This window comes from Cryptomeria japonica, chromosome 4 (assembly GCF_030272615.1).
Source record: "Cryptomeria japonica chromosome 4, Sugi_1.0, whole genome shotgun sequence".
NCBI classification, from domain to species: domain Eukaryota; kingdom Viridiplantae; phylum Streptophyta; class Pinopsida; order Cupressales; family Cupressaceae; genus Cryptomeria; species Cryptomeria japonica.
The window spans coordinates 155,308,586-155,380,674 of NC_081408.1; the positions used below are offsets into that span (position 1 = coordinate 155,308,586).

Consider the following 72,089-nt stretch of genomic DNA (forward strand, 5'->3'; position numbering starts at 1 on the left):
GTTGTTCCATGTCGTTCTTATTACGTCTCTACTGAGAAGGTTTCCAACGTACGCAAACCCACTGTATTGCCAACTGTGCGGCCGATGAATTTCCTAATTCATTACGGCAAACCGAAGTTGTTTTTCATTTGAAGATGTGGTTAAGAAGTTTATTCATTCAAAGTAATGGCAAGACACACAGCGCTGCATTGAGTTCTGATTATTTTTCAGATCTCGTCTCAATATTTTTGCAGAACTGTTCCAATGGAATTCAGAAAGTGGAAAAGAACCGCGGAGATATTACCCATGCGTATGTGGCGCTTGGCTTCTGTGGATGAAGTGCGAAATAATATGGAAACGATTAAGAATGACAAAATCCTTGATTCGTGGGATAATGCACGTCTCTTGGATGGATGGATGGCCGGGCCTGGCCACAGATATCCTATTAAGAACAAGTACAGATCCAACTTGGAAAACATGTTGCTAGTTAAAACACCAATATCAAGACGATCTGGTAAGTTGATTGGTCTATACAGTTAGACAACGTCATTGCTATTCCTTTTTATCTTTTGGAATTGAACATAGGTAATTGCCAAATTCACTTTTTGCAGATGGTTCATTCAGTGAGGAAATGTACGCTGGAGTGGAGTTGAACAGTGAAGGAAGAGAGGCCGCTCTTTTGCTCTCCTGTGACGATAAAATTACTGAAGTCATGTGCTTCGTTTTAAAGAATATTGTCGATAGATTTGAGGAACATGGTGGACGTCAAGTAGAGTTAGATCGCCTAATGGAAAGCATGATGAAAAATTTCAGTCACGGTAGAACGGTATTTCACTACGCAGCTGATCAGCCGAACAACGAAAAACATGCCGAGTACCTTGCAGAATTGATTCCAAGGAATTTTGAATATGGAAAAGAGATTATTAAAGCTGCTGATAAGTACGGGAGGATTGCTCTCCACTATGCAGCTCTTCATGGCCACATCAATCTCTGCACTTTTCTAATGAACAACTGCGAGTTGAAAGCCAAAGAAAAGGATCGAAATGGAGAAAATCTACTTCATTTTGTTGTAAACAGAGGTAAAGCACACATAGTATACACATTGTTGGAATCGCCTGCTGTGAGGAATCTGTTCTATTTGGAGGATGCTAACGGTAAGACGCCATTGCATAAAGCAGCTGCCATCGGTGATGTAGATACTATGTGGACTCTGCTAGAAAGGGTTTCTCTCTTGGACCAGAGGGACACTCTCCTGGAAGAGAAGAATACTCTATTGGATGAGAGAGTATGTATTGGTCGCTCTTCTGGACACTCTCGTGGACAAGAGAGTATCTCTTGTGGACTCTCTCGTGGACACTCTTCTGGACACGCTCAAGAAGAAGAGGGAGTCTTCTCTGGACGAGAGTGAAAAAGAAATTGTGGAAAAACTCTTGATGGACAAAGAAATCGTGAAACAGATCGTGAAAGAAATTGTGAAAGGTATTCCTCACCCCGATTTTTTACTTCAAACTGTTGATAAGACCATGCAATTCACTTATGAATGTTGCGTTCATTGCCATGGGCTGTTTTATTTGTAGATAACTAGTTTTTAAACATAGTTGCATTTGAATTAGTATTAGATAGCTATTCTTAGATGCATGTTTGCATGATAATGGATTGTAATAAACTTTTACTATTTTCACAGAGCACGAAGAAAGGACGAGAAAAAGTATTCGTCAGCCCGATTTCTTCGGCCAAACGGCTCTCCTCGAAGCAGTAAGGAGGGGTCACTGTGAAGCCGTACGGTACCTGTTAGATAAGGGATCTAGGCCTCTCTTTGAACGAAACTCTGAAGGGAAAACTGCACTTTACTATTCTGTGCATATTGCAGACAAACAAGCGGCGATTCAGATGGCTGAGATACTGTTGAATCATTATACATCTCGCGAAGAGAGGTTGCTTCTGCTTTGGGCGTCGGCTATAGGCATGGGTACAGCAGAACAAAGTGCAGAATCCTCACCAGAACTTCACAATTTTCTCATGCAGCAAAGAGAACTCGCCGCTGGAAGCTCAAGTGACTTGCTATTTAGCGCGATTAAACTAGGGTATGAGGCATTAGCATGGGAATTTATCGATAGAGGTGCAAACACTAGTCAGATAGACAACCTCGCCGACCGTGATTTATCGGATGTTGAGCGAGAGCGATTCAATAAGTGTATGCTTTCTTCACACCCTTATCTTCTCCATCTGCATATCCATTTCTTTGTTGTAGATTTACTGTTTCCCGTAGTTTTTATGTTTCGATTTGTTGCCAAAAAATATGTATGACAAATATTTCTGTTGCGAAACTATTAATCAGCTTATAGGCTTTTTATTTATGGATCCTGCGAAAAAAATTGTTTCATGACATTAAACTAGTTTCACTGTCTGTTTGGAATCATTTTCAATCGATAATATCTGATGTCATAGGGTTTTGGAAAATGCCTATTTTACCAAATTTAGTAAATTCTTAGGTATTTATGCATTAAAAGTAATAAAAAAAGAAATGGGGTTCTCATTTTTTTATGAGATCTTTGATTTCTTGGTTTTATTGGTTATGTAATGGTTCCAGCTTCTTTTTTCCCTGCTGGACAGTTTGATTTGAATCTTATTTGCTTCTTTCGAAGAATTTTCCTGTGTTTTAATTCCATCAATATAAAGACAAGAGAGTACGTTTGGATCATTTGCAACCTTGCCTTGTTCAAAGAAGAGGTCAATGCTGGTTTGGAGAGCCTTAGATCAGGTGTTGTTGTTATCGAGACATTGCGAAGAGCCAAGTCTCCTTGTAGACCTTCGAACCTTATAGGGAGATATTGGAGACCTTGTCCATTTTTCTAACATGACCGCAGTTTATTATTAAGGAGCTACAGACCACATAGGGTTTTGATAATATTTTTTCTGTTACAATGGCTCCATGGCCTGCTTGACAGTGGAGATTTACAGCCGCTTGCAGTTGCGCCTCTACTCTTATGCCTTCCATCTGCCTACTCATCACAAAATTAGGGCTAACTGGTTAAGCTAACCAACTAGGTCAAGTTCATCAACTCAATCAACTAGCCACTTCAACTGATATACTGTCTAGTAAAAGAGGGTAAATTCAATGAGGAATGTGAAAGAGGATTAGGACAGCCAATTAATATGGTAATGTGCCTTTGACATTCTTTTTAAGATATAATTTAAGTACTCAAAATCAAATATTATTGTTAAGAAAAATAACATATAAAATATTATTGTTTCCCTTTCAATCCTGCATATGCAGAACTGGAAAAAAACATTGTAGAAACGACTCGTTTAGACATTGTCACGAACTATTCTGTGTTTTTGTTTTATTAGTTCTTCATTCTGGGTGTAAGTTGAACTTAATCAGTTTTCAATTATCTACAATAACATCATTGAAAATTCCGAGGAAGGGAGGAACTTTGCTGTTAATCAACATGTGTACTGTTCTACATTGGTGGCGACAATAATATTATGTTTTTCCTCAACACATGGGATAATATTCTGCTTCTGAGAAGTGGATTTGGTCGCAACAATGAAAATAGAAGATTTTGTGTGGCGGTGGGCATTTCGGCTGACGTGTATATTTTTCTTTTCATTTTACTGATTTATTGTTGAGGTTTTATCCCATGTTGGGTGTATTTATGAGTGGAGGACAGGTCATATCCCATGTCGGAGGTTTTTCTATCATCATTCTGAGATAACACTCTGGAAAGTCTGACAGGGTAACTTTCAATGGGGAAAAATTGTCAGGGATCGAGGTGTTAGAGAAGCATGTGAAAATATTCTAGCATGATTAAATCCAAAAATTTTATGAAAACTGAGTATGCCAATGTAAAAGGGTAAGCATCAGGATCGGGAGCGACTCTATTGTTATGTTAGGATGAAAATTTCCAACATTTTGATAAGATGAAAAAAGATAAGTGAAAAATAATGGAAACAAAACAAATAACAGGAACACAATAAAATGAAACAGAAAGAAAAATAAAAATAGGAGCCTTTCATTTGACATGTCATAAGGTATGTTTAGTACAACATAAATAATTTGAATTTTAAGACAAAATTAAAAATGTAATTAAGAGAAATCTATTGTTCATATAATTTCAAAAGAATAGAAGGGGGAGAAAGACAAATAAATAGGAAAGAGAGGAGGAAGCAAACCAAAAAGGGTATACGAGTCTGATGAAAATTTTATCTAGATCCAAGGGAGTGAGTTGCTCCCTTGGACAGCAATGAGGATAGCCTCATGGAATGTTAGGGGAGTGGCGACCCCTAATAAGAGGCAATTGATTAAGCGTGAGATGGAAGTCCTTATGGTAGAAATCATTATGCTACAAGAGACAAAAATGCAAAAACAGTCTTCCTCTGATTTTGTAATTTTTTTGCAAAAAATGGAGGTGGGAGTTTGTTGAGGCACAAGGCTTGGTGGGTGGTTTAGTGGTTCTATGGGATTGTGAAGTGGTAGATGTCAATATAATGGAAGTACACCTAGAGTGGATGTTTGGTATAATAAAGCATAAGAAAGATAATATGGAATTTTTCATATTTAATGTCTATGGCCCAATTAAGAATGAGGAAAAGGTAGCCACGTGGAATGCTATCAGAGATAGGAAACAAGTGTTTGGGGGCAATGCTATTTTAGGCAGGAACTTCAATGCTCAATTGGATCCTGTGGAGATGAAGGGTGGCAGAATTGGAGCAAACTATAGAGCGATGTGTGATTTTAGAGAAATGGTAATGGATTTAGGGGTAGTCGATGTGTACCCAAAAATAGGGAGTTAACCTGGATAAACTGCCAAGCAGGATTCGCCAATATAGCGAAAAGATTGGATCAATTTCTGGTTGGTCCAGAGTGGATGAAGGACTCAAACATATGTGAGTCTCATATTGTTCCCTTGTTGGCTTGTGATCATTTCCCGATATCATTGGAGGTCAAAGGGGTGAATAGATCTGCGAATGGAGAATTTTTCAAATTTTCCCAAATGTGGTAGAGGGAACCAAATTTGATTAACAATTTAAAAGAATGGAGGATCGAAAGTAATCCTTTCCAAGGAACCCTATCATTCTACTTCATCAAAAGATTGGGAGTTTTGAAAGAGAAATTAAAAACGTGGAATAGGGAGGTTTTAAAAATGTTTTTGAAGAGAAAAAAAGGATCAAAGAGGAATTGTCAATTTTAAATGAGAAAGTTATTCAGAGAGGTATGTTTACAGAGGATTGTATAAAGGAAAAAGAATTGAACAACTCATTAGCACAAATTCTGAAAAGGGAAGAGATCTTCTAGAAAGAAAACTGAAGAGAGAAATGGTTGAAAGATGGAGATTTTGTTGGTGTAAATAATTATTCATCTTGGATATTATTACACTTACTTAAGTTTACTTAGGAAATGCATTTCGTAGTAGTTTGGGTATGAGACACTTGGGTGTTTGTGCCACATTGTGATAGTGTGTGTAGGAGAAATTCCACCTTTTATGGTGTTGATCTTGTTACTACTTTATCATATCCACTTATTGTGGAGTGATAATTCCACCTTCGTTGGGTGATCCACCTCATGTGGACTATTATATTATTTCTCCTACCTACCCACACCTAATTCCTACCTACCCTTGTTTCTTATTGAGCCACATGTCATGTTTGTGTGCTCACATATCCCTAGCCTTGCCTATATAATCAGGCTCATCTACATTGTATGTAATAATAATTGATCATTGATCATTTTCTATTGATGAGAATACAGTTTATTCTTGTCCTATATTGTGTCTCTATTTTATACATTTCATTGAGCTCTGGATCTTGGCAAAATCTCACATGGTATCAGAGTTATTGGGGCTTCATTGATTCATTTTGAAGAGGCATTATTGCGACGTCAAGAGGCAGATTTGAGGAGCCACATTTTTTGGAGGCATCCTAGACCATATCCGACCCTGCCATTGCGTCCAGAAGGTCATTTCCATGAATTTTGGTTATAAAGTCGACCTATTTTGGTGAGGAAATTTTTTTCCCCATTTTGGCTATTATCGTACGGATTTCGAAATTTTTTAATTATTTTCAAAAAAAAAAAAAAATTTATATTGTCTGAAAAATTTCAAAAAAATTAAAATAAAAATCATTAAAAAAAATTTCGGAAAAATTGAAAAATCAAAAAAATAAAAATAAAATTAAAAAAAAAGGTTCTTTTTTGGGGGGTCCGCAGACCCCCCCCCCGTGACCCCCGTACTGCAAAGTATTTGATTGCAGGTCCAGACCTGCCGCAGCCGCCAGGACCCGTACTCGTCGTCACCGAAGTCTACAACACCTGACCGCTCTGGACATCGCACCTGTACCTGTCGCTGTCAGCCCGCACCAGACTCTCCCGCCGACCACTCACCTCTCCCTCCGGCCTCCTTACCTGCACGTTGCCGAGTCCCGTCCGCTCAGCTCCTGTTGGCAGCACTTCCCTCCACCTCTGGTGACTTCCAGCCCCACGGCCGTCGGTATATTCTCCTCCAGCGTTACAAAACTGACAATTCACATCCCCCACGTGGCAGGAGGCCACTGGCCCGTGGCCACCTCTGACTGACATGTCATCTCCGTATGGCAGCCAAGTCAGACTGCCACATCATCCATACGGCCTGCACAGTCATCTGCCACATCAGCCTGTCCGTACAGTACGGACGCCCAGTCAAAAAAGAGGCGAAGTTTTTGCGACAGTCATACGACCGTCAAATTTAACACAATGACTTGCTAATGTCAGCGCCATGTCATCATTTTTCAAAAAATTTGCAAGCCCCTCTCATTGAGATTTTTGATTTTGCAGTTCAACTTCAAATGGCCATAACTTGCTCATTTTTGCTCCTTTTTGGGTGTAATGTTTTTTTAAATGGGCTAGAAATTCGTGCTTTCCGCAATGGTGAAGAAATTTTTTGATTTTGATGCATGGATTTTTCAGAAAATGCAGTTTTTGGTGACTATACCTGAGTAATCCCAGTTTTTGCAACTTCAGAGGCTTCGTTTAGGGTCATACGACCTCCTTTTCAAGTGCCATTTTTTTTTTAAAGTGCGTATTTTTTCGTCTACTTTCACATGATGCTATCAGATTGATGCCATTGTAAGTAGAAATTGTACTTTCAGATTTTGGCCATTTTTGGCTCTCTTGGTACTTGTATATTTGTTTGAATCTCAGTTAGATTCATTGCACTATTGATTGAAGTCTCTTTTATCTTATTTGAGAAGTTGTTAAATTTGCGTCATAAGTCCACTTTGCCTTGTTTTGCAAGTGGCTCATTGTAATCGCACTAAGTATAAAGTGCCAAAATCATCACTTTGAGGGGGGTTACTTTGATTGATTGAATTTGGGGGGGGTGTCTCTTGTGCTTTTGTGCTCGTGTTCCTTCCTTTTTGCTGCTATGGGTTCTTCTAAGTTTCCTCTCTTAACTCCTCATAATTATGCTACTTGAAAAATTGATGCATGGAGTAAACTTATGGAAAAAGGACTCACTCATTACATTGATCGAATTATTGTTGCTCCTGCTGATCCTAAGGTTGATCCAGTTGGTCACTTGGATTGGCTCACTAAAAATATCATGGCAATTGGTGCCTTAAGAAAGTATGTATCAAAAGATCTCATTTTTCATATTGAGAAATGTACTCTAATCAAGGATGCTTGGCAAAAGTTTCAAGACTTGTATGGTCAAGTTGATGAGATTAGGGGATATCAAATTGATAGTGATCTCGCCATGTTAGATCCCAAGAACTTTGATACTATACAAGATTATGTCACTAAAACAAATGAGTTGAGGGCACAACTCAAAGATTGTGGCATTGATAAGAAGGATACTCAATTGATATTCAACTTGATAGGCAAGCTTCCACAAGAATATGCAGCCTTTGTTTCTAGTTTCCAAACCCATAGGATGACAATGGGTTCAAGCTACAAAATGCCTACATTTGATGCTTTCAATGAAATGTTGATGATGGAACAAACTAAGTTGATAAGCATGGGCATTCTTAAGGCTTCTAAGTCTCAAGCATTAGTGGCAAATCAAGGGAACAAAGGAAATCAAAGAAAGGACAACTCAAACAAGAAAAAATGGCAATCAAAGCCTAAGGAAAAAGCACCATCTTCTCCACAACAAGGAGATTCATCCTCTTCCAAGAGAGATAATTCACCAAAGAGGGAGAGACCTACTTGTGCTTATTGTAAAAAGATTGGTCATGAGGAGCATCGTTGCCATTCTAAGAAGATTGATGAGCTCACACATATCATCAAAAAGCATAACATTGATTTGTCTAAAGTCTACAAGAAGGATGATTCATCAACTTCCACTTCCTCACATTCAAAAGGAAAAGGGCAAGCATTCATGGCTTCTACAAGTGGGAAGACTAACTCTTTTGGAACAAGAAAAAGAAAAGCTCTATGTGCTACTATCAGACATGATTCAGAGAGATGGCTTCTAGATTCAGGGGCTTCTCATCATATGGCATCTTCGCAATCTATGTTCTCTACATTGAAGCCTTGCACCATGCCACAAATTTTGATGGGCAATCATACATACATGGATGTGATTGGAAAAGGATCTATTGACATTGGGGATAACTCCTTCAATGATGTGTTGTGTCACTACTACATAAAGGGGTGTTTTAAGACAATATTTAAGACAATTTTTGAGCAAATTGTCTCAACTTGAGACAAAAAAAAAGTTTAGTATTGTCTTAAATAATGTCTTTAACCGAGTGTCTTAAATTATCGTAATTAAAAATTGTCTCTATAAAGACAATTTAAAACATAAGTTTTTTTGTCTTTGTAGAGACAATTTCACTTTTGTCTCTAGTTGGGATTTAAAGACATATAGTCTTTCTAGAGACAATAGTTGGGATTAAAATCTGTCTTTAGATCTCAACTATTGTCTCTCTAGAGACAATATAAAAAAATGTATTAAAAAAATAAACAATTTATTTTTAAAAAAAATGTGTAGTTTTCAATCAAAATGTATTAAAAAAATAAACAATTTCTTTTAAATATTTTTTTGTGTAAGTTTCAACCTTCAATGTTTCCAAATAGCAATACAAGATTCAATGTAATTATTTTCAATATTTAATTTCTTACGAAACACTGAACAAAATACCATAACAAATTTATTAACAAGGAATACCATAATAATTATATTTATTTTCAATGTTTTGTATTTACATAATGATGTGGTATTTCTCTAGAGAATATTGGATGCGGTAAACAAGAAACGGTAGCAGAGTCTTCACAGCAGAAGGTTACCACAAGGTTCTTTACAAGAGAAGGTAGCAGGGTCTTCACAGAAACACATAGTTGCCTTATGGCCTCAAGCCAAATCCTTCAGTACTACTAACTCCATGAACATTGGACATGGGCATCCACATTTTTGACAAGTATAGATGAGCACAATAGAGTCAAACTTCACATGACTGAATAGAGCCATTTTTAGCAGCATAGTTGATTGTGGAATTTTTAGCAGCTTACAATCATGGAGGAGGCTTTGGCTCAGTATATACATAATAGCCTTTGAGCAGACATCAATATGAAGAAGAAGAAGAAGAAGAAGAAGAAAAGAGTATCACAATTGCAATAAGAACCAGAAGGTTATGCAGCTGAAACCATGGAGTTAAGAAAGGCAAACTATTAGAAGAAAAAGTATAGTTGATCCTAATGCAAAACCACCCACTTTCATGTTTGGGATAGGAATCTCCTGCTTCATCCTCAGTTAAATCAACATCTCTCACATACTTCTTCCACAACCAATGTTGTTTTCTCCAATTGGCACATTCTTTGTCTCATGAAGGAGAAATAGTACAAATACTGTCATGACTGAAACCCAAGCAGCCACATTTTTTTGATAAATATGGACAAGGGCATCCACAGTTTTGACAATAACATTTCCACCCCGTCTTGCTACAGGAACTACCTGAGATAGTATAAAAATTACACGAGTAAAAAAATATTCTAAAAAGATTCATTTAAAGGATAAAGCAACATAAAAGAAAGTAACCCCTGAAATGATAGACCAAGAAAGTTACACTAAACACAATTTCTCAAAAATAAAAAAGACTTACCTGAGTGGGAGACATGTCCAAAGAAGCAGCAAAGTTTCTTGTAAAGTTTCTTTCCATTCTTACGGTGTAATTGGATAATTAAACATTTAATAAGGTGATAACGACAAGTAGAGGTCTAACAGAGCTAGAATGACCATCATCAGGTATCAATGGGTCCAACACTTGGCCAGCAACACATGATGGGCAATCTACATGCAGCAATGAATAAATGAAATAAGTAATAGAATTTTCATTTCCTAGACCTGAAAACACACTCACTTTTATGTTGAATATATCATTCTCAACTTCCCTGCTAATTTGAAACCATAAACAAAACATAGTGCATCAAAGAGAAAGCAACCTGCAAAACATTAATCTCTCACATCTCACACTAGATTTTAAACATAATTTATTGGGTATAAAATTTATATTTTTAAAACTAAATTTGACATAGCCATTTACCACTAAGTCCAATCATAAGAAACTAAATGTTTGAAATAGCCAGATTTTTGGGCTTCAAGCACATGGAAAATAAAGCGAACATGCTATTCATCATAAAAGAAATGAACATAGACATGAATTCTTTTGCAATAACAAAAGTGAAGACAAGGTTAACACACACACTGACACTTTGTCCAGCAGATCTGAAATATTTAAGACAATTTTCTATCGGGGGAATATAGAGGTAATCATGCCAAAGAATAGTGAAGTCAAAAGGAGTAACAACAGTGAGCAATGAATAAGATACAAAATGACTGTCACAAGTCCCAAGAAAGGTAGCACTAACCAAAACAGAGTGAAGGATGAGTAGTATGAAAAGAGCAAGTCCTCATCATCTGAAGATTATTTGCAGTCACTGATAGAGAGAAGCAAGATAGCCCCTTGCACTGGGACAGGACCCTAGCAACAATCAAGGTAATGAAAGTTCCTGCATCATAAAGCAAAATGATAAGGCACAATGACATAGCACAATAAGAGGTTGTAATCCCAAAACCATGAAAGTGTTTCAAATCACAAACCTCAATAGTTAGGGGCCAATGATCTCTTGAGGATGCCATGAAATGTTAGGTTAGAGAACAAATATTCCTATCAAATGATCACGAAAATAGCAATCAATACAAGAAATTTATTAAATCTTGTGAGCAGTATCAAGGGCAGTATATTGGTAATAGGCCATAATGGCAATAAACATACTTGAACAAGCAAATGTGGGGTAGTCCAAAGACAAAAAGAGTTCGCTGTATTTTTTTTTTTTTGAAGTGACTCCCTCATTGTTTTGAGAAAGGCCTGCTACACTATGAAGATTAGCCTTTGTTAAGAATAAAAACCTCATGGACAATAGGGTGGTCTAACTAGATGCAGAGCATGGATATAGGTCTCCTGGCTGGCTATTAATGGTATATGCATCTGAGCCTTGTAGCTGCCCTGTTTGAATACCCTGGTTTAATACATCTACAATATTTGCATTCCACCATTCGCCTACGCATCACAGCAAACAAAAACCATGAATCTCTTGAACACAAAATTTAGCAAAGTGATTTTCAATAAGCAAGAATATAATATACATAAATACCCTGGTTTAATACATCTACAATATTCGCATTCCACCATTCGCCTATGCATCACAACAAACAAAAACCATGAATCTCTTGGTCACAAAATTTAGCAAAGTGATTTTCAATAAGCAAGAATATAATATACATAAATTAGTGCAGGTAACATCAATTGACTTGAGATGGAAAAACAATTGTAGACAAACAATTTTACAATAACAAATGACTTCATTGGTTGCTACCATTCTATATTAGTTTAGAATTAAAACATGTTTAACCTATAATTGTTCAAAAATTACACAATATATTTATAGAGCTTAACAAAATTGGTAAGGCATAGATAATAGACCTAAGATAATAGGACCTCATCAACCGTTGGGACAAAAGGATAAGGGATTCTGAATGGTGGTTTAATTATCAAAGCTGAATGGAGTAATGGGACACTGTGTGGCTGTGCTTGAAACTTCATGAAATGAACTTAGTGGAACCAGTGATCTATTGCTTCTTGGACTATCTGGCAGTATGGAAAATCCACAAGGAAGGAGGGGTATGTATGAAGGATCCTCCCCACTCATTGATGTACTCAAAGATGGCACATCTACTAGTGCGTAAACTATGACTGACCCCGACGCATCTGTGCAGCTCTCTTGGAGTATTAACTCTACATTCTGGCTTGTGGAGCATGCCTACAAGAATTTGAAAGAAAAATATCCCATTAGAAGTGTATGATCATGGGAAGTCTCAACGCCACCTACTTGCAAAGAAAGTACAAATGAACCATCTTAGAACTGCGAGTGATGTGGTGAACTCAGTAATTGCAATGACATTTAAAATTAGTATGGAAATTGGAAGTAAGGGCATCTACAATATTTGAAATTTTTTGTTGAATTTGTGAGCCATCTGATACAAGGTCAAGAGAATTATCCATGAAATAAGTAGGTTGAAGATAATACAAGATGAGTATATCATCATATTCACACCTTGTACACTGAGGATTATCAGTACAATAAGTTAGCCAACTCGACATGTAAGAAACTTGTTCATGAAGAGGAAGAAAAGGAAAAAATGACTAAAAAAAAGAATCAGATTGATTTGGATGCAAAATTGGAACAACACAACTGAGACACTAAAATTGGAGCATCACTAGAAAGATGCCAATGCTATAGTATTAGTAAAAATTGGGTTATTAAAACAAGTTGTGTACTCCCATATGAAATATGTGAAGTTAATGGAGGATTTTTTGATTAGCGTGAAGAAACAAAAATTTTTCTATCAAATAGTGACAAATTAAAGTTGAAAGTTGAACTGGAAGTTAAGAATCAACTTAAAATAAAATTTCAATTGAATGTGACTTCAATTACTTAAAACATCCAAATGCGTAACAACCCATCCTATTTTTTATTATGTTTTTTGTAATACTGAAAATGCATATGTAATGTCTCCAACATTTTTTTATCACCCAGATCCTGAAGTGGGCAAGGAGAGAGCGTACAGGCTTCCAACCACATAGCTATTCTAAATGAATATAAGTGCAATGATATGGTGACAAGCCTACCAGAATATGTAGATAGTATAGCCAGTAGGCGACAAAGCCAACCTTATCAACACCTCTTTGGTGGATTGTGTGCATGCAATGCAAGCCACTGGCAGAAAATGTAAGCTTGACTTAGACCAAATTGGTCGATAATGCCAACTTGTTCAATGCCAAAATGGGCTGAATTAAATGCTATGGTGATAGGCGGTAAACCATCTAATCTTAGAATATGAGATAAATTCAAAGAAATCCTCAGGAAGTACTACCATCTGGAGTTTACAAGATTAATTTTAAATGCATTGCAAATTAACAATTCATGAAGTAAACTGTTGTTAATCACCTTAGGTCCTTATATAAAGTTCTCATTATAAAATCGGTTGTAGCAATATAAAAACACCCCCTAAATTTTTTGTGTTAAACCAATGAAACTACAATAAACTTAGAACAACTGAACATATAAGAGTGTTTTCTGTTATTACAATCTTTATTCTGTTTGGATAATATATTATCTCTACTGTGACAAGGTTCATCAAGATGTTTTTTGCTTGCATTAACTCAAAATTGTTTTCAGATTTTATGCATACATATAAATGTATGATAAAATAGATAATACCAACTGAACATTCACTTGGAAACTTTGTCTAAATACGTTGAGAAAGAGGCATTGTATGCTGGTTATAGATTAGCTATTGCAGATTGCATATGTGGGTAGTAAATAAGAACCTTCAAACTATCGTTTCCTCAATATGGGAAGGCCACCCAACTAAAGCGAAAATGTCTTCATACTTTTGTTTAGACTCATCATTGTTATAATCAGAAACCCAACAACCTACAGGTCTGAAAAACATGCTTCAGATTTCATTCCAGCCCATTCAAGGTGCTACCACAAGGTGGTTAGCAAATAGAAATGTCAAATCACCTATAGACTTCACAAATATACCAGCTAACAATCTTGAAAATCAGAGAATTTTAGATTACAAGACTGTTGTTGCAACATGACAGACATGACAGACTAACAACAACTTCAATGTTAATAAATTCATCAACAATCAAGCATTCCGGTTGTGGCAGACAGACTGAATTATACCATATCTGGATGGAAGTCAGGTTCTTTCTTTTTAACTCAGATTAGAATTACACATCTAAAATAAATAGAATTCTCCTGTAAATGTTCCCAATGTTAAATTTTAAATTATATATTTATATATAAATTTTTTTAAAAACTAATATAAACTCATTATGAAAGATTAAATTCAATCCAAATGTATTTCAAAGTCAAAACCATAAAAATAAATCTGCACAAGGAATACTCACATTTAAGAGGAGTTTTAGATGATAAGAGAAATCAAATTATGAGATGAGATACAAGTCCAAATTCTTTTTTTTTTAAATCTGAATGTGCTGCCTAGTTGCTAGCCCGATAGGGTCAAAGTACATATTGTGTATTAAATCCCAAACATAAATCATATTTGTTTCCAAGCTTCTTGCTTACCTACCTAATGATGATGAGTCAAACATTGATAGGTGTTGCAACCAAAATGATATGTATATGCCAAGTATGTATTACAGTGGGAATATGTATGGCGGTGGATATTCAACCAAATTGTGGTCTTTGGCGTGAACCTTCAAGTTATACCAAGTGTATAATCTTGCAGTGGGAATGATATTTTAAAAAATCTATATATTTAGATTTCTCAATCCCAAATTAGAGAGACATATCACACAGAGGGCAATTAAATTTGATTAAACGTGTTTTAGCCTTTTATTAGATATAGTTTTGATATCAATGACAAATATATGTTCTTGTCTAACAATGATAAGTAATGACAGTTTAGAGCAATCATATGTTGTTGCAATCAATACAAGGGCAAAGACAATATGGCCACAACCAACACAAAGCAGCATCCCATTCCAAATAAAAGTCATGGAGTCAGTGGAAGATATAGTCCCACACAAGGACAGGGTAGTTAATTGAAGGAGCTACTCTGTGTACATACATCTAAGAATACTTTTTCTAGCTTTAATAAAATAAGTAAAACAGAAGTAAAGAAATTTAATGGACAATCTCAAACAATGAGCAGAGATAACAGAAAAGAGAAAATATTGATATTCCATAATTTTAAAAGGACAAGTGATAGTATAATAATGATAGAGAATGACAATCACTACCTCATGAAGCCAGGGATATAAGTGTCAAAATAACAGAGGGATGACAGTCAATAATATTAGTTTTAGCAGCATGTTGACATTGATATCAAAGCAATAAATTGAAATAATAGAAGGTCTCTTTCTCTGGCCAATATTGCTAAGGCTTCTTTCCCCAAGATTAATTTTGTTTCATTCTTGGTTCTATTGGGAAGTCACTCTCCTCAAACCATCTCTGAGTGCTCTTCCTATCATATGCAACTATATAAAAAAAGTCACCAGATCTTTCATCATTTCTAGGAAATTGGGACAATCATAACAAGGCTTAGACAATAGGTTTGATGGAATACAAGCTATACATCATCCCAAAGACAGCTTGAGCAACAGTTCACAATAATCGGGATAGTGAGAAGACAACTTATCTATGATAATCATCTTAGACAACAAAGCATGTCAAAGGAATTCCAAGTACATAATCACAGCATTAAAGGATAGTGCAGAGCAGGTTAGAGACAATAGAAAGAAAGGGAAAATATTTCTTATGACAGTGAGCTTGAAAATGGAGTTAGAAGATAGATCTATACAAATACCCCAAGCACTATTACCAATCATGTTAGGAGTGCAGTCTTTTATTACATAAAATGAGAAATTATTGACAATTAAATAATAAGGTATAATATTCATCAAGAGGCAATAGAAAGGTACAACCCAAGGAAGAAATATCATAGTCAATGCTTGCAAATTAAGTTCTTGACAATGCCTTATGCCATGTCTTTGGAATGGAGGCCATTGAAAGAGTAAATAGACCAGCTATACGCACAAAAGGGCGCTGCCATTATAGTGATCTAGAAAGATTTCAGTCCAGTCATATGGCTATGTCTAGCAAAGATTAAAAGAGGATTCCAAGAGCAGTCTCAAGAAGCAAAGGAATGGTGTGGCAGGACTCTACACAAGCAGTCAGTGAGAAATGATTTTAAGGACAGATAAGGAGAATCATAAAATATTGATGGACAATCTTTTGTCTCAGGTATAAAACAATCAACTAACTAGCAGTCCACAGTACAGGGGACTTTGCAATCAAAATGGATCTCCAATTATTGTTTTTGACAGTAGCTGTTGCATATGAGCAAGGAAATGACAAAGGCTAGCATACTACATGAATAATCTCCCCAAGAAACAACACATCATTGCCAACATCCACAAGACAATGATGACCTGTCTAAGGTAAGGTTTTGAATTCAAATATATTATAGTGATCAGGTTAAAGTACAAAAATGAGGTTCTGAAGACACAAAATGAGGCCATTGCATTGATCAGTGACAAACAAGATGCTAATAGTGGATCAAAATAATAGTGTGATGCTGCCACAGAAACAGAAGATCATGATGGTCTTGATTTTGGATGAGTTAACAATGAAATCAAACCTTATTTCAAGCTTCTATTAAGATAATATGAAATGACAGTCTAAAGAATGAAAGCAAGGTATTAGTCAATCAAGAGGATGCCTCTCAAGAGGGACTCTAATGCAGTCACAAATCAAAAAATGATAGTGTTTAATGAAGAAAAGAGGGCTGCCCAAAGCTTCAAAGACAATAAGGGTTTCTCAATCCTCTTACAAAGTTAAGAAAAAAAATAGTGTTCATTATAGTTTATAATAGTTTTAAAACAAATTCTGTACTACGTGAATGTTATAGTAAGCACTCAACAAGCACACTCATGCCAAAGCGAATTTTTTGAAATTAGATTTCTGCTCTCCAACAAGGATCAAAACTCTTGCATTTAACTTTGGTCGGTGCCCTCTTTTAACCAATGCATGTGATGTCTAAAATATTCCCCAAAATAATCAATCTTGGAGTCTAAGCTAGAGAACTTCTCCAAGCAATATTCTCGGGATATAAGCCAGATTCCCCAGATTTAAATCCTGCATTGGGATACAATCGAGAGACACAGTGTGGGGCTCTTGAAAAGGAGGCAAAACCTTTTGTTTGTGCTTAAACCAGGATGGGTTGATATAAATAGACAAATAGGCACCTGCTCGTTATTAAACATAGCAATTTAAAAAAAAACAATTTTAAATAATTTTTCGGTAGATATAAATAATTTTTGTGTTGATATGAATAGACAAACAGGTTGGTATTTTACATTTTTTTATGATATTCGTTTCCTCCTCCTCGGTGATCAAAGCTTTATATCAATAGGGTTGCTGATTACCTAGAATAGCATACAGAGCAAAGGTGGGAATTGAATCAATTGGTGGTAGAACCCCACTCAACCTTACTCGAAACACCCTTCCTGGCACCCGATCATGAATCATAATATGCATATAAGAATGCGGTTCAGGATTGCTGCTCCGAAAGAATCAGAATAGTAGAGTGGGGGGTTTCCGTGCCAGCAAGACAAATGGCCTATTATATGGTGGGAGTTTCCTATAGTTGCTTCCTCCATAGAGAAACCAAGAAGTCGAGTGGTTTTAAGAACCAAAACCCATTCGACAAAATCAATCAAGACGGGAGTCGACTGATTGATGGGAAAGCGAGGAGGCAGAGCTGTCGGCTAGTGGCGAAGCGCCCTGGTGTTGCCCCTTAAAATAGCACATGATTTGGGTATTTTTGGGTAGCAAGATTTTTGAAGTTTTTCTTAGAGATCAAATAAAATCTCTTGTTTGCACGTACGTGACATTAACCATTAACCATTGTTCATGTTTATTCCAGTAAAAAACAGACAAAACGATTGAGAAAAAATAGATAAATAAAATCCTGTGAGTAAGGGCTTACCTGAGAAATCAAGAGCACGCACGAGAACTCCATTGCAAACAAGCTCTTATTGCTCCAACATGTTCAAGATCCTTTAACATATTAGTTCAAGGGATTAAAAAAATTCAACACAGACGATACCCATCTAGAATGCCCACTTCTAAGGGCTGATAAGGGCTGATATTTTTTTCAATTTAATAGATCCAAATAACAGAGCAAGGGATACCCACATTAAAAAAAACCAAAAAGATCTACAAGAGAAAATTATTACCTGTTTGCAGCACAGACCTGGATTTCTCAACTTGGACAGTTTGCAGCTCACTCTTAGAATGTTGAATGGCAGTGCATGAGACGGGTTGAACAAGAGGGGCAGGACATAGAAAAATTCCCGCCATACCATGAAAACTGTTCCCGCCTACATCCCCATGATGTTGCCGCCGCTACCGCGAGTTTGTAATGGATGGAGCGGAAATTGCTACAAAATGGAGCGGCAGAGTCTGAGCTGAGCGCGGACTAATTGAATAAAAGTTTTATTGAGGAAAATTATTTTTTTATTGTTTTGAGACAATTAAAATATAAAAAATGTATTTAAGACAAAACTAATATATTGTCTTAAATATCTCTATTGTGTAGTAGTGCGTGTACTCCACTTGACAAACAATCTCCTTTCTATCTATCAAATCACACATGGCGCAACTAAGAGAGTTGTGGAGTTCACACCTGACTCAGTTTTCATTAGAGACTTGGAGACTAGAGCTATCATTGCAACTGGGGTGGTTGATCATGCATCTCGGTTATACTCCTTTTCAGATTTTGTTGATGATGATGATTTCACATTTGATGATTCTACACATGATGATCACACTTCTTGTGATGGTTCAGTTTTTGAGGAGAACTTTGGGCACTTGAACATGGGGATTCTCACATGTGACCCCATTCTTGAGCCTTGTATTTCATCTCCTCATATTGATATCACATCACCTATTGCACTTGATGATGCAGATAGTGCGACAGTTTTGCCTTCATGTGATTCAGTGCAGCAGGATATTCATTGTCTTCCAGCTTCAGATTCATGGGATGATTCCTTGACAGATATTACAGGTTTGTTTGTGGAATCCTACATTGCAGATTTGGGAGACATCATTGATGACATTCATCTTCTCTTTGATGAAGATGATCCTTCTTCGATTGTTGCGAGGGCACACTCTGACCCTCTTGTTCATTCTCTACATGATCATTCTTTCGAGGTTGACATGATTGTGGATACTTATGTACAGCAGTTGGAGGAGGTCTCTTTATGTTTTGAGGAGACATGTGAGTCTTTGGGACATGTTCTACATCCATCTCCACTAGATCTTGGAGTGCCTTTTTCAGCAGTGTGGCACAGTTTACCACCTTTGGAGGGGGTATCTTTCAGCATCGACATGGGGACACTTGAGCAGTTTTCAGAGATTCCCTTCATCATGAGTTTTCTTCATACATCTTCCCTTCATGATTGGGGAGACTTCATGGATACACCTTTGGTTTTGTTTCTTCCTAAGGGGAGGAATGTTGCTCGACGTCCGTGGAGCAGTTTCTTCATACATCGAGCTTCTATCATTGGTGCAGATTCCACATTGAGGGGGGGCTTCCTAGCTTCTCTTCTTCTCTCATATGGGGGGGACTTTTTCCTCACATGGGGTTTTGTCCTTCACATTCTTCTATGAGAGTTCTCTTGTATTGTTTTCATCTCTCTTTTGGGGGAGGGTTTTTTCCCATTGGGTTTTTCTCTCTTTCCCCACTTTGTGAGAGATTTCATTGCATTGGTTTGCATGCATTTGCATTTGTACATGGGTACCTAACATGGCCTAGTAGCCGAGACCCATCTTGCATTGCTTAGCTACATTGTAGACTTAAGTGCATTCCCCTAAGTTGCACTTAAGGGGGGGTGTTGGTGTAAATAACTATTCATCTTGGAAATTATTACACTTAAGTTTACTTATGAAATGCATTTCATAGTAGTTTGGGTATGAGACACTTGGGTGTTTGTGCCACATTGGGATAGTGTGTGTAGGAGAAATTCCACCTTTTATGGTGTTGATCTTGTTACTACTTTATCATATCCACTTATTGTGGAGTGATAATTCCACCTTCGGTGGGTGATCCACCTCATGTGGACTATTATATTATTTCTCCTACCTACCCACACCTATTTCCTACCTACCCTTGTTTCTTATTGAGCCACATGTCATGTTTGTGTGCTCACATATCCCTAGCCTTGCCTATATAAGTAGGCTCATCTACATTGTATGTAATAATAATTGATCATTGATCATTTTCTATTGATGAGAATACAGCTTATTCTTGTCCTATATTGTGTCTCTATTTTGTACATTTCATTGAGCTCTTGATTTTGGCAAAATCTCATAGATTTGAATACAAAATTTTATGCCTTAGTGAAATGTAGGAGGGATAAGAATTGAATTTTGAAGATTGAAGATGGAAATGGCAATGTCATATCAAAGGATGTAGAAATCAAGAAAGTCATAGTTGCATACTTCCAAACTCTATTAACGAGTAATGAGGGTAATATTAATCAAATGAATTTTATTGAGGAAATACTTGCATTGGTTAATCAAGATGACAATAAATTTCTTTTGGAATAATTCACAAATGAAGAATTAAGAGTGGTAGCATGTCAATTGGGACTCGATAAATCCCCAAGAACTGATGGGTTCCCTGCTAATTTCTTTCAGAAGTGATGGCATTTCCTAGGGGATGATGTTAGGAAGGTAGAAAAAGACTTAAGAAGAAGAAGAGATTTGTCAAGGATATCAACAATACGACCTTGGCATTGATTCCTAACAGAAATGTCTGCAAGAGTTTTTAGGACTTCAGGGCAATCTCTCTGTGTACCACTTTGTATAAAATTATCACCAAGGAAATGGCAAACAGAGTCAAGATTATCTTGAATAGAATAATCTCAGAAGAACAAAATGGATTTGTCCTAGGGAGAGAGATAATAGAAAGCATCATTGTCTCTAATGAGGTGACACATTCCTTACAGCAAAGAAAATATAAAGGTATAATCATCAAACTTGGTATTAGTAAAGTGTATGATAGGGTCAATTGGAATTTTTTCCTTGCCATTCTTAGAAAATTTGGATTTGTAGAGAATTGGATTAAGATGGTGGAGTGGTGTATCTCAACTCCTAGAATGTCAATAATTGTAAATGGTGGTTTAAGTGCATTTTTTGAGATTAAGAACGGTCTAAGGCAAGGTGATCCCCTATCTCCATTTCTTTTTGTTACAATGGCGGAGGCTATGGGGAGAAGAATCGGTAGACTTAGGAGAGAGGGTATCTAGAGAGGGATAGAATTATTAGATAGAATATTTGTTTCCTACTCAATTTGCAGATGATACAACCTTATTTGCAAAAGCCAATATGAGGGAGGCGAGAGTGGTCAAACCAGTTTTAGATGGATATGTTGCACAATTAGGACAACTGATCAATGAAGAAAATCCTCGATATACTGTTTTAATTGTAAGCAATCAGAACAAAGAAGGATTGTGAATGTACTGGGTTTTAGAGTGGAGTCCTTACCGTAAAAAAACTTAGGAGCCCCAATGTTGGCTAGAGCATGTAGAACATCTCATTGAGAGGAAGTTATATGTTGGATTAGAAACAAGACATCACCATGGAAGCACAAATGGTTATCATTGGCTGGGAGGATTCAATTAATTAAAGTTGTTCTTTTGGCAATTCCTATATATGTGATGTCATGTCTAAAGATTACAGGGAAGGTAGCTAGAATAATGGGAGTAATGGAAAATAATTTATGGTTCAGAGCTAGAGATGTGGAGGAAAATAAGGTACACTTGTTAGCATGGGATAATGTATGCAAAAGAAAGGAGGATGGGGGTGCTAGTATTCACAGATTGGGGAAGCAGAATATCACTCTGAGAGCTAAGTTAATATGGAAAGTATATCAAGAACCAGGGAAGATTTGGTCTAGAATCATCAAAGGGAAATACATGGTTACTAAAGAAAGGCAAAGGATTATTACTATAGCCAACCCAAAAAGGGGCTCGACTTATGGACTTTTATGTGTTAGAGAAGGCATATCATTACTAATCATGTCTTGTGGAAAGTAGGCAATGATCGGAAAGCAAGAATGTGGTCAGATTCATGGGATATAGTACCCAGCATTAAGGAGACCTTAAGAAATTAGAAATGGATTTTGGATTTGGAGAATGAGATTGGTCTTTGCATGTAGGACTATGTTATTCAAAAGGAGAATGAGATTTTTTATGAATGGAGGGACTTGGGTAACTATATTTCAGAACAGGAGTGGATCAAAATGCAAGTTCCTTTGAAGACTAGGAAAATTAAGTTGGTGGATCAAGAGGATAAGATCTTTTGGACAATGACAAAATCAGGATCCTATTCAGTTAAATTGGAATATTGTATGCAGAACCCAGCAAGCTCTAATCAAGTATGGCCCACAAAATTTATCCTAGGGTAAATTTATTCTTCCTAATGCAAGAGCTTTTCTATGGGTGGTTATGCAAGAAAATGTTTTAACAAGAGATAGATTAAAGAGGTTAGGAATAATGGGTCCCACAATATGTCCATTTTGTAAGCAATGGGAGGAGACAATGAACCATACTTTATATTTATGTGAACATGCAATGGTGATATGGGATTGGCTTATATTCTCTCTTGAATGTTATGAAGTTAGACTGGGTAATCTCCAAGAAATCATTAGAAGTTGGCAAGGTAGGTCGATGGGCATATTGAGGGCAGACATATGGAAAATAACCCCTTCCATGCTAACGTGGCATCTATGGAAAGAGAGGAATAGGAGGATCTTCAATGGTATGGACCTAGATAGTTTGCATCTGATTGACAAAATCATGTTCACTATCTATAAAGTTACGAATTCTAATCAGTGGATGAAAAAGAATAAATTTGTATCATCCTAGGGCATTGGTTCGCAAAATAAATGAAAATACTTGAAGGATCCAAGAGTTGTGAAACCTAATAGAGGTAATGGGAGGAAGGAAATAAAATGGTATCCTATGGATAATCTAGGATGGTAAAGCTCTACTTTGATGGAGTGGCAAAGGGAAATCTAGGCATAGTCGGAGTGGGATGTATCATCAGAGATAGTTCTGGAAATCCTTTATGGTCCCTTTGAAAAAAAATTGATAGGGATACCAATAATGAAGCGGAGTTGGAAGCTACGGCCAGTGGAATAAATCTTCATCTGAAAAAGATTTTTTTCACTGTACAGATAGAGGGAGATTCATTGTTTTGTATTAATGCTATTAATAAAGGGGAAGTGATGGTTTGGAAATTGAAAAGATGGGTCAAGATCATTAAAGTATTTCTTTCCAAGTTGGACTCGAACTCGATTTACCATACATATAGAGAGGTAGTTAAAGTGGCAAATGCCTTGGCTAATCAAGGCGTTGTTCAAAACAAGGAGAAACCTATACGTAAAGGCCTGGATATAGCAGAGGGTATAAGGCAACATTTAGAATTTGACAAGAAAAAGACAATCGAACAGATCCTTGACGGGATGTTTTCTTCGGGTGGATAAGATTATTTCCTTTGGCAGCATGTAATGAGGACTTTTCTGAAGAGAGTATAGATATTTTCTTATTTGCAAAGATTTGTCTCATTTGAAGGGGAAGGGAAAGATCTAGATGAATGTTTTGCCTATTCAATAAGGGTTGTAGGATTTCTTTCTAGTAAAGATGGTGGTGCATTTTGGACTAACTTGCATTTGTTTGGGAGAAGATGTTGATAAGCAAGTGAGAAGGATTTTGAATTGCCAGAGGAATACCTACTGTTGGCATTGAAGAACGTTCTAGGAGAAGAATTCTTTGCTGCAAGTCACTAGCACGATGGTGTGATCCTCGAGTGTTTTTATCGTTTGGCGGCCAAAGCTACAGGGAGAATGGACAAAAAAATAAGGGTTTCGATGAAGCTGGGTAAACAAAAATATAGGGTTGTCTTGGATACAAATATGTGTTGCCTGAAAGCGGATCCTGAGGCAGGTATGGTGGCAGGCGTGTTTAATGTGGAGGTAGTGAAGCAAGAGATAAAGATGGCAGAGGCATTGGAGATTTTTTAAGGAGGCATATTGGAATTTGACAAAGTTCCTTTTTCGACCTTTCTAAGTGTGAATTGGGGGTCTCCTTACTAATGCCCTAATCCCAAGAGCTAATATGCTTAGTGAGGGGTTGATTGAAATATTAAAATGGATGTATTAGCTTTATTGATTTGAGCGTTTTCACTTTTTGGATATGCTATGTCTGTTATGTATTAGATGTTCTTAATGTAAGTGGTTTGGGTTAGGATACTAGTATGAATCTATATATGTAAGGGGTATGTGTCTGGTAATAGCAGCAAGGATATTGCTGCAAAATCTATGTAAACCTTTTTATATTAATGAATGGGGCTACCACTTATAGTAGAAGCTTACCTTTAAAAAACAATCTATTGTTCATAAAAAGAAATGTATAGTCAAGAACTCTTAAATAGGACAACCTATAGCTAATGGGAATGCCTTGAAAAAGAAAACACTAGAAAAAGTGAATCAATTTTGGTCTCAAAGCTATCAACCAAATGGTGTGAAATTTGTCTTGCTAAACATAAACTACTATCTACAAATGCCACAAATAATTTAAGGTGGCAAACATGGAAAAAAGTGGAGAGATATAATAAAATCCTTGCCATCTCATTCTGAGGCATCACATCTTGACACAACTTCCAATCTTTCCACCAAGGTTTATAGGAGTTTATACCAATTTTGTGGATCATAGTAATCAAGATTACCTATGCATCTATGCTAAAAGTCACATTATATTGATTATAAAGATGAAACTTGACCTCAACTTCATTACATAAATGAAGATTCAAGGAGGCTCTACAAAAAAGTCTCAAGCAGTTGTTATTCATTTCAAAAAATTCTAAAGGCATGAAATTAAGTCATCATCTTTATAGGGTGGTAATAAAATTTGAAATAGGAGACTATAAATATTCTACATATTTATGGAAATAACATTATGAAAGCCAAAATAATTATAATTATACCAAAGTTTCCTAGCTTGAGCTATCTAAATATATTTTGTCATAGAAATCACTTGTACATCTAAATATTACCACCAACAAATTGCAGATGACACAATGTTATTAGAACAATCTGAGAGAAAGGGAGCCAAAATGATCAAGACCATACTAAACAAATATTCTAAAGCCTCTAGACAACAGATAAATTAGAATAAGTCCAGAACTACATCTTAGAAAGTAGGGATATAATAAAAAAATTCATCACTAAGGAAATAGGCAATGGTGAACAAGCTTTATTTTGGTTCAGCTCATGGAATAACAACAAAGTTCTAGAGGACTACCCAAATATGGAGGATATAAGAAGAGAGACAATAAGGGAATGACAAATTAACGTCAAGGACTATGGGGAAGAAATTAAAGAAAAGGGTTTATCAATGTGGGAATGGAGAACACTGGAGAACTACAAGCACCAGAAGATCAAAAAAGAAGACTTAAAACTTTACTAAAAGAAAGATGGTTAATAATCTCAAATGAACCAAAAAAAAAAAAGATGGTGTGGGTCAAAAATAGGCTCCTACAAGCTTAACCTAAGATATATAATTAAAGATATGTCACTAATAAAAGAGGGTTGGTCATAGTGGAGTAAACACTGCCTTCCAAACTCTGGGTTTTTTGCCTAGTTGGCGATTCAAGGAAGAGTGCTAACCTAAGACTGCTTAAGTAGAATGGGATATCAAGCACCAAGCAGATGTGTTCTATGTAAAGCAAGTGGAGAATTGACATACCACCTATTATTAAATTATCATTGTTCAAATAAGTGTTGGAATGCAATACAGGAAAAGGTAGAAGTCTACTACCCAAAACCCTAGCATTTGTTAAGTTAGTTCCAAATATGGAACAAAATGAGGAAAAAGGGTCTCTTTGAAGCAATATGAAAGGTGACCCCTTGAGTGGTGATATGAGAGATATGGATGGAGAGAAATAGAAGGATATTAGATAGAATAGGAAAGCACCAGTAAAAACCCTTATCAAGAAAATAGAGGACCAGGTAACTAACCCAGTGAATTCAGTTGCAAAGGAAAAATTTGGGAAAGGCTTCATAGTCAATATGTGGGATGACCGTATGGGTAAGAAATTAAAGGGTTTAGTCATCCCCACATATAATCACTCAAAAGGAAAAAAGAGAGGAAATTAAAGTAGAGAAAATACAGGATGGTCTCCTCCACAAGATGGGTGGTTCAAGATAAACTTTGATGGAGCTACTAAAGGTAATCTGGGAAAGAGAGGAATAGGTTGCATCAATGGGAATGAAGAAGGAGCAATAATTTCTCAAGAATCAGAATGTATAGGGATAACATCCAATAATGTGGCTTAAATGAGAGCGGTGTTATTAGGAATGAGATTGCGAATCAAGATTGGAGCAAAGAAAGTTCACCTAGATGGGGATTCCTTAATAGTAATCAATGTCATTCGTAATAATAGGGAACCAAATTCAATCTTGGCCAAATGGTGAAATCTAATTAGATAAGTTATAGCAATATTGGATGATTTTAAAGTGACCCACATATATAGAGAATGGAATGGGTGAGCTGATAATTTGGCAAACGTTATGACTAATAGGTATAGAAGACCAATCAAATTTCAAGGTTTATGCTAAAACTTAGCCTTAAAGTGCCTACAGAAAGGAATTTGAATTTGAATTTGTTTGTATAGGAGGTATCCATTAAAATCCTCCATATGGAGTTAATAAGGAAGATAAATAGCTAAAATTTTCATTAATAAGGAAAGACACCGAAGTAAGTAATATGTCGAGTTAGTCTAGCCACTCTAGCAAGAGGAATTCATAAGAGTTAGATGGATGGGAAAAGGAGTGAAGAAAGTAATCACCATTTAAAAAAAGGTTCAAAATTATCACCAAATCTAACTTAATGAGGAAAGGACAAAAACCTTGATGTCATCTACCTCTAGCCTAGCATCAAGGAATACTAATGTAAGAAATCATAAAAAATGGGATAAAGGAATGAATTTTTAGACAATGATCACATGAATAGTTAAGTAGACCCAAAATAAAATTAAATATGATAAAAGACTGGAAAAGTGACCAAAATTTCCAAAATTAAACAACAACCTTAACCAATTTTTTCTTGAGAATGTAGAAGGAGACAGTGGAGACCCTAATATGCCTAACAATAAGGGAAATGAAAATGGCATTTTGTAGGAGAGATAATAGAGAAGAGGCTAAACACTATTCTGAAACAGGACCACCCATTAGTACTATATGCAATTAAGGCAATTTTAGGAGAAGATTACCTAATGGTAGATCATAGGTATCACACCAATTCAGACTAATCCTCAATGTTTTTGGAATTAGCATTGGATAGAGGTTTGAGCAAGGAAATGGGAAGGGACTTAAACAAGGCATTATTGAAAGCCCAATTTTTAGGAGGGATGGAGGAAACACTATGGAATATTGTAGAAAATTGGATCCCATTTCTCAAATATTATGATAAAAAAGGGGAAGAATTAGAAAAGCTACCCATAATTGTGCTTGACGATGAAATAGATTACCAGGATAACAAGGTCAGAGTATAAGATGTATGAACTTCCTGCTAAACTAGACAAATGTGGTAGTAAAACTAGACCTCAAGTGGATAGCAGTTTTCATAGAATAGGAACAAAAAGACACAAGTGCCTCAGAAGATGAAAATTAAGAGGAGAAGGAAAAATTGTGGTTGGCCTTGAAGGAACATGCAAACAAGGAGAATGGGAGCGGAACAAAGGATGAGGATGAAAAGCAATAATAGAGAAAAGAGGATCATGGGAAGAATGAAGGATTGATGAATGCCCCTACAAGTTTGGAAAAGATATAATGTTGTTTGGCTTTAATTTTTGGCAGCGTTGATAGGAATATATAGGATTAATTAATTAAAGATAGCAAATAGATAGAATGTTGTTGGTAGATAGATGTATGGTGAACAAAGTAAGTAAATTTGAAGTTCAAGGGGAATATGGACCGAAAGGCTATTTTATAAAATTTATGGTGATTAAGATAGCAGACTTTATAGTTTGAATAGTTTATAAGGTATTCTTAGAAGGAGCTCATTGGATGAGTGTTATGAATCTGTATCTTTTTTGCAATTCAATGACTAGCCCTAACCTATAGTTTATTTATCAATTTTTTTTTTTAAGATAATTCCCTTTCCAAATGATCCACCTAATAGACCTATCAGAAGAGATAAAATGTTAAACTAAAAAATATTTAAGAATTATTTCCCTATAGGACACAAATATTCCGCTTAGTGTAGAGCACCAACCCTCGATGCTAAGTGGCTAGTAACCACAATCTTTTAAACTCCCAAAGTAGGAAATGAACCCAAAATCTCCCTACTAAAGACATATTTGTTTTCCTAGTAAGAAAATTTCATTCCACTTTTGACAACAATAACATTGCCATAAAAATGATTAGAATTATTTTAAAGCAAAGAGAATACCCATAAATCTAAAAAAATTTCCATGTACAAATCCAATTCAATCCATAGGATTTGATGCAAGGAGGTGCATTTAGGAATCATTATCAATAACACTAATTCTTATGCCACAAAACAATAGAATTAGAGGCTTCACGAAAATTATCTAAGTGATGCAAGGCATGATTCATATGTTCATCCTTTTTTAAGAGAGCGAGGAAAAAGTCATCCACAAAATCACCATTAACAATTTGAGTTGAAGAATTAGGTATAGATATACACTTAATTAGCAAGTTAGACATAGAATGAGATACAAAGTAACCAAACCTTTGAGTAGAAAGTTCATAAAGAGCCAAAGCTAAAGGACAACCTTGCTAAATAGACCTTAAAAGACCAAAGAAATTATATTATTGATTATTGATAGTAATACAAACATTGTAAAGCTATCTATATAAATTATTAAAAAATGGAATGAATTAGGGCCCAAATTACAAAGCTTGTAATATTGACAAGATAGGAGGTCATTTAATGCAATTGTAGACCTTTGAAAAATCAAATAAATATTGAACATATTATTTTGATGAGAGCACTAATCCCATTTCATACCTTTCAAATCTATATTTATACTATCTAAAATATCTCCAGACTTGAGGAAATTAGTTTTATTGGGCCTCAAGGTTTGAAAGAGATTATGCGACTCCAAAGCCAAGGCTTTGGAAATGATCTTATATGAAACATTGGGAAAGGTAATGGGCCTCCAATTGCAAACCTCCTTCAAATATTCATTTTAGATGTGTATCTAATATTCTATTTATTGCTAATTTTTCTTAAATATTTTGAATGAGAAAATTTAATATATACTTTATGTAGTTCATCACTGATACAATTCCAAAGGGCCTAGTGTGATTCAAATACAAGATATCGCAACCAAAATAATTTCATTGGCCATGATATGGGTAGCTTCCTTGACGTCTACAATGAAATTTTATTCTCACAAAATGCTTATTAAGTAGAGGAAATCTAAGAGGGAACAACCTTAAGTCACTCCTTTAAAATGAAGGTTGTGTTTAGGAGAGTTTTCCTATGCTTTAAAAACTTGTTCAATATTTAATAAAAAAATAGAGAATATTAGGAAGTTATCTTAAGAAAAACACTCTCATCTCTAATCTATTTTTATGCCATGTAAAATATGGCAAGTTCTAAGAACTTGGAATTGTTGTTCAAGGGCTATGTCTTTAGTCTTAAGCCAACACAATTTGGCTTTGATTTTATTTCAATTAGTAGAATGATTGTCAATAATTTTCTTGTGTTGGTGAACTTAGCCACCCTAATTTGCAAAGTAAGAGAGAAGAGAGCAACTTCAAGAACTTTAGTTGTGTGGAAAATCTAGTTTTTAATCATAAGGGTAAATTCTCTTTCTACCAAATTCTTAATTAACAATGTGTTAACTATGTCTTAGATTTTGGTTTTGAAAGAGAAGAAGATAAAACGTAAAAATTTTTATATTATGCACATTATTGTAAAATATACAAAGCTTTTATGAAATTGTATCTTAATAAATTTTGTAGAATGAAGATAAAATATCAATATACAAACTCTTATATAGACTTGCAACTACAATATCAACCCTCTTGAATATTTTCTTTATAACTAATAGAAAGAAAATCTAGTCATCTTAGAAAATGCTATGAATATAATCAAATTTTAGATACAACATGACATGTTAATTTAAAAAATATTTGCATTCTACTACTTATATTTATTAGTAAATTTCATCTCATAAAAAGTATAAGCGAAAATGGTAAGATGCAATGGAGTAAATATCTTATTTTGCCATCATAAATCTATGAAAAATGGACTTAGAGATTGTGTCACTACTAATATCAATGATGAGAAATTGTTTAATATTCCTTTTCTCTTCTAGAACAAACCCTTCTTCTTTTCTGTTCACCATACACAATCAATAACTACAAATGAAAATTTAATATACCATTTTTTTGACATAAAAATTATATATTGAAATTTTTTTAAAAAATCACACAAAGTAATGCAACTAGTTAGCTACCTAGATAAAAAACTATGCCAATACTAACCATTCAAAGAAACCAAACAAATGTGGAATGACAACATACATACCACAAATGCCACGAAATCTATTATAACATTTCATGCTTATAATTTAAACTTTAGCATACATTGCAACTTCTTAGAACGCAATATCTTAACCATGGAGACAAACCATTTGAAAAATATTGTCCAAATGATAGCTAATCTTCACATTTTCCTTGGGAACACTTGCAGTTGAAAACATAATGAAATAATTTAAAAAATGATGTTAAGGTAAACTAAAGAGCATTCACAGTTATTGATGAATATTACGATTTGAAAAATAGATAAACATCTACTTTTCCATAAATTAAGGAAAATAGCATGCCTCATGGAATATACAACCTCATTACCCTGCAAACAATAACCTAAAATGGCTTATTTCCTTAGCTAAATATCAATTTTGTTTCTTACCTTTAAAAAGGCCCATATGAGTCTTCTACCAAATTTCCCATTAAATCCATGATTGAATAAAAATAGAAACATATTTTTAAAGAAAAAACTTGGAGAGAACTAAATGCTCGAGTTTGATTGTCTAAAAACAAAGACTAACCTTTTTTTTTTCATTAAATGGCATATAGCCTAAAATATATATTAATATAATAGAATAATTAAAATTTATAGGATAAATGCAACTATAAAAAGGTAAATATATAGCCAGTCCTAAACTATGGATTGAAACCACCATTAATGAATGCTACAATCACCCTGAAAGAACCCAATCCCACCCTAAATCACCCTAAATACAAAATAATGCTACAACTAGCATGAAAGAACCAAATTCCACCCTAAATCATTAACAACTATTAAAAATAAGAGCATAACCAAATAGCCCCCCCCCAAAAAGAGCTAACATAGTTACATTTTTGGATAATTTTCCGCTATTTCTTCATTTTTTGTGTTTCCTCTCCATACTTTTTTTTTCTTTGAATTGATAGCCCATAAAATAACCTTTGTGTTTAGCCTTGGCCTCTTCCTTGAGATGTTGACCACCTGTATTTTGTGAATGTTCTTTGCAGAGAATCAACTAATGAAGGGCACAAAATATCAGCAAACTGACCCACAATAGTAGGTGAAATATTTTTTGTGAAGAGTGCCAATTTATTTTCAAACAATTTATAATTATCTGATTCCAAACCAATCTTCATAGCATCATAAATTTTCTCATATGCTAGCTAATTTTTGAGATATTTTCTTGGAAAAATCTATCTACCTAGCCCTTCCTTAAAAAAGATCATACTTTTTAATAGCCCTATCTAAATATTCCCCATAAATGAAATCATCATTGACAAATTGCATTGCAATTTGGATTAATAACCCATAATTTTCCAATATGTCAAAACTATTAGAAAGAAAGACAAAGACAACTTGAAAAGGATAAAGGATGCATGATGCCTTTTGATACAACAACTCTTCTCCAACCACTATGATAATGGCTATCCGCACCTTCAAACAATCCCACATGAAAATACATTTTAAATGCTCTACAGTGAATTCCCTAGAGGTAGGAAACTTCCACCCCTTGAAAGACATTGAAATGCTATGGTTAAGAAGTTTATACTCCATCCTACCACCTTCTAGCCAACACCCACTTTGAAACATACCAACTACATGTAAGGAAATAAGTAACTTCACTTTTTAATAACCGAACACCTATCCATCACACAAAATTTAGTAGATAGTCTTAGTACATTTGCGATAAATCACACATGTAAACCAATTGTGAAGTGATAAATTGGGCAATTCAGGTGCATTGGAAAAACCATCCCATCTCACATATTTGAAATCATCATGACCCTCTCATTCCCAAATATAAAAACTTCAAGTGAAGAGATGGATATTTAACCAACAAAGACACTTGGCTAATAAAACAACGTTTAATTAAATGTCCAGTAAGAAAAACTTCCAATCGAGAATTACACACATTTCCTTGTACTAGATAACATCACTAAATGATGTCACAAATCTATCACCAAATATACAAAATCACAAACACATTATCGTCTAATTAGGGGGTCCATCATGAACCATAATTGTTTCTAGCTCATCATCGAGCATGAAGTCATCCTTATTGGACATGATTTCTCCTTCACCCAAGTGACACCCTTTGTTTGCCAACACATCTATCACCATGTTGGCCCGTCTATAACAATGCATTATTTGATAATCCTAAAGTTCCTCCATTGTAAAAGAAAAGACTAATTTCGATTGAGAAAGTTAAATAGTGTTTTAGAAAGTTACACATAAACTTATAAACTTATTTGTTTTCATCCTTTTTCATAAACAACAAATATACATAAAAGAATTATTTAAAATTTGCTTAACTAGAATTATAAACTAATTAAATCATTAACACAAAAGTACCACTTAATTGTATAATATAATAGTTCTAACACTTTCACTCTATTGTATTGCAATAAAAAACAAGAGCTGTGAGGCAGCATGAGTCCCTGCCATTAGCTAAAAAATTGTAAACTATAGTTCTTTGTCAATACAGCTTGACTATATTGGCACAAGCAGATGGTTTAACTTTCTATATATCGCTCTGTCTCAATAATTTGGAAAAATATTGTGAAATATTGTAACCTTTGTTATATTTTTCATTCTCTGCTTTATGTAGGCTTTCCTAGTGGAAGAATTGAATTCAAAAATCAGTTTCTTATAAAAAAGCAATATGTCAATAATTTAAATGCAAAAGGCATGTGACAAAACACATTATAGAGCAAAGAAATACAATTGTTTAATAAAGTCATATGCATCACTCGAATGGGTTCACTTTAAATGAAAGACATTTTACATCAAACCTAGCACTCACTAAGGATTTGTTAGATACTAGAGGATATGCAATCCTAACAAAATAAATAAATAATTGAAGATGACTCGAACAACCTTTTTATATATTAAAAGAAGTTCAACTATCAGTCAGAAGCAGAAACTTTGAGAATGATCTGATATCAAACTATATATATACTCTTTTCAGTCTCATTGCTTCCTTGAAAATACATCAACTTGGTAACAAAAGTTCATACTGAGTACCAATATACAGGAAATATGAACCATGGTAGATTTCTTTTATAGATTTCAATTAGTTAAAGTTTCACAATGTTTGTCAATTTGTACTCCTATCATAATACGTAAATTTAACCAGTTAGAATGTAGCAGTTCAGCTGGAAAAGTTAAATGTTTAAAAAATTAAAACACTATATGTATGCAAATGGGATTGTAAGCTATTTAATTGTTGCAGCATTGAGTTATTGATTGTTGTCGGCTTCTATATACAAATTTCTGCAAAATTAGACATTGACAAGTATGAGTTCATCAATAAGAAATAATGGATTTATAGCTAAAGCATGAAAAATATCATTTGCAGAAAATTTGTCTTGGTAAAATAGCAGAAGTATAAGTGATAAATATTCATTTGTATTCTAATTCATGTTTATATATAGTTTTATAATCTTCTATTTATTTGTTAAATTTTAGATTCTGATCTACATATAAAAGGTAAGTTGTTGACGAGTTTCAGAAATCAGTTCGAATTATCAGGAATTGTTGAAGAGCTTAAAATGATATTCTCATACTTATGGAGTTTGAAGCAATGTTTAATTTCATAAACATAAATTTTGTCCTATTGAAGTTCGGGTTTGAAAATTAAATATATTTGACATAGTAATTTTGATATCCCTATTTTATGACTTGCTGAAAAGCATATCTCTATAATTGTTTAAGAGTAAAAAATGCATTGTATATTAGAAAATAAAAGGCAACACTTATGTTTCAATTTGAAATGTTTATAGCTTTGACCATTTAATTTGTCTATGCGTTAAATTCATACACATTATGAAATGCTTGAGTCTGAATGATTTTGAACACCATGATACTATTATCAAGTAATTTGTTTACAAAATCAGAGTCCTTTCCCTACTCATCAATGAACTTCTCTACAGTTAAATGCAAAGGTTGCCTAACAAGGATTTGAAGGATATAATGGTTTAGTTAAAATTTTGATGCATCTTACTGTTTTTCAAATAGCTTGACTTAGATATTGTTGAAAGTAAAATGAGTAGGAAACACAACATAAAACAGTTAAAACATACCTAATTACTTCTGCTTCTGATATTTTCTCCTACTTCAGATCTTTATGTACCTTTGCATTCAATGGCTTTAGAGAAACTAATCCAAAAATCAGAAGTTTAGAAAATATTGAAAAAAAATAACATGAAACTAAAGCAAATTAAAAGCCCTTTTTAAGAAAATTTGAAATTTTTTTTTTTTTACCTTTGACCAATTTCAAGTCTTTGCAACAGCTGAGAACAAATCAAGGAAATAGCTTGAAAACCTTGAGCAAATTCTCTAGCAAATTGGAACACGGAAAAATTCTGGAACCAAGAAATGTATAGTAGGCAAGTTTTATCAATGTCACGAAAATTAAAACTGCAACACTATAGTTGGCATTATGTCTTTTGATTTTTGCTCTTCATTCATTGTTGATTTTTTTTTATCAAATTTTTTCTTAAAACCCCCAGTCCTATAATATAATTTCAGAAACAATTGACAACTGATATTTGCTAGAACAATAATAACTAGTTGTAACCTGCCAAGAACCTGTTTTCAAAATTACTATAAAATGGCAATTTCAAACCCTAATGTATATAATGATGTTTATTTTCCATGATAATTATGTCAAGTAAGGAGGAATGTAGTGCAACTTAGGAATGAACTATTAGGGTACGGGTTGAAAGCCCATGGGTATCTTGAATATTTCTCTCATACTATATGGTTTTGTCTTCATGGAGCTAGTTTTTGCTAATTTAGCTGGTTCTTGGGGAAAAAATGCATGCTTTGTATGGAAAAGTGTTTCTCTTTCCTGCAAGACTATCTAGATTGTTATTGTACTATATTTTGATATATTGTGTCTCGATAAGCTTTATCTAAGGGTGAGGGAAATATATATGTGATATGAATCATTTTTTTCACAATAAAGTTTTTTCAATTGTAACAAAATGTCAAGCCCTAATCTACAAAGCCTATGACTAATGGAAGGTAACCATTCTATAGTTCATAAACATACTAGAATAAGCCTAATTTGTAACCTTCATAATGAGATTTTTACTTTCCTCTTGAACTTTTATCATTGAAACTCCTTAGTGAAAACTAATAATGTTGTTATGACTTCTAATAAAAGTTAATCCATTTGTAAGCACTAAAAATTGATGAGTAAATAAGCATTTGGTTCATCTTTCAACTCTAGATTTAAGTGCTAATGTGGATCATTGCTTCAACTTCAGCAAGCAATCTAGTAAATTTCAATGAAACAAAGATGTTGTATAAAGTAAATAGAGAGGCATGCAATTAGTACAGGATACCCAATGCAGAGGGTGAGAAGGATAGAAAAAGTTTTCAGAAAATGAGATTAGAATATTTTTGGTCTAGGCAGTATAAATTTGTTAATTGTCTCAAGAAATTGGATATAGGGATTCATGGTGAGAGTAAAAATATCAGACTTAAGATTATTATCTTTGCAAGAATGACATTGCATAGAATATAATCCAAGTCTTTTTTAAAATGCTTATCAACATATGTTCAATAAATGGTAATGCAAGAGGGTAGTGATAGCAGTAGTAGAGTGACATATAAGAAGAATAAAACATGCGTACAATTGATCTAGATGGGTCAATGGGTCAAATCAGTTTTTTAACTAATGAAATAAAGCATAATTATTTTCAACTCCATTTTAATATTACTATAGGTAAAGCTTTCTAACCACAGTATACCTTAAAGGGAATTGATTACTAAAAATGAGCATTGTGGGCTGCAGTCAGGTTAGCTGTTATTGCCAGTGTTCAATACAATAATCTTATTCAATGAGATGCTCTATCACTATTTCAAATGGTCAAACAATTTACAGAAACCTACATGCTTTCAAATTCAAATTACTAGAAGGTGATTAATAAGTGTACTTGTTTACCCATTTACACAAGTCTGTAATTATTGGAGACTTTTTTTCTTTTTTCTTTTGTATGCTTCCACATTTTGTACAATGAGCATTGCGGGTTACGACCCGATTAGCTGCTATATCCACCATACAAAGAAAATCATATTCAATGAGTTTCGCTCTTTCACTTTTTGCCTTGTGAAAGCACATACTTCAGATTACAGATTTCCAATAATTGAGCATATGTAGATTAGTCTTCAAGGAGATTGTGTGTGCAGAATATGCACAGTGTGTTGGGTTATGAACTTGAATATGCACAGTGTGTCGGGTACCAAAATTTAAAGCTGTTAGTTCACTGTCATGCAAAATCAGCTCCAAACTTGCAGCACTTAGTAATTAGCAAATTGAAACACTTCAAGAGTAGTGTGCATTATTGAACAGTTCGTCAAGCACAAGGGTTTGTCCCACTAGTCTAGTAAACGTTCATAAAAGTTATACTTTTCAATACTTTCTCATTTCAAAGGTACCTCACATGGACCTATACTAACCATACAAAAATTAACAGCATAGCATTGTTGAGATCATGCCATACACTACAAAATTTAAGTTTCCAAGACCATGTATTATATTGTAGCCAGAGTTCTCCAAACAGTTGATAGAAATTGAAAGCCAATTTTACTATATCTATAGACTATAGACATAATCAGCCATTGTAACCCTCCTCTAATGCATAGTTGGTGTCTCAACTTAATGACCATTTACACTTGGGATTTGCAATGATAGAGATTTTGCAAATAGGGCTGTGTTGGCTTTACTTTCTATTAATAAAATGTAGTTTTATTGTAAAGCCATGCCAAAGAACTTAGAGGAATGCACAGAAGCTAAGATAGGAACAATTTACAAACAGTAAACTTGCTACTGTTGTCTCTGATCTCTATTAGTGACCAATGGTTTCTTTCAATCAAAATGAGATCCCTGTTTTCTATTCAGCAAGAGAATGGTAGAGGGCACAACAATTAAAATTGGATTTTTTAAAACCCTAAAATGAATTAAATCTTGTACTCAATAAAGATTTTGCAAATAGGGTTTGTGGTGGCTTTACTTTTCTATTAATAAAATGTAGTTTTATTGTAAAACCAAGTCAAAGAGAAAAGTAGAGAACCTAACATAGGAACAATTCACAAACACTTACTCTCTATTGTTGTTTTGTCCAGCTGACTGCGTGCAGAATTATTACTTATTTTTCTACCCAGGTGACTGCTGCAGAATTATTACTTATTTTTTACTATAGGATTCATTGCCAGTGAAAATACTCTGACCTTTGTGAGTGACTAGTACTTTCAATGAAGAGGGGATCTCTATTTTCTGAGCTTTATGGTCTGTGGTCTTTACAATATAGCTACAAGCTGACATTTGAAGCTTATTTGTAGAGTTTATCTGGAAGCTTCCACGATAGGCATGTATGTTGGCATGTGGTTTTGTTGGTTGGGAACATGTATCTGGCAGGACAGGGTTCTTTATTTATTTGGAAGCTTCAATGGTGGTCACTTATGTGGTCATGTGGCTTTGTTGGTTACAAATTCTGAGAGCCATACAAAGTAATGGGTTTTGACGAGTCTGACATTGTTTGAGCTAGGGAGTGATGGTATACTCCAACATTGTAATATGGATCATGTACAACTTGATATATTGTGTGAATCTAATCATGGAGTTGCGGGTGGTCCTTATGGGGGTAAAGCGAGAACCCACAAGATTAGCCTGGCCTTTGGTGGCTTGTCATATTATCCTTATGCTGATGAGATGAGCTGAAGCCGGTCAGGCCTTACTGGGACTAAGAAATCTTTCTCACTCAGGAGAGAGACGAAGTGAAATTTGAAACAAAGGGAAGGTAATAAGGGACAAAACTCTAGAATCAAGGGAATTTAATTAAATGACTCTGAAATGCACTGAATCAGAGATTGTTTCCATTGAGCGCAACCTCTGTGGTTATTTTTATCTAGATTTCAGTCATTTTCAGCTCTAATAAGAAAGCGATAGAAAGTTGCAAACCCTAGATGAAATTTCAAAAACTAACAAAAAATATTCCTGCAATTTGGAAACCAAATCATACCTACCTAAATGCAGTTTCAGAACTACCAAAAATATCCAGGAATTTGGGAAGCAAATAATACCTAAATGTTAGCCCGCTGAAAATACTTCGGCCTCTGTTACTGATTAATGCTTCAGTCAAAATGAAACTCCTCTGTTACTGATTAATGCTTCCAATCAAGATTAAATTCATCTTTTCTGTGTAGCACGAAAATAGTAAAATAGTAGAGTGTACACAATGAAAACAAGTTTTTCTTTAAACCTAAAAATTAATGAAATCTGTACAGCATTCCATAAGTAAGTACTGATTATAATTAAATCTGCATCAATTCATTTATTTTAAATCTATGCTTTTGGTGTGATGGCCAAATCTACATGGTATCAGAGCACAGGTCATCAGTTCGAGTCCCTCAAGCCCTAGACCCTTTATCCGCGTAAGCTTGGCTTATCGACGTGGTACGTAGTGGGTTTGAATCGTGTGGGGGGTGTTGGCGTAGCAACTATATACACGATGAGATCCCTCTCAACCAACAGTATGTGCTTTTGGTGTGATGGCAAAATCTACAGTATAGGAAGAATTGAGTTGGCAGAGCTAAAAATAAGAAATCTAAGAATTTTTTTTTGCATGGAGTAGTTAATTGTAATTGTGTATGAATTTGCGTGTGTGTTTTTCTATTTTAAGCTGTTCCTTGAATCATTGAAGACCTCTATATATATTGAAGTAATTTGTCAATGAGTTTATATGATCTTTATAATCAGCTGATCCTTGATCTTGAAATAAAGAAGGTTTTATAATTCATTTGAATAAATAGAAAATCTACTATTGAAAAAAATTGTGTGAAATTATTTTTCTTCATGATTACATGTTGTTAATAGAGAATATAAACACAAACAAATATATTAAAAATTAAAATTAAAACACAGATGCCCTCATTAGCTGTTATCTGTAAAAATGGAACAAAACAAAGCTTACCGTTTGTTGTTCATTCAAAGTTGCCTCATTAGCTGTCACATGCGCGTACACTAATGGCCTACTTTTGAAACGTGGCAGTTCTGACAGCTCTTAAGCTTGGAGGTGTGCATGTAAAGAATGTAATAGAAGGGGACCCAGACCAACCAACTATCCACGATAGCGTCGGTATGTAACTATTGCATCAATGTAAATTCAATCTCTCAGTTCAAGATGTAAGTGGAGCTCGGTTCCAAATGTTAAAAAATCAATCTTGTGATCGAGGTAGAACTCCGTTCAAGATGTAGAGAGCCAACCTTTTAGTCAAGTTACCTATTAATTTTAGTGAGATCCTCCTCCACTTCAAAATCCAGTTTTGAGGTTGTTAAAATTCCCTATTAATTGAAAGATACTTTTGGCCTATAGTAAAATGGTTCTTCTGCGCAATAATAAGAGTTAAGATATTTCCTTAAAACTTATATACCTCATCGTAAATGTGATTTGCACTGTGCCAGGAAGAAGAGTTTTTGCAGAGGGCCTGGCTGCACTTTTTCTAAATCCATATGTTAAGTCACCTGTGACTGTGGGCATCTCAGGTGAATGGGGAATTGGCAAGTCCAGTTTAATGTTGCAGGTACGTTTTCTATACCTTTTTTCTAAGTGCTTTCACATATTTTCTCTTCATATAATGTTGATGAGATTCATGAAACATTAACAATTTACACAAACGACAGACTGAAATGATTTTGATACAAGCGGCAGCTCAGCAAGCGTTTCCAAATATTCTACCAATCGAGGATTTTCCACAACAGTTCAAGCTAACTCGGAAAGATAGAAAAAAATACAATAAAGTTAGGGATGGAGTGAAAGCTTTATTGGCAGCCACTAGAACAGATAACGTGAGTACATGATATGAAGCAATACATTAAATCAACACTGGTGAAAGAGTAATAATAGAGCATTAACCGTCATGAATCCTCTAAAGCTTTTGCACCTGCCCAACAGATTGTTGGTGATCCACTTGTCTATTTTCTTGACAATTATCAAGACAAATACCACCAAGTTTATAAATCATTAGCACTCATGGAACGCGGTGAGATGGTGAGTTTTTCCTAGCTTTGTGGGTTTCCTTACAAGTAACCTAGTAATTTCAGGCCTCATTGTTTCACATGTCTCAATTTGGTTTGAAGGATAAAACGTTAGATTCAAGTGCCAACCTGCACAAGATTCCTAATGTTCTAACTGTTCGCTATAACGCATGGCATTACCGGAATGAGTTAGAAGCGTGGGCAGGCTTGGCTGTTACAATAACAAAGGCGATGGAAGAATCAATGACAGAGTCCCAGAGAATTAGGTCTCGCTGGCGATACACAAAGAATGAACGAGGAGGCGAAATACTTCTACAATTTCTTTTGCCGTGCATCCTTGCTCTTTTTCTTTCGGGTTTGGCTACTTGGACAGTCTGGATGTTGTTAAGAAGATCAAAGCACAGTGATCTCGAAGGCTTAAAATATGGATCGATAGCTATAACTCTAGTAGTAATTTTTTGGACTGTAATGAGACAGTTGCTTTCTGTTTTTAAACCTGTCACTGTTCAAGTTATGAAATATATTCATCTGCCTGACCATAGCACAAATCTCGGTTATCAGCATCAAGTCATATCTGACATCAAATTCTTAAAAGAACAAATTTGTGAAAAACCTTCTTTGCTTTGGAAATTCCTTGCTGGCAATTGGCTATGGGGTGACACTGTCAAAGGCACGTCCATTCCGAAGTCACATCCGCCTTCCAAAAATGATCTTCGCATGATTGTCTTTGTTGACGATTTAGATAGGTGCGAAGACACCGTCATTTTAAAGGTATTTATAATTTGAATCAGTTTTATGCTTGAACCCTTTAATATGGCGGTAAACGCTGGACATCACTATAATTATAAGCTTTTGGTAAATCGTATTACCAGGTACTCTCTGCAGTTAATTTGGTCTTAGCGGTTTGCGACATCAACGTGATTCTTGGAATGGACAAAAAAATGATCTCAAGAGCAATAGCAAATAATTATCAAAACCAATATCAAGACGATAATAATTCAAATGAGGTTGATGCGGATAATTTGGCGGAGAAATATTTACGCAAGATAATTCAGCTAACCTTGGCCTTGCCAGATCTTGGCAATGATGAAAGAAAAGAGTTTCTAAATCAGCAGTTGGGAGAGGAGATCAAGGAAATTGGCAATGACGTGACAGAGGGGAGCTCACGACCTTCACCAGGTTGCGAAAAATTACAATCCATCCTTGAAATAACAATATGATTCATTTCAATTATGTTACTTTACAAAAGTAAAACAAAATGTCATTGATGCAGGTGCTCAACTGAATGATCCAGAAAACCTACATTTTCTGGTTGATGCAGATGGTCAGTTCAGTGATCAAGAAAACCTTCCACAAAACTATCCACAAACCGGCCCAGATTCTTTAGTAGGTTGTCAAATTATAATCTATCCCTTAAAGGACAAGGCTATTTCAATTCTTTTGCTTTGATTTGAATAAAATAAATCATTTTCTGATAGATGCAGATGTTCAACCCAGTGATGTAGAAAACCCTCATGAAAACCTTCTGCAAAACCATCCACAAAGCGTCCCAGGATCTTTATCAGGTTCTCAAATTACAATCGATCTCTTATAGAAGATAACTTGTCCATTTGATTTGTTTCAGTTTTATTTAAAGGAAACATTTTCTGATAGATGCAGATGCTCAACCCAGTGATGTAAAATACCCACTACAAAACCGTCCGCAAAGTGGCCTAGAGAAGCGGACGGTAATTTTTAAATTACTCAATTGTTTTAGAGCATTGAGGAGTAGGCTTTACGGATGGAATAAGTCAGGTATTACCGTTAGAAGAAGTTTCTCCAAGAGTTTCACATAATAATTATAATTATCTCGATATGATTAAATAATCATTAGAGAGGTTTTAAGAGACGGCTTAAATCACACATTTGGTTTTGAATTTTTAGATTTAAAAACACTAAAAATTGACTCACATTCTTGTTTTGACGTTTCATCAGATCGGGATATGAGGAGGTCGAAACTGAAAAGCACAATAGTAAATAGTCGCAGTTGGTAATGCGAAGATATAGCCATGAAGAACGGCGAGCGATAGCTTTCTTGAGCACACAAACAACAGATGACCCACAGCTTCCTCGGGAATGGAAAAGATTCCTTCTATACCACCGTCTCGCGTGGAACATTTTTCTTATAAGCAAGCAAGGGAAAAACTTATCAGGATGGCAGGTTCAGTTACTTGTATGGACCTTCTGTTGCTGGCAATGGAAAGACAATGTCAACTGTATTACGAAGGTAGCTTTCTTTCTTGTCTTTTATTCATGTTTGAATTAATGGATTCTTAACTCTTACTGATCTCTTTATATGCCTTGTGTATCTCGCAGGATTGGAAGAAGCTTGTGTCTATAAAGGATGACACTGTAAATGACGAGAACCCCTCATTCAAAACTATTGTTGAGCATTATGTTGACAGAAATGTAGAACCTGAGGAAAGGCATAAATGGCAGTTCCTAATTCAGATTTTATTCAAATATGATGTCACCATGGAGAGCATTCAATCTTTTGAAAAGTTTCGACTAAATTGTGACATTGGATATCCCCTTCGGCTTCCTCCAAATGCAATAGAGTCAATCAGCGGCATCTCCAACTTGGAATCTCTCTAAGAAATGTTGTATTTCTTGTTAAGTGGAAGATGAATCAGAGTTATTAGAACCTCAAAAATTATTAGTGCAAGTCCGAAAGCAAGAGCTAAGTAATTTCATATTTTTCAGACAATCATGGCAGATAAATTAATTATCCTCTAATACTATTGCCCATGCCGCCACCTACCAACAAAACTGTGTTTCCAGCCGACTACGCATCGAGTGACTTCTAGAGGCTTCAGTCCACATGATTCTTGTGTTGCACTCTTTCAACTGCAAATCATTAATTTTGTAACTAACTCTTATCCAGAGTCTTCTATGTATCTTCTTATAAGTTCAATTGCAAGGGCCTATATTCAGTAGAGCCCATTTATGGGTTTCTCTCCTGTCTCTTTCCCTCTGCATTTCTGTTTTTATCATGGTATCAGAGCCGATGGTGAAGATCTTGGATGTCGAGTGTACCAGAGTTAGTCAAGACAAAAGTATAGATCAATGGTTTTCCCATGATCTGGTTTGTTTCTCTGTGTTTGTGCTCCAGTTTGCAGCTAGTGTGTCGTGTTATGACTCTGTGTTTTGTATGGCTGGGAGTTGTCGAATCAGTTACATGTCAGATGCATCTCTGTGCAGATTTAATCATTTTATTTCATGCTGATTGCGTAGAGTTTCTCGAGTTTTAATTTGTGGGCATCTTGGATGGATTTGGAGAAGAAATTGTGAGAATAGTGTTGCCTATGTCATCTGCATATTCATCGTTGTTGTCAATTTCCATTGACTGAATCGCATTTGGGGAAGTCAGTTTAATTTTTCTATAATGGGGTCCGTATTTATTGGCAATGTCCTGATTATTTTCACGCAGGGCTCCTTGGCTTTGATAGTCGTGCTTGTTGCGTATTGGTTTACCATGCTTTCTGAGTGGACTACGTGGATAATGGTTGCACTGTTGACTTATATTGTTGTCGTTGTCTTGATCCCTAGTGGCCCTCTATGAATACTTGTAGGGCTTGCTATGTCCAGAGATGAGGAAATCCCAGCTTTGATATATGAGGAAAGCCTGTATCTATATGTGGAATTCTCTGTTCTGTTTGTGTTCTGTTTTCATAAGGAGTTTCCAGCAAGATGTCTGATCATGCTTGAAATGTTTTTGGTTGGAGGTAACAAAATTAGTGTTTTGATGCAAGGGGTGCATGATCGGTGGTACACAACACTCTAGAGTTTGTGGTATACATTATTGATAAACTATGTATCTAAAAAGCATTCCTATAGAACTGGCGAGCACAGTGGCTGGTTACCTATGTGTCTCGGTAGATGGTTTGCTTTTTATATGGACACAATAATTTTAGAAAAAAATTCTGAAATGATGAAAGTTTCCCCATCGTGATGGTCATTGGAACCATGTTAGTGCCGAGTCTCTTGTGATGGTTTGTGGTAAGCCAAAACCACTTGTTTGGGTGAAAAAAACCAAAGTAATGTGAAATTCTAAGTGATTGTATCAGTTGGGGAAAACCCAAATGGTTATGGGTAAACCAGTTAAAAACCCAAAAGTTATTGTAAAAGTGAAGTTTGTAGCGAATCGGTTAAGGGTAAACTGTGAAAACCCAAAGTGATTAGGGGAAACAGAATTTGTTGTAAATGGGTACCTAAAAAGACTTGAGGCCAGGACCCATCCTAATCCGATTATTGGGGGATATCAAAAACAATTCGATAATTAATTTTTGGGGGGATGTTGGCAGATAAATTAATTATCCTCCAGATTTTCCTAGAAACCTCTATCTTCCAGAACTTCTTGCACCAACTTCCCAATTCATTGTATACTATAGTTCTAGAAGAGATCTATAAAAACTTATGTCTTCTAGAAAATTCCTGCACTAACTTCCCAATTCATTGTATACAGCAGTTCTAGACGAGATCTATAAATAGCACAGTCCATGTCTTTTATGTACAACCATCGAGAAGCTTCTTTTAGGTGTCCTCCATAAATCCTCCAGCTAACTCCTTGCTACAGTATAAGAAACATTTATGATGTATTCTCCTATAAATTGAATAGACTGGGCCTGTATTCAATAGAGCCCATTTATGGGTTTCTCTCCTGTCTCTTCTCCTCTGTATTTCTGTGTGTGTTTCTATTTTTATCAAATCATTACTTTAATGAAAAACAAAAGCTTTATGTGTGAACAAATTCACCATTATATTATATAAGGGCATGCAAACCGTGAATCCAAAAGAGCCTGAGAATCTAGTTTTGACAATTATAATTTAGATTATATGTTTCATTTGTCATTAGTATTATTTTTATACACATTTTACTACACCTAAATTTTAAATATTCTTAAACAAACATAAATAAAATGAATCTCTTCTTTAGTTAAGAGCTTTTCCATTTTAAAATGAAAAATGGACATCCATTTCATTATGTTTTTAAATGTTATATTAATATTGAGAAGACAACCGTCTTCTAAATTATTTCAATCTTATCAATGTCAAAATCATAGAAATTATCTAAAAAAATTGTCATTCTCATTTAAGAAATAAAACAAGATTGAAATAGGATATGAAAAATATACGAATTTATAGACAATAAGCCATGCTTATCATTAAAAATCTGAAGTAGGAACTCTTAGATTATTATTTATCACATAAAACATACTAGATTATATTCAATCTCAATTTAGTACCATGTGTTAAATCTTCCATTTTAGTTGTATCTTTAACATACACAACTTATATATATTTTTCATGCTATCTTACCTTAAAAATTCTTCTTACTTATTCAAAGAGCCTTATAAGGTCACCTAGTCCACTCCCTATATTCACTTCTAGAGTTCTTCTATGGTGTGGTTAGTGAGCATATCTTTATGTATTTCATCCATCTCTTGTGACTTTCTATGTATTGATGTGTTTTGTGATGAGTTAGAAGTGTTAGTCATCCATTTTCTTATGATGAAGCTAATGACGCATTCTCATTTTTTATGCATATCTAATCAATTACTATAGTTAAGCAATTACTATAGTTAAGATGTGTAATTACTTATTGAGAACTCTTTTAACATATTATTATGTTTATATAATAATGATGTTAATTTTGATAGATGTAATTTGAGTTACATTAGTTGAAGGATATAAACAACTCATGTGTCCTTTCATGTTTTGATTGATGCCTTTATAGGTTACATTGCTATTTATCCTAGGTAACGTTTAGAATCGTAAGTGATATGTTGAATATGAGCAATCTTGTGACTTTGCGTATAGTTACTATGCTATACTAATGATTGTGAGTGAGTGTAATTTGAGCTTCAATTTGAGGAAATCGAGTGGGTTGAAGCAAGATTTGTATGGAGGAGGTATGCACCCTTCTTAATTTATTTTATTTTAATATGGAAAAAGAATGTGCTAAAGGTAGAAATTGAGGTCTATTTTACATCAATCGTAAGGAATGTGTAGGATTATTCATGTAGTAACATGTATGCACATAGTTAAAAAAAGATGTGGAAAATCAACTTGGTCGTAATTCTTAGCTAATATACTTACTCCTCATTTAATCTCAAAGAGAAAAATTCAGAGTAATATAGTGAAGCATACTTGAGAAGAACTATTAATTAATTACTATTCTTAAACTTAGGATTCCATGGCTTCTTGGTAGATATGATGCTTCTAGTCTTGTGTAAGTCAATCGTTGTGTAGTGAACTCTTATAGTTCCCGATAAGAAAAAAACTTACCCTTGTTATTATGGGTTTTTGTTGCTTATTTTTCTACTCTTGAAGATCATGAAGCTATTAAGGATGCATTGGATTGGAAATGGGATTCAGATGCGCTCTCTCTTTATCTATGGATTCAGTCTTTAAACCCATTAAAAGAGTCTATTAATATTTACACTATCTAGGTAAGACTTCCTTATCTACCCCATTAGTTCTGGTTTAAATTACCTTATGAGGCTATTTAAAATGCTCTCGCTCATTTCCTAAAGTTGGACCTAGATATTAGTAATTTCGCATTATACTTCCTTTGCCCATATCGTTGTCGATATGGATCTTTTGAAGGCTTTACTAGGAGAGATTATTCTTCTATGATTGAGCACCATTAGTCTCAATCGATTGATTATGAGGGAGTTCCTTTATTTTTACAAAAAATTTACTACTGAGAATTTGGCCTATGCCTGTCCTCGTGGGTCTCACTTAAGATCTTCCTCCACTTGGTGGAAGAATTCTTTTTCAAGCCATCTCACGATATTGCCTAGTAACTTAGATGATGCTTGAGATGATTAGGATCATTCGACACCTTATTCTCCTACTGCTTCGATTGGTTTGGATGCCCTCAATGTTGTTTCCTATTTTGTTGCATTGTCGCTTATCCAGTCCTCTTCTTCCTTCTATTTTTCCTAATAACCAGTATTAGTTGCAAGAGGTCTCTCCGTCTTATCATAGTTCTTGTGTGAGTAAAATCTCTTGAGTTAATTTTGATGGTGTCTCTGTTGGCGTATTACATTAGGCATATAGGTTTAAATTTAGTTTTAGGTTTTAAATTGTTAAATAAAATAAATTAGTTAGTAGGTTAGTTGTCGGAAGTTATATTCCCTAAGTTGTTTTATGGGAAATCATGGCTTTATAATAGCCAATGTGCATCATTGTAAAATTATCACGAATGAATCAAATGTGCTGTTTTGGTTTTGCCCTTTGCGCTCAAATATGGTATCGGAGAAATTGATAATCCTGTGGCTGTGAATAAGGTATTTCAGACTGTTGAATTTACTATGGAGAATGGCATACTGGAAGACGTATATGGAGTGTGGATAGCGCTCCAGTTTTAATGATTGGCCAACGTTGTGAAATTTTGTTACACAACTGATTCGCGGACAAGGTTCTAGTAGATAATAGAAGCAAGGTTGCAGAATTACCTCTCTTAGTTCATCTTAATGTATTTCATCGACCTTCATGGCATCTGAACATTCTGGTTAATAGATTGCATTTGGCGTTGCAGACGGTGGCATCTAGATTTTAATACTGCAATTCATTGGTGATGCGATAATGTGAAAGGCACATTTTCTTATGTTTTTAAGATCTTTTTGAGTTTCTTGTGGTGGAAACTAAATATGTTGAATGCTGAGTATAAAGAGAAGGCGTGAGGAGAGTTTTTAGCCACTACGAGCAATATTTTCTTCACTTTATTTCACGTGTTTTGAAGGAAAGATGCAATCGTAGAAAAGGTCAGACTGCCTTCGATGAAGTGAAGACCGATCGCTGAGCTATATGATTTGTTGAGTATGATTTCCGTGCCTATGTGCTTGTAATGGTATAAAAAGACAACAGCGATAGGTGTTATGCTGAGTGTCTGGAAGATGCATTTCGTGGAATTATTCAACTCTTTGAATCGTAAGAATAGACCATTGTTCATTTTGCATGCTTCTTGTTCCGTAAGAGTTATTTGAGCGTTTCTAGCTTTCAGCGAAGAATTTTTAATATTCAAATGAAGCTATTATTTCCTGAAATAACGTGGTGTCTTTAAAGGAGGCACCTGAAGATCTTGGCAAAGGGCATATACATGACTTAATTCGAAAGGTTGCATAGGAGTTTGAATGCAAAGAAAGATATGAAGATAGTTGAGATCCTTGGAATAGATCCAATTTGTGTTTATGAAGTTGCCACATTTTACTTAATGTTTAATGGAGAAAAAATTGGTAAATATCATCTTTTAGTTTGCAGTGTTAACTCTGTATGATTTGGGGATCATGTGATAGTGAGGTAGCACTTTTGAAGCACTTTGGTGCAAAGAGAAATGAGGTATCAAAATATGGTATGTTCTCAGTAGGTAATATGGAGTGTACGGGATGTTGTGTAAATTCTCTTATGATTGTTGTTGCTGGTTACACAAAGGGCTCAAAGGATTCTCTTACAACTACTATGAAGATGTAACACCAAATCATGTTAGTGATATTGCTGAGATCGTGAAGCATGGTGAAACTACCCTAATTGGGACAAAAAAATTTAAATCATATTAAGTCAGATCTAGCTGCCAATACCATTCTACTTGTTGAACCAAAGCCTACATCTAGTTGTGAATTGGGAGCTTAATGATGTCATCTTGGAGGCTGGTGGCACTGGAGGATGTAGGAGTTTTATCATCTCAAGTTAGCTTCTCACTTTGAGAAGATGTTTTGCTTGAGATACGTTATTGGTTTTAGTATTTCTTGCTTTTAGTTTTTCCTTTAGATGTTGTCAGATTTGAAGAATACATGTGTTGTGAAGGTTATGTTTTGGAGATAGGTTTGAGATTTGGTGTTGAGATCAATATGGATTATTGTTGAGCAAGCTTTAGAGTATATGATTGAGAATCATACCCTTTCGTAGTCATTAGAAAATGATAGAGATTTGTCGTATCTCTTAGGGCTCATTGCTGAATAATTCAAGGCTTTGTGATTCAAGCTTGAGAATATAGCTCAAAGATACACTCTTTTGAGGCTTAAGAACAACTTGATGAATGCCCACTTAGTTTAGGATTTGCTTCTTCTAAAAAATATGTAGTCATATAATGTAATTAGAAAGTTTTGTTGTGTAAGCCTTAAGGGGGAGTCCCTAGGGCAAGTTTTAGGAGCAATGTAATAAGGGGGTGAATGTTGGCATATTACATTAGGCATATAGGTTTAAATTTAGTTTTAGGTTTTGAATTGCTAAACAAAACAAATTATTTAGTAGGTTAGTTGTGGGAAGTTATATTCTTGTAGCTTAGTTTAATGGTAAATCATGGCTTTATAATAGCCAATGTGCAGAATTGTAAAATCATCAATAGTTAATCAAATATGTTGTTTTTGTTTTGCCCTTTGCACTCACAGTATCCTCCCTTGCTCCTAATTTTTTATCTTTTCATGTTATGGCTCCCTTGACAAATTTGATTACAAGGGAAAACTAGTTTTATAGGGACCATAAACCCAAAGTCATAAAAAATGAACCAAGAACTATCTTAAACAACAACCATCCTAGACCCAACTGAAAAACAAACACAAACCAACCCATAAAATCCCAGGGTATAGAAGCGCCACAGAACAACAACCAAGAACAAAACAAAACTTTTAAACAATAAAAATATAGCATTTTGACCAATTATTTTGAATGACAACCTCATTGATATTCTTACCTTTCTTAATGATGTTGTCAACAAGAGTTATACCCTTGTCCTCCCTACGAAGCCTCGTCGCTTGACCAGGTAGCATGGGCTTCTCATTTGCATCTAGATCTGCATCCACATCCTCTGAGGGAGACCTCTGTTTCTTATAGGCATGAGCATCTACAACCTTAGCTTTCTTGACCATCTTGGTCCTACCAATAGGGGAATTGCCCTAAGAAATAGCATGAAGAACTTAACCCTATTCATTGAGTTTACAAAGACCATCGCTAGTACTGTCCATGGCAGACATACTCACCTCCACCACCGCACTCAAACTCTGCTAAAGTTTATGTCATTTTCTAGAGCCTTGATGTGCTCTTTGTGATCCTACTTAAGGTCTTTAATCCCATTAGCCATGATATGCATATTCACTAAAATATTGTCCAGGTTTGGGCCATTGGGCAGATTGGCCTTCTCCTTGAGATTATTAATCTCTTGAAAAATCCAAGTGAACAAGGCCTTTTGGTTATCCTATAAATTCCTCATGTTAATATTCATAATCATATTCTCAGCGACCGAGGAAACCATCTCCTTAGGGGTAAACCCGCCACCATCAGTAAGCATAAAAATATTGACACCTTGATCCTCCATAGGCCTATCCAAATCAATTTGAGAGGCATTCAACCACTTAGAACAATTCTTGTTGACATTGACAGAGGGGGCCCAGAGATTTTTTTTCCCCTTAGCACTCGATATAGAAACCCTAGCCACCCTTTTCCTCTTTAGATCAAAACTAGGATCCACCAAATTAGGGACATATTTAGGGTCACCCTCCTCATCAAATAAAATAATTCTTTTTAACATAAGAAGAGAAGAAACTATTAAAGGCCTCCCCCTTTTAGGTAGTTCCTTTGGGGATGAATTTGGTTTCCAAATTAGATTTTAATTAAACTCTCTGAGTGACCTATTGTTTCTGTGTTTGTTTTCCTAGTTGTAGTTGGTTGTTTGGTTTTCGATATAGGATTGTTACCATATATGTTGGTGTTAGTGTTGTTTTGATCGACAATTACTTTTTTTAGTTGCTAGTTACTCCTTTGGTAACTTCATTGTTTTGTAGTAGGGTTTGGGCCATATAAAAAAACCCACCTCAACTTATTGAAGAAAACTACATCATACTTAATTTAGTGAAAGCGAGTCTTCATATTTTAACATTCTAAATATTAACATGATAAAAAAACATGATGTGCATCAAGATTATCACAACAAGATGATTATAGACCCATCTCTATAATCTAGGTTAGAGTTGTCAACTAGGACACCATATGACCCCGAATGGCACCATATGGTGTCCTAAGGGGTCATATGGTGTTACAAGGGATCTTGTCATTTACTAGGATATTAAAAGGTGTCATAGAATACCGTATGACCCCTTGGGACACCATATTACCCCTAACAACTTCATATGGTGTCCTAAAGGGTCATATGGTGTCATAAGGGGTCATGTCATGTACTAGGATGTTAAAAGGGTTTATATGGTGTTACAAAGGCATGTTGTGTCCAAGGATGTTAAAAGGGGTCATATGGTGTCCTAAGGGGTCATATAACACCATATTACCCCTTGTGACCCCATATGACACCTTAGGACACCATATGACCTCTAATGACACCATATGTTGTCCTAAGGGGTCATGTCATGTACTAGGATGTTAAAAGATGTCATATGGTGTCCTGAGGGTCATAGAACACTATATGACCCCTTAGGACACCATATGACCCCTAACAACATGATATGGTGTCCTAAAGGCTCATATGATGTCATAAGGGGTCATGTTGTATACTAGGATGTTAAAAGGGTCATATGGTGTCCTAACGGATCATAGAACACCATATGAACCCTTAGGACACCATATGACCCCTAATGACACCATATAGTGTCCTAAGGAGTTATATGGTGTCACAAGGGGTCATGTCATGTAGTAGAGTATTAAAAGGGGTCACCTAGTGTCCTAAGGGGTCATAGGACACCATATGACCCCTTAGGATACCATATGACCTCTTGGGATACCATGTGACCCCTTAGAACACCATATCGTGTCCTTGTTGGATATTGTTAAGATATTTGTTGGAATAGTGTTTTGTCATTCATATCAACATATTCTTCTGTGTACATTCTAGTGTTGTAGTCAGATCAAATGAGTTGTTTTGATTAGCATGTTGTAGTTGAGCTATTGTAGTTTAATAGTTTTAGAGATGGTTATCTCTAGTTGATTTAGCATTTAAGTTTCAATGGTCCACATGAAAATTTGATAAATCTATGAGGTCTAGTATTGAGTTTGTTTTTTAGTTGTGCATATTATTTGATGTTCTAGTTTGTACTCTGCATTGCTTTGAAATTGCAATATCTTGGTTTGCAGATTTGACAGAGTATTTGGGATGTTCAGTTGTGTTCTCAATTCTGGTGCTTTATGATTTGGAAATCCACAAGTGAATCTTTTAGGTTGACAATCAATTATGTTGGTGTTCTTGAGCTCTAGTAAAGAGATGATGATGACTCTAGTAATATGAGTTATTGCGGTTGTTGTGGTGCAACTCATGTTGCTTGGGAATGTTCTTAGATCATGTTCTATCTATGTTGTTGGTCTACATTGATCATTGTGCATGTTGTTGATCATTTTCTTGATCCAGTGGTGTTCTTCATGTTATGCTACATTTATGAAGTTGTAGTGTGTTGTAGATGTTCAAGGCATAATTCTTGTAGGTGTTTCATATTTGTGCTATTGATTTGGGTCTAGACTATGTCTTAGCCAATATTGTTTTGGTCTGCATATGTTTTTGTAGCATGTGAGGTTATTATCTTGTAATTTTTATTAAGGGTTTAGCCAACCTTAAAATATAGGTTGATAATTTGTATATATTTATGTAATATTCATTTGTGAGAGGCATTTGCATGTAAAAATATTGTATTGATCACTTAGTAGTAGAAGAGAAGAGTGAAGAGGTATGAAAGACCATGTAGAAGTATAAGAGAAGAGTTTCAGTATGTGTGCTTAATTGGAACTGTAATTAGGCATTATGAGATGCTATTTTCTCAGTTCATGTAATCCAGATTATTGTCCTAATCTTTTGTAAGATAGTCTCTTCCCCAGGGATGTATTTCGTATTGTATTTGAGTAGTGAGCCCAAATACATGCCCATTCCCCAAATTAATGTTTCACTTACTCCTAACAAGGTATTATCTCATTATGGGTAGGTTCCCACTGTGGTTTTCCCCTTAACTAGGTTCTCCACATCAAAAATTTTGTGTTATGTGTGATATTGATGTGATGTTAATCTATGGTTTAACTGTTAATTATCAGATCTTATTTTAAGTTTGAGTTGTGTAGAGTTTTTAAAAAATTGATTCACCCCCTTCTCTTAGTTTTCCACATTGTTGCCAACAATTGGTGTCAGAGCTAGATCCTTCAGAAGAAGCTTGGTCACTTGAAGAGATTTGGGATGGAAAAATTTTATTTTAAAAATGATAGTCTGAGATTTGAAGGAATGAATTATACTCTTTGGAAGAACTGAGTGGAATGTCATTTGAGATGCATCATTGAATACTATTGGAAGATCACTAAGAAAGTGCATAATATTCCTCTGAATGGTCCTACTACTTTGGATGAAGTTAAGGAAGTTGAATTCAATATTAGAGCGAAGGAAGAATTGCTGAGTGCCTTGACAAATTCTGAGATGACTAATGTAATGGATTTGTAGACCGCTCATGCGATCAAGAAGAAGATAGAGACATTATATGAAGGTGACAATTAAATGAAATTTGCTAAGCTATAGATCCTGAAGGGTAAGTATGAGAGGCTGAAGATGGATGAAGATAAATACATTACCTCCTTTATGCAGAGGGTGAATGAGCTTGTATTGAATATCAAATGTGTCAGTGGAGTATTAAAAGAATATAAGATTGTAGCTATTTAGTGTTGAGATCCCTTCCTTCTGCCTACAAGCACAAGGCTACTTCTATTGAAGAGATTCAAATTGTGACAGATGTGACTAGAGACATACTGATTGGAAAGCTTGCTACCTTTGAGTTGAGCGAATTTGGTGAACTCCCTCCTAAATTTGAATCTGCATTCAAAGCTACTATATTTGGGAAGCAGAAGTATGATATGGGAGAAAGTTCTACAAGAGTATCCATATATGAGAAGGAGATGAAAGATCTTGAAGAAGAAGAGAGAGAGATTGAAGAGATTGAAACCTTGATTGCTAGAAGATCACCTAAGGTTGCTTGTAAGTATGAAGATAAGTTACCTCTTAAGTGCTTTTGAATTAATAAGATTGGACATTTTTCTTCTAGATGCTCGGAAAGAGAGAGAAATCCTAAGAATCCATTGAATTATTACAAGCCTAAATATCAGAAGAAGTGTTATTATGATGTTGATGAAGGTGTAAATGGTCATGAGTCTGAGAAGGGAAATTCAGGGGATGAATGGATTTTCCTTGCTATCAAGGAAGAAGATCTAGTGATTGCTGATTCTACTAGCTGCATTGTTGAAGAGAAAGCTTTGGATGCTAAAGTTGAAGAGAAATATGAATGGGTTATTGACAGTATCTTATCTCATCACATTATAGGTGATAAGAGTAAATTTATGAGAATGAAAAAGTATGATGGTGGTGTAGTGAGATTTGGAGATGATAAAACTGGTATAATCTATGGTAGAGGTTCTATTTCTCTTGATGGTAAGCATAAAACTGATGATCTTTTGTATGTTGAAGGTCTAAAGTAATATTTTGAGTGTTGGATAGATGGTTGATAAGGGATATGACTTGCAATTCAAGTATGGAAAATGTAAGATCTTGAGTAGCTCCGTAATTGAGATTGCATCAGGTACACAGACTAAAGTTAACATCTTTCATTTGAATTTTGGTGGTAAAAGTTGCTTAATTTCTCAAATTGATTAAAGTTGATTGTGGCATAGAAGGATGTGTCATGTAAATTTTTATTGCATGGTTAAGATAAGTTCCACTCAAGTTGTGAGAGATTTTTTAAAGATTATAAAGCCTTCTAATCCGTTATGTGAAGAATGTCAGTTAGGGAATTAGATAAGAGTTTCTTTCAATAGAAAACAATATACTTCTAATGGAATATTGGATCTTGTGTAGATTGATATGTGTGGTCCTTTTAGAGTGAGAAGCTTACAAGGTGACAGGTGCTTCATGTTGTTGAGTGATGACTATTCAAGGATGATGTGGGTTACCTTCTTCAGGGAGAAATCTAAAGTGTTGGAGAAGTTTAAGATTTTCAAGGCTATGGTAGAGAAAAAGACTAGGTTGAAGCTAAACTGTTCGATATTTGGCCGAGGTGGAGAATTTACCTCCAGTGAGTTCAATTCCTTTTGTAAAGAGCATGGGGTGAAGAGACAGTTATCTTCTCCATGGACTCCCCAGCAAAATGGTATTGTGGAGAAAGAATAGAATAATTCAGAAAGCTGCGAGAATGATGATGATTGAAGAAAATGTCCCGCAAATCTACTAGAGAGAAGTTGTGAGTACTATAGTATATACCTTGAACTGATTTCATATCAAGGGTTATATCAGTAAGACTCCTTATCAATTATGGTTTGGTCATGCTCCTACTATTAGATATTTTTGAATTTTTAGTAGTAAATGTTATATCAAAAGAGATGAAGACTTGGGAAAATTTGATGCTAGATGTGACGAAGGATTTTCCCTTGGTTATTCTACTAAGAGTAGGGCCTACCAGTGTTATAGCAAAAGATTAAGGAAGATAGTTGAAAGTGCTAATGTGAAAGTTGATGAAGGAAATGTGTATTAGCCTAGACCTTGCAGATATAATTCAGATGATTAGGACGTCGTTATAGATAAAGGAAAGCAAGTGCAAATATAGACTCAAATATATTTTGTTCCAGAAAAGGATAAGAATGAAGGTGTAGAAGCTATGCAAAAGAGAGAGTTCAAGTGTCTAAAAGTAGAGATAATCTTAAGACTCCCAAGTATGTAAAGTTAAATCAATGAAAAAATCAGATCATAGGAGATAAGAACAGAGGTGTAATAACTAGGAGAAGAATTGTTGAAGAAGTAGATTTATAGGATTGAACTTGAGGATGTTGATGAAGCATGTAAAGATGAAAATTGGGTCAAAGCATTGGAAGAAGAGCTAAATCAGATTGAAAAGAACAATACATGGATTTTAGTTCGTAGACCTAAAGATAAAAATGTAATTGGAAGTAAGTGGGTATTTTAGAATAAATTGAATGAACAAGGTGAGGTTGTTAGGAATAAAGCTAGACTTGTTTGTAAGGGTTATTCATAGATGGAAGGTGTTGATTTTGAGGAGAAATTTTCTCCGGTAGCTAAAAATCAAGCTATTATTTCTTACTTATGCTTCTTACAAAGATTTCAAAGTGTATTAGATGGATGTCTGTCATCCTTTCTTAATGGTGAGTTGGAAGAAGAAGTTTACATTGAGCAACCAGATGGATTTCAGTTGATAGAGGAAAATGATATGGTTTGCAGATTGAATAAAGAAATGCATGGATTAAAGCAAGCCCCCAGAGCCTAGTTTGCAAGATTGGACAATTATTTGATGAAGCTTGAATTCAATAAAGGTATTACTAACAGTAATCTATATTTAAAGATTGATAATGTTAACATCTTAATTGTTGAAGTATTTGTTGATGACATTTTTTTTGGTGGAAATAATGGTTTGTGCAAGAAGTTTGTTGATGATATGTAGAATGAATTTTAAATATCTATGATTGGCGAGATAATTTTTTTCTTGGGATTGCGAATTTCATAGTCAAGTAAAGGTATTCAGGAATTGTTTACAAAGTTTTGTCTTGATGATGCTAAGCCTATTCGTACTCCTATGGTAACCAAATATAAAATAACAAAAGATGATGATTCTCTAAAAGTAAATCAGACTAGATATAGATCTATGATTGGTGGACTACTGCATTTGAATCAAACTAGACATGATATTATGAATGTTGTTGGTCTTGTTGCTAGATTTTAAGTTGATCCTAAAGAATCTCACACTAGTACATTCGGGCCTAATTTTCGATGACTCATTGTTGGAATTCCGATGACAACACGTCAAACTTCCGACAAATGTAACCATCAAAAACTCATTGTTGGTCTTACTGACAATGCCATTTGCGTTGGCAGTCCGATGACATTATAAACTCTTTTGAGGGCTGCTATCTTTTCTCCATTGGCCAAAAATATTGTTAGACTATGGTCAGAATTCTAATGCTCCCCCACTACCATGAATCGATGACTGTCTGACAAGGAAGTGACGTTGGACATACAACATCCTTGTCAAATGTTTCTTTAGTTGTTGTCAAAATTCTGATGGTATCAGATGTTGTGCATCAGACAACTTGGCCATCGGTGTATGAAAGCATTGAACGAGTTCTACTTTTAAAAATTGCATAAAACATTTTTAATTTTTTTGATTTAGTGTTATTTGTAAAAAAAGATTATCAATGATGTTTCCTTTCTCCAAGAATTGTCTAGGATCTTTCCGTCAGATAATATGTAACATCCAATGACTAAATCTTTTCTTTACAAATGCTTATTTTATTTAATTATCATCTGAACATGAATTATAATTTATATCTGTGCGGAAGCAAAATATACAAGCTGAAGACTCGTGTGCAAGTAAATTTCATAAAAGAAAGCAAGCAGGCATTCAAGATAATGCCTGCTTGCTTTCTTGTATGAAATTTACTTGCACACGAGTCTTCAGCTTGTATCTTTTTCTTCTTCATAGATATAAATTATAATTCACGCTTAGATGATAATTAAATAAAATAAGCATTTGTAAAGAAAATATTTAGTCATTGGATGTTACATATTATCTGACGGAAAGATCCTAGATCCAATTCTTGGAGAAAGGAAACATCATTGATAATCTTTTTTTCAAATAACACTGAATCAAATAAATTAAAAAGGTTTCATGTATTTTTTACAAGTAGAACTCATGCAATGCTTTCATGCACCGACAACCAAGCCGTTCGACCCACAATATTATCCATAATAGAACAAATCACCATAATAGGCTATTATAAAGTGTTTATACAAAAATATGAAAGAACATTAAATTACCATTACAAACCCATAAACCATAAAATAGTGAAAATAGATATAAATTTGTAAATGCCTCCCTACAAACACCACAACCATAACCAAAAAATTCATAAATAGCAAGGGATAAATAAAAACTCAATAATTTCAAAATCTTTAATTGACTATACCACATTACAATCCACTAGGTATTCAACCTATATGCCCATCATCTAGACACATTTTAAGCTATCTCAATGCTCGATGAGACTAGCAGGATAACTCACATCGATCAGCAAGAAGAGAGGTCATCGACTTATGTTATCTCGATGAGTACGAAAAATTCAATGACAACACAAAATCATATTTAAAACATCTCCCCCTTTGTCATTTATGGAAACACTCACGAAACCAGCAAAACACCAATATATCTCTCCCCCTTTGACATTAAAGATAAGGACGTCTCTTCATCATTGTACAAACTCCATCAGTCTCTATAAAATTTCTTCCCCTATCTTCATCATCTCCCCCTTAGTGTATGGAAAAAAATGAGAACCAAAATTGTGCTCTAAAAATATTCTACTCATCTACATCTAAATTCTTACCTGCAAAAACTAAGTACCTTGCATAGCAGGGGACATGATGCCCTTGCGAATGAACTTGAGTTGATACCAAGAGGTCTTCCAATCTTCTTACGTAGAGGCCAAAATATTGTATTGACTTTAAATATTCAAAAGAATATCCTTTTCCTCCCTAAATTTATTTGAAACCTTCACCACCAAATCAAGCTTCTAAGAGTCTTCAAATAGTCTCACCATGCACATCTAATCACCAAAACTTCTAGTCTTTTCTCTTCCACCTTCTTCTCTACATCCTTGAAAACTTTGGCTTCCAATTTGAAAGCACGTTAGTTAAATCCATTAAGCATCAATTTTATTTTATCTGCACTTGACAAAGACTCGTCCAAAAATACTTCTAGAAGTCCTTCATGAAGGAATTTCACTGCATCATTAATAAGTTATGAGCCCTATATTTGACACTTTATAAAATTATTTTGAGTAGAATGGTGAAGTATATCACCCAAATAAATCATATGCAAGGGAGACAATCACTTAAGGTCCATCTGATCTTGAGACATTGATGCCCACTTTCGCATGTTTTGCTTCGTACTCACTTTGATTCTACTCACATCATATTGAAATCTGCATTTTCAACTCCTTCCTCAACCTCTGTTCAATTTTAAGTCCTCATTGAAAAGAATAGGATGCCTTAGGTGCCCTGGTACTCGTGATTGGGACCCAAAATAGGACCCCTCATTTCTCGCCTCATGTGTGCGAAAAAAAATTAGCTTCATGTCAGTCAGCTCCAAAAATTAAAACATTTGAAGGAGTCTACCTACAATTCAAGTGATCTCTTAATTATAAAATCAATTCAATTCCAAGTGAAAAAGAAATCAAGCATTCATCAAGCATTGAAGGATAATTCAAGTTAAAGCACAACATTCATGATCAACATTCTGCATGACATCCTAAAACCTTGTGTGAGGATGCAAGAAAGATTGATCAAGGTATCATGTTCAATTTCAAGCATTTTTAGATTAGATCTATCCTTTCCCTCAAAAGGAAAACAATATACTTCAAGGTTAATTCATAACCCGAGGTTTGACCTAGGAAATCCCTCATCAACAAACCTATTTTTGTCATTTTTTGTGTGGGAAATTGATTTAGGAGTTATGTGTGAGGAATCTGGCAAAGTAAATCATGACAATCAAACTCAAATTTTGATGGCATAAAAAGCAGAAGACTAGGCCAATTCACACCTCCTAGTCCCAAGAATTTTTGACAACCTTTTGATAGTAGATTTTGTGTACCATCCTAATCAAAAAATCATTTATTTTGTCCACATCTGACAGGTGGAGGATCTGGTCGATCAACACCTCCTAGTCCCAACAATTCTACTTGAACACTATGTCAGAGGAGAAGAGATATGACTTCTAGGTCTACTAAGGAGATGCTTAATATTAGTCATATGATAAGAGAAAAGAGAAGAAACATGAATAGTAATAGCTAACAAGTTATGTAATGTTGGGTGATTCATGCTACATCATGGATTTCATTGGCTAGTAGGTTGTGTTTTGCTAGGTGATCCATGATAGAGAATGTTAACAAACAAAACCATTTGTTCGCAAGGCAATCCAAAAACTCTACTATAAAATGGTTGTTGTAGTGACACAAAACACAAACAACAATAATAACCAACACTTGCAAAGGTGTAAACAACAACAATGATCACACTAGAAATCTATGCTATTCCAAGTAACCTTTAATGAATCTCAAAAAAATGATAACCATGCCCTAGGGGGCGCTATGTAACACACTTCTAGTTTGAGTATATAACATAAATGAATTAACACAAGAAAAAAGGAGAGCTCATATGCCTCCCCTTAAGATGTCAACATACCTCTAGGTTGATGTCTTAAGGTAGATAGCGATCAAGGATAAGCACCTTCAACACCAAGAAGATACCCATTATAAACATTAATGCATTCCAAGCTAGAAAAAAAGATCCTTGTACATGCCTAATTGCTATAAGAAAGGAAAAGATAGTTGTAAAAGAGATATTTTTCAACAAGTGTAAAGGGATCATTTTAAAGAGGGAGGAATAGATCTTTTCCTAAAGATGTCTACCTCAAAAAATAGAGGAGATATTTAATAAAGATATCATCTTTTAAATTAAGAAATATGCAGGAGATTAAGAATACAAACCTTCCATATTGCTAGGAAATGGTATCCTTGATGAAGAATTGCACACTTTCTATCACTAAGGAGAGATCATTCATAAAATACATACTGTTTTAAGAAAAAAGTGGTCCTAATCAAGGAACACACACATCCAAGCAAGGAGAGAATTTGGATTGATGACAATTCTATGCAAGAAAGGATATCAAGTTATAAAAGATAAAAATCAACTAAGGTAAAGTGAATCCTTAAAAAAGAGGAACAATTGACAACTATTATTCTTGCTCCACAATGTAGAGACAAGAAGAACTAGGCTATTACGTTGCCTCCCAAGTATGATTGCACGTTAAATCATACGTAGTACCATAAATGACAATGAGCCCCTAATACATAATTAAGATACCGACATCATATAGAAAGATAAAAACATAATAGGTTATAAATGTCATTTAGAAGGTATATGATGATTGTATAACTCATTGTCACCTATTATTTAAATTTTACTAGAACTACAATAAGTTGTTGAATTTTAATCTCCAAATCATGACATTCATTAGTGGAATAGTTGATGATGCTTGAAAAAAGGAATGTCCTAATTTTGTTTATGGTATTTTATTCAATTTTTCAAGGGGAGAGTAATAAAGTTTGCTTTAAGAAACTCATACAAAATTATCTCTTGTTGTGGCTAAAAGTTGTTGGAAAAGTGATAGATATATTAGACAATGGGGGAGGGGATGTCAACAAAGGAGGAGGATAGAAACCTAAATCTTATTCAGAAAAATGTAATGTATATTTCTCATGAACCTCCACACTTCATTGCACACATTTGAAATTATTTCCATTGCATCCATGTTTATAATTAAATGTGATATTTAAATGATGTCTAGAGGAATGTGTTCATTCATATTTTCAAAGTTTAAAGATCCTCAACCATCATCAAATTAAGGAAGGCATGAGAGTGATATATGTATTAGTATAATTATTATACTTTTTGAATATTTATCCTTAGTATAATATTGGAAATAGTATCTTATACTAATTAGGGAGTCATAATTAGGATATTATTTTCCCATTTTTATTTGTTGATTTCATTATTTAAGATGCAAATGATTTTCATCATTTTGAGATATGAAATAAGAGGAATTTGAGGTTGCATCATCATACGCCCATTTTTTGAGGTCTCTTGACAATTATTTGACATAATGTCAACAAGCTAAACATTCTGATTTTGAGTCTAATTTGGTGTTAGATCATCATAATTTGATTGTGTATGCATTCTTGGATATCATTCTTTCACTTGCAGTCAATTGTAGTTGTAAATTTATGAGAAATGTGTGATGGTTCACCTCTATGCCAAACTGAAGACTTCTGAGACAACAGTCTGCATAACACGCAACAGTAGCGAACAACATAATACACACATTTGACAATGAATATTCCTTGTTTTTCAGTCATCATTGGACAAGGGATATTACACAATCATACTAAATAGATTTCAAACCCCATAATTCATATAGAGAACAACAAATTTGGACTCAAGAGCTTCTAGAGTAAATTTTGAGGTTAAATGAATCTATGAATAGTGTTTATTTACACTATGAATATTATTTGATGTTGTGATTAATGTCTTAGGCATGGACAATATTTTAGGTGTGAATAATTTTTCCAAGTATGAATAGGTTTTTTTGGTAATGAAAAGATTTTCTAGGGGCTATGAATATTGGTTTAAGCCTTGTGTAATTTTTTCAGGCTTTTTTTGCTTGCCTAAAGGAATAGTTTCATGAAAATAGACATCAGTTGGGAATACGATATCCAAATTTAAAAAAAATAAATAGACATTGGAATGTTGATTCTATGATATAAAATATCTTTAAAACATGTACCCTGGCAATTGTAGCTACAACATGTGACAAAATTCCTCTATTATTTATCCTATGATAGATGTTCATACCTTGTTCCAAAACTTCTAATTTCTCTAAGGCAGCCTGTCAAATAGTCAGCGTGCCTTATCTCATCTCACACATTTTGAATACATGACTACTAGGGCAATTGCAACTACACCAACTAATACAATTCTTGGATGTCCACACCCTGTTCCAAAGCTCCCATTTTCGTACAGGCTGGGGGATGTTGATAGAGCTTTACACTTGCGCCTAGGCCAATGAAGAATCATGTCATAGTTCTGACCTTGTAGAGTCAAAACCTTACTGCTTTCAAACTGATTGACTTGCTTCAACTCATTCTAGTAGGAAGAATCAAGGGTTGGGAGCCACATGGAAGTTCTCGGGGAGATGGGCGGATACAGATATATAGATGGGTGATCGATACTAATGAATCAAAGAAGGGGAATGAAACCTATTAGTCTTTAGCCCCTGGGAGCATGCCCTATTCCATGAGACGACATTGCTCCCATTTTTGCATAGGCTGGGGGATGTTGATAGAGCTTTACACTTGCCCTATTCCATGAGCTGACATTGCTCCCATTTTCGCAAACCCTATTTCATGAGATGACATTACTTTGAGCTAGCATTAATCGGTCAAAACGGTTTACGTACCTCATCCAAAAGATGGAGTACACTGCTGGGGTGACAACGTTAGAATGGGAAGAGGCCGCGAGAATAATGTTTGAAATGTATTGGTCTTTTTTTCTTTAGGTAACACCCGCTCTCGTCGGAATTTAGATGAACACGAGCACTTTTTGTAAAAAATCATAAATTTCATTGCCAATTCCTTCTCTATCAAAAACAAATATTGAATTATTGTCAGAATTCTGATGAATGTGGGCAATTTAAAAAAAAAAAAAACAAATTTGTTAACAATATACCTTCTTCGTTGGAAACCTCCATCGGAATTTTAGGCTAGATTTATTAGCGTCATATTGTAATTGTAAAAATAATTTTTTAGATATTTTGGAAGGGACAATTGATTTTAGTTTGTGGTATCCTAAAGATGATGACTTTACTTTAGTGATTTTACAGATGTTGATTGGGTTGGTGATGTGGATAACTGAAAGAGTACTAGCAGTGGTGTGTTTTTCCTTGGAAGTAAACTGGTTGCATGGTCAAGTAAAAAGCATAATGCTATCTCCTTATCTACTATAGAAGTTGAATACATTGCTATTGTTGGCAGTTGTACTCAGGTAATATGGATGAAGAAAATGTTGAAGGATATCATAGTTATTTTTGCTGAATCTAAAATTATATATTGTGATAATTCAAGTGCCATCAATATTTCCAAGAATTCGATGCTGCATTCTAAGACTAATCATATATCAATCAAGTTTCATTTATTGAGAGAGAAGGTGAATGAGAAGGAAGTCAAATTAAAGTATGTGCCTCCTAAGGAACAAATTGTAGATATGTTCACAAATTTGCTGCCTAAACATACTTTTGAGTATTTTAGAGGGAAGCTAAGGGTAATCACCCCTATTGATAATAACTAAGGTGCATGGAGTTGCATCACTCCGGTGAACTTTACAGAGATATATTTTTCTCTATATTGATGAGTGATGATACTAATCAAGGGGAGTAGTCAATATGGTGATTCAGATGTTCAGTTGTGGATATTGTTGAGATTATTTTTTGGCATTGTTGTCAAAGGGGGAGAGAGGCATGTGAAAAACTGCTATATCCTATCATGATATAAGGGGGAAATTGTTGCAAGTTGTTGGTTGTTGATCTCTTTCTTTGCATTGATTGTTTTTCACATTCACATGTTGCCATCAGTGCCAAATGGGGAGATTGTTGGATATTGTTTCTCAAGATGTTTGTTGGAATAATGTTTTTCATCAATGTTAACATATTCTTCTGTGTGTTCTAGTGTTGTAGTCATATTAAATGAGTTGTTTTGGTCAGTGTGTTGCAGTTGAGATATTGTAGTTTAATGGGTTTAGAGATGCTTATCTCTAGCTGTTTCATCATAAGTTTTAGTGGTTCACATGATGATTTGATCGAGCTATGAGTTCTAGTATTGATTTTTTTTTCAATTGTTCATGTTATTCAGTGTTGCTTGGGAATGTTCCTAGATCATGTTCTATCCATTCTATTGATCTGTGTTGATCATTGTGGATGTTGTTGATCATTTTCTTAATCCTATGGTTTTCTTCATGTTATGAAATATTTATGGAGTTGTAGCGTGTTGCAGATGTTCAAGGCATAATTCTTGGAGGTGTTTCATAATTGCAATGTTGATTTGGGTGAAGAATATGCCTTATTCAACATTTATTTGTTCTTCATATGTTGTTGTAGTGTGTGAGGTTATTATCTTGTAATTTGTAGTAAGGGTTTAGCTGACCTTGAAATATAGGTTGATGATTTGCATATAATCATGTAATATTCATTTATGAGAGGCATCTGTATGTCCAAATATTTTATTGATCACTTAGTAGTAGAAGAGAAGAGTGAAAGGTGCAAAAGAGTGTGCATAAGTATAAGAGAAAAGTCTGAGTATATGTGCTTAACCAAAACTATAATCAGGCATTAGGAGATGCTATTTTCTCAATTCATGTAATCTAGATTATTGTCTGAATATTTTGTAAGGTAATGCGTCTACCACAAGGTTGTATCCCTTATTGCATTTGAGCAGCGAGCTCTAGGAAGTGAGAATGAAGACATGTGCATTCCCCATTAAAATATTTTACTTACTCCTAATAGAGTATTATCTCATTGTGGTTTTTCCCTTAACCAGGTTTTCGACGTAAAAAATCTTAATGTTATGGGTGATATTGATGTGGTGTAAATCTATGATTTAACTGTTAATTATCATATCTGAATTTAAGTTTGGTTTGGGTAGATTTTTTGAGCAAACTGATTCACCCCCCCTCTCAATTTGCTTCATTGTTTTCAATAGTCCTAAGGGGTCATATGGTGTTACAAGGGATCATGTCATGTACTAGGATGTTAAAAGGGGTCATATGGTGTCCTAAGGAGTCATAGAACCCCATATGACCCCTTAGGACACCATATTACCCCTAACGACTCCATATGGTGTCCTAAGGGGTCATATGGTGTCATAAGGGGTCAAATTGTGTACTAAGATGTTAAAAGGTGTCATATGGTGTGAGAAAGGATCATGCCATGTACTAGGATGTTAAAAGGGGTCACATGGTTTCTCTCTCTCTCTCTCAAGTATCTCTCTAATTTTGCCTATGTAAACAAATCAGATATCAAAAATAAATCTGATATCAAATTTTTTCTCTATTAGGACATCAACGTTCAAAAAAATGGGCACCAATGGGAATTTTGGGTATCATAGGAAAATATGTATAAAAATTAGATAATATAATTTTTGTACTTCACAAAATAGGTTTGTGGGCCAATTTGTGCATTCCAATGACCCACATATTCATTTTGCAAGCGACAATCATAATTTTTCAGATAAACTGTGACAAAATCCCACTTTTGAGAGATTCTTGCAGAAAAATTTGTCATTGTCAATCATTGAGGAGCATATTTGTGGAGGTATAGCGGGGAGCAACAATCATTGAAAGCACGTCTTGTATGGTCCAAAGCCTGGTCTAAGATTATTATTCTAAAAATCAACCTCTTTTTTTGGTTACTTCTTCAAAATAAAATCCTTACTCTAGATAATGTCATGAGGAAAGGTTTTCAATTACCGAATAGGTGTTTTTTGTGCCTTAATGATAGTGAATTTGTTTCACATATTGCTCTCCATTGTCCTTTTACCTATGATATCTGGAGCAGAATCCTTAATCTCTGGAGTATTGATTGGGTCTTTCCTGAGAAGGTGGAATATTTTTTCTCAATGGAAGTGCCCCTCTTCTAATCCCATTTTGAAAAATCTTTGGTCTTTGTTATTGCCTTTTGTGTCTTGGCAGGTTTGGAAATAAAGAAACAATCGTATATTAAAAAATGTGACTCATTGTTCTGAGATTGTTTTTGAGAAAATATGCAGAGCTGCTAGAGAGAACTTGAACCTATCTATTGGTGATGGTGGGTCTATTTTTTCTTCTTATGTCAAGGAGGAGGATAATATTGTTACTAGGAAATGGGGGCTTCAAGTTGACATAAGTAACTACAAAGCTAAAAAGAGTAGGGATGGTATTGTCTGGTACTACCCTCCAGAAGGATGGATGAAAATTAACTTTGATGATGCTACTAAGGGGAACCTTGGTAGGGCAGGATGTGGAGGTGTTATAAGAGATTCTACTGGGATTTGTGTGGCTGCTATCGATTCTCCTTTGGGGATCCAGTCCAATCACATAGCGGAGGCCATGGGAGTTTTTGAAATCCTCAAAGTTGATAGACAATTAAAAATTAATAAATTTTGGACTAAAGGGGACTCATTAAATATTATTAGATGTCTCAAAAGACTTACCAAGCCCTCTTGGAATATTAAGAATATCATTCTTAATTCCCTTAAGATTATTGATGACTTTGAAGATTGTATTATAACTCATATTTTTAGAGAAGCCAATAGGTGTGCAAACATCCTTGCTAATTGTGGAGTTAGCTCTATTGCCTCTTTTTCATGGCAAAATGGAGGTTCATTACCTTTTGAGGTGAAGAGGCACTTAATTTTTTATCGAATTAATGGTATCAATTCCTCCTTATCTAATACTGATTACACCTAATGAGAGAAGGAATGAAAATTAATTTCCCCCCTATCAAATTCAATTCTTCTAATCCCATAATTAAATAAAAAAAATAAATTAATTTTTTTGTATTTAATTATCCATTTTCCATTTATTTGAATTTCTATATTCAAATTAGGCACATAGCTCCTAAATTCTAACCACCTAGCCTAAACAACCCCTAACCTAACCCATCCATTCAACCTAGGGTCTAACTAACCCTATCTTATCTTGCACATCCTAACCTCATGTGGGTTGGATATTCCCTCCTTGAGACACATGGCACTTTTACCACATGTCTTCTCCCTCTTCACACTTGCACTCTCATGATCCAATATGACATGTGTCTATCCTTCCATCCTCTTTTCCAACTTCCTCAATCCTATCCTTTGTTATCTCCAAATCGAATTTTGAATGTTGATTCCTACCTATTGGATATGGTTGGTCATTGCTGCTAGGATATGTTGTTGTCATTGATTTCAAAATATTCCTATGATTTGATCTAGTGTATTTGAGAAGATATTTTGATCTGGTATCGTAGTTTGGTTTTGTTGACCACTGTTTTGAAGAGGTTGATATTTCCTCTGGTATATTCTTGTGTGATAAGATCTTGTATTAAGACTTTGGGATATTATTTTGGTTGGCCTTGTGTATCTTCATTTCAAATGGTTCTTAATTTGGTGCTCAACAAGTTATCGTTCTTCATGACAGTTGCTGATTGGTTCTATTCTTGAGCTTCTAGACATTGACAGATGAAGATTTGAAAAGCAGTGTTGGTGCAGCTATTCTGGATGATTCTAACATGTTTCCTAGTGTTTTCTATTTGTGTTCTATTTTTTTTGGTGATATTCATTTATCGTTGTGTGATTTTTTGGTGGTTTTAATCAATTGGTATTGATTTTTGTGGTATGTGGTATTTCTGGTGGTGTAGTGTGTTGTGGTTGATCTTGGCATGATTTCTGGTGGAGTTGATTTGGGAATTTGAATTAGGTCCATGCTATACTATGTAAATCATTATATTGGTCTAGTGGTCAATATTTGTATCATGTTATGTAATTTTGAAATTGAGGGTCGAGCGTTTAACTAAACTTGTTATCAAGGTTGATGAATTGTATATATAGGTAAGTTATTCATGTAGTTTGGTCATCGGTATTGCATTCACATTATCAAAAAGTGGTGTATGTGCGAATAAGAGATTTATCATTTGGTGTTGAGGTTGAGGTGAGATTGGTGTTGCAGGGCAGAATATTGTGCTTAACCGGAACTGTAATCAGGCATTTGGAGATGCTATTCTTTCAGTTTATTTCTTTACGAATGTAGTCCAAAGATTGTTGCAAGTCAATGAGACTTCCATGAGGGTTGTAGCCTTCTGGGAAAATATCTTTTGAGTAGTGAGCTCTAGGAAGCGTGTCTAAATACATGTGCATTCCCCATTGTAATATTTTCACATACTACTGCAGAGTATCATCTTACTATGGGCAGGTTCCCACCATGTTTTTTCCATTAACTAGGTTTTCCACATCAAAAATATTGGTGTTGTGTGTTGTGTTGTTAATTTTCTTATCTATTTACTATTGCACTTTGTTAGATTTATTGTTGTGCTTAAAGTTATTTTTTTTGGTGAAGACTAATTCACCCCCCCTCTCAATCTTCCTTCTTTGCTATTGCTAACACTGCCACCTCAACCTTGGCCTTCAAAATCTTATAAATATCCCTCATTTTGGAACAATTATAACCCCATTTCATCTTAGCTAATACATACATTATTACTCTAGTGAATTTATTTTGAGCATTTAATATATTTATCATAATTTGAGTATCATATTATCATAACCTTGCATTTAATCTAGAATCATGTAGCTACTCATATCTTGAGTTGTCATCTTGATGATCATTTCTTGCTGCTAAGAGCCACCTATATACACCTTCAAGTTCCTTGAGATTAGAGGAAGACGAAACATTTCAAGAGAGCATAGTTTGTATTTCTTCATTTTCTTTCCCTTTTATCAATTATCTCATCTATGTGTTTGTTTATTATTGACACTATTTTTAACAGTACACTTTCTATTAAAGATTACTACCCTTTTATATTGTGTGATAAAGGGAACACTAATGATTATGTCATTAATATTGATCATTGTTGGATTTTGCCAAGATCAAGAAGTCATTGAAATGTACAAGATAGAGACATAATATGGGACAAGAATAAACTGTATTCTCATCAATAGAAAAATGATCAACCACTTACATACAATGTAGATGAGCCTGCTTATATAGGCATGGCTAGGGATATGTATGAGCACACAAATATGACATGTGGCTCAATAAGAAACAAGGGTAGGTAGGAAATAGGTGTGGGTAGGTAGGAGAAATAATATAATATTCCACATGAGGTGGATCACCCACCGAAGGTGGAATTATCACTCCACAATAAGTGGATATGATAGTGTAATAACAAGATCAACACCATAAGAGGTGGAATTTCTCCTACACACACTATCCCAATGTGACACAAACACCCAAGTGTCTCATATCCAAACTACTATGAAATGCATTATCCTAAGTAAACTTAAGTAAGTGTAATAATATCCATGATGAATAATTATTTACACCAACACCCCCCCTTAAGTGCAACTTAGGGGAATGCACTTAAGTCTACAATGCAACTAAGCAATGCAAGATGGGTCCCGGCTACGAGGCCATGTTAGGTACCCATGCACAAATGCAAATGCATGCAAACCAATGCAATGAAATCTCTCACAAAGTGGGGAAAGAGAGAAAAACCCAATGGGAAAAAACCCTCCCCCAAAAAGAGAGATTAAAGCTATACAAGAGAACTCTCAAAGAAGTATGTGAGGAACAAAACCCCATGTGAGGAAATAGTCCCCCCCATATGAGAGAAGAAGAGAAGTCAAACTGTGATCATCCCTCAATGAAGAATCTGTACCAATGATAGAAGCTCGATGTATGAAGAAACTGCTCCATGAACGTCGAACAACATTCCTCCCCTTAGGAAGAAACAAAACCAAAGGTGTATCCATGAAGTCTCCCCAATCATGAAGGGAAGATGTATGAAGAAAACTCATGATGAAAGGAATCTCTGAAAACTGCTCAAGTGTCCCCATGTCGATGCTGAAAGATACCCCTTCCAAAGATGGTAAACTGTGCCATACTGCTGAAAAAGGAACTCCAACATCTAGTGGAGATGGATGGAGAACAATATCCAAAGACTCATGTGTCTCCTCAAAGAATAAAGAGACCTCCTCCAACTGCTGTACATAAGTATCCACAATCATGTCAACCTCGAAAGAATGATCATGTAGAGAATGAACAAGAGGGTCAGAGTGTGCCCTTGCAACAATCGAAGAAGGATCATCTTCATCAAAGAGAAGATGTATGTCATCAATGATGTCTCCCAAATCTGCAATGTAGGATTCCACAAACAAACCTGCAATATCTGTCATGTAATCATCCCATGAATCTAAAGCTGGAAGACAATGTATATCCTGCTGCACTGAATCACATGTAGGCAAAACTGTCGCACTATCTGCATCATCAGGTACAATAGGTGATGTGATATCAATATGAGAAGATGAAATACAAGACTCAAGAACTGGGTTACATGTGAGAATCCCCAAATTCAAGTGTCCAAAGTTCTCCTCAAAATCTGAACCATCACAATAAGTGTGATCATCATGTGTAGAATCATCAAATGTGAAATCATCATCATCAACAAAATCTGAAAAGGAGTATAACCGAGATGCATGATCAACCACCCCAGTCGCAATGATAGCTCTAGTCTCCATGTCTCTAATAAAAACTGAGTCAGGTGTGAACTCCACAACTTTCTTAGTTGCGCCATGTGTGATTTGATAGATAGAAAGGAGATTGTTTGTCAAGTGGGATACACACAACACATCATTGAAGTAGTTATCCCCAATGTCAATAGATCCTTTCCCAATCACATCCATGTATGTATGATTGCCCATCAAAATCTGAGGCATGGTGCAAGGCTCAAATGTAGAGAACATAGACTGTGAAGATGCCATATGATGAGAAGCCCCTGAATCTAGAAGCCATCTCTCTGAAGTATGATTTGTTGTAGCACATAGAGCTTGTCCTTTTCTTGTTCCAAAAGAGTGAGTCTTTCCACTTGTAGAAGCCATGAATGCTTGCCCTTTTCCTTTTGAATGTGACGAAGTGGAAGTTGATGAATCATCCTTCTTGTAGACTTTAGGCAAATCAATGTTATGCTTTTTGATG

At 34.9% G+C, this 72,089-nt stretch overlaps 1 protein-coding gene across 4 annotated transcripts; it reads left to right on the forward strand.

Moving 5' to 3' along the window:
• The first annotated feature begins 1,130 nt into the window (after positions 1-1,130).
• On the forward strand, positions 1,131-43,704 carry LOC131040826 (uncharacterized). 4 transcript variants are annotated; one of them, XM_059219659.1, is made up of 13 exons: positions 1,131-1,458; positions 1,664-2,173; positions 39,726-39,812; positions 40,139-40,257; positions 40,358-40,522; positions 40,629-40,724; positions 40,814-41,482; positions 41,584-41,890; positions 41,985-42,101; positions 42,196-42,276; positions 42,365-42,505; positions 42,686-42,977; positions 43,067-43,704. In XM_059219659.1, the coding sequence occupies exons 1-12, from the start codon at positions 1,257-1,259 to the stop codon at positions 42,742-42,744; spliced, it is 2,553 nt and encodes an 850-aa protein (XP_059075642.1). In that variant the 5' UTR covers positions 1,131-1,256; the 3' UTR covers positions 42,745-42,977; positions 43,067-43,704. The 4 variants fall into 4 exon arrangements, with proteins under 4 accessions (XP_059075642.1, XP_057829764.2, XP_059075643.1 ...); XM_057973781.2 differs by having other exon boundaries at positions 42,365-42,438; XM_059219660.1 differs by having other exon boundaries at positions 42,371-42,505.
• Positions 43,705-72,089: the final 28,385 nt, after the last annotated feature.

What these genes read in the sequence shown, in the direction of transcription:
- LOC131040826 (XM_059219659.1), top strand. Translation starts at nt 1,257, where the DNA reads ATGAGAGAGTATGTATTGGTCGCTCTTCTGGACACTCTCGTGGACAAG. An exon ending in AGTCCAGTTTAATGTTGCAG is followed by an intron (nt 40,258 to 40,357) that starts GTACGTTTTCTA and finishes CACAAACGACAG; the next exon opens with ACTGAAATGATTTTGATACA. An exon ending in TCATGGAACGCGGTGAGATG is followed by an intron (nt 40,725 to 40,813) that starts GTGAGTTTTTCC and finishes TTTGGTTTGAAG; the next exon opens with GATAAAACGTTAGATTCAAG.